General features: G+C 38.2%; 2 protein-coding genes across 2 annotated transcripts; both read left to right on the top strand.

The window, feature by feature from the left end:
* The first annotated feature begins 15,170 nt into the window (after positions 1 to 15,170).
* Positions 15,171 to 43,672, top strand: LOC129731127 (probable serine/threonine-protein kinase tsuA). Its single transcript, XM_055690899.1, has 2 exons — positions 15,171 to 15,512; positions 42,149 to 43,672. Exon 2 carries the CDS (start codon positions 42,159 to 42,161, stop codon positions 43,395 to 43,397), a length of 1,239 nt encoding a protein of 412 aa, XP_055546874.1. The 5' UTR covers positions 15,171 to 15,512; positions 42,149 to 42,158; the 3' UTR covers positions 43,398 to 43,672.
* Positions 43,673 to 51,086: 7,414 nt separating this feature from the next.
* Positions 51,087 to 52,669, top strand: LOC129728979 (galectin-4-like). The gene is made up of 3 exons (XM_055687454.1): positions 51,087 to 51,574; positions 51,629 to 51,996; positions 52,054 to 52,669. The coding sequence occupies exons 1-3, from the start codon at positions 51,480 to 51,482 to the stop codon at positions 52,059 to 52,061; spliced, it is 471 nt and encodes a 156-aa protein (XP_055543429.1). The 5' UTR covers positions 51,087 to 51,479; the 3' UTR covers positions 52,062 to 52,669.
* The last annotated feature ends 19,420 nt before the right edge of the window (positions 52,670 to 72,089 follow it).

Raw genomic sequence — 72,089 nt, 5'->3', positions numbered from 1 at the left:
GTACAGGCGGAGTGAATCCGACGATTCTCGCCTTGGCCGCACCGCATCGCACCGGTGGTGCCGTGTCCGGAAAGGAGGAATAAAAAAGAATCTGATGATAATGCGACTGATTCGCGTGGTTTGCTTCCGTTCGGCGGTTGTTGGTGAACGATTAGGTTGATGATGATGGTGTTGCTGATGAGAATGTTCGGTGTTTGCGGTGGTTACGAAGATATGTTTTGCTCATTTTTTTCTCGAAAAAAAAACCTGTAGGAGGTAAGAGCATTGTTAAATCTGCAAAACGCGTACGAAGCATAGTCAACTTGACAATGATGAAACGCACATCATTAGACAGCACAAACATTGTATTGCTTTCAATGCAAAATGCTATTTGCATTTAATGTTCAGATTTCACAAACTCGTACACCATAACTTTTTAATATGCTTTCTCATAGATCACCTAGATGATCGAAACAAAATTAAGACGGCACGTTGTCTCATTTGAATAATTTCCGTTCAGAACTTCTCAACTACAAAATTAAAATTTGTTTTTTTTGTCTCCAAAATCACCCAAAATTGCTACCCGAATAACGATTGACCCTATTGTTTTTTTTTTTTATTGGTTGTTAACACTTCTTAGCTTAGCTGGCCCTAATCGCCATATGTTTATTCGCGTCTTTAATCACATAGACCGTTGCCATGTGAAGTTGCAAAAAATGTCGTTCGGCGTTAAACTATACTTATTAAGAAATTGAATCTTAGTGTGGCATAAACTAACAAAGTTCTTTCGATTTTATCCTTAACAAGCTTGAAACATATAATTTTGACAATTCTGACAAACTCCAATCGCGAACGCGAGTATTGGCGACTGTATTTCTGAGACAAACTAAAACTAATATGTCTTGCTGCATAGTATCATTCTACGAGCGCAATATTTTTGCAGTGAAATTACATCCTCTCCTCGGTGAGAAAGACCAAAGTGGTTTCATTTCGAGAGGGGACTACGAGGGAAGGTATTCTAGCACGTCATATCAGCTGGATTTTTCCACGGCTCCGGAACGAGTTCATCCAAAGTAAGCCTAAGGGGATTATTGCGCTGATAGACCACCCAGACGGGAGTATCGGACCGTATTACGGTAATATTAGCTAGCATATAGTCTCGCTACGATGATCGTAGCGGATTATAACATGTCCAAAGCCGACCAGTTTATCACATACAAAACCAGATGGAGCTGTCAATGGTGTAGAGGCATCAAAATCTCCCACAAACACATTCTCTAACTCTTGCTGGTCGGAACGGTGGAAAACACTCAAAAGGATTGAAAATATACGGAAAAGTGACAAAACAATGCACGAGCCGGGAATGGAGTGCCTGCTAGGCCTGTAGGAGATGGTGTCCTACCGTTGAACCCCGCCGATAGTAGTCTCCACAGTCAGGTGGACATTTTCCCGTACGTCGGCACACTAGGCAGCCACAAATATGTATGCAGCGTTCCGTCTGCTGCTTTTCACCACCCCCAGGACCTAGTTTTGAACGGAAACGGATGAAAACATGATGAAGATTTGCAGCACATGGAGAATGTTTGCACAAAGAGATTATTTTATTTTTTATCATTTTATTTCTTTTCCATTTTCGTGATTTGATTTAATCCCGGTGGAGACTGTCGATTTGGGTTTGCATCGCGACTACAGAGGCACTTTCGATTGACGATTGCCACCGTACCGTGTTTCGATGGCACTTTTCTATTTTTGGCAAGTGTAAACTAACGCTTTCGACAGGATAGTTCTGAAAGCGATTTTAACGCGTTTTTAGGGGCCCTTTGTATGCTACGTGGTCATATATTTGAGTCCGAAGAGACATTTATTTTTGAATATTTTATGTAGTATTCGACATCAAGAATGTTAAGTTAAGTATGCTTTCGAGTAGGGTAAATATGTATAAAACGCCCCCACGGGGCATAACGCCCCAGTCCATTTATTCGGAAACACACAAAAAATGAGAAATGAGACTATTGGGAATCCGTAGCGGGTCATAGGACCAACCTTCTGGGTAAATTCGATAATTGTCACTAGCAGCAAAAAATAAACAAAAATCAATTTTGATTTGAGCTGCTTCAGATCTAATTTCTTGCAGCGTTTCCGTAACGTTTTTTCTCTAATGTATAAAGTTTATTACCCGGTTTTTGTACTTATATATCTCAAATGAACCTCTAAGCAGCTGTATCTAGTGAATAAACGATAAAAATTTCATAATTTGCTTGAGTATTCAATGCTTTCTGTTACACTACAGCTCGCGGGCAATATGCCCCATCGCTAGCCCGGCTGATTTGTTCATTGCTTTAGCGTTTGCTTCTGAGACTTCAAGCACTGTTTCACTTCGCATGCTGAGCTGGCATATGAAGCTACTGCATGGGGCAATTGGGGCATATTATACTGTAACTGGGGCGTTTTGCCCCGGTAGATTGGAAAGCTTGCAATTTAGTCATTTTTTTTAATAAAATTATGGCGTACCAACTAAATAGTGTATCCAACTGCATGAAAGATTTGTTGTTTGTGATAAACATAGCTACAATATTGACGATTTTCCTTAGGGGGGGCGTATTATACCTGTTTACCCTAACGAAAAAACTTTTGGACATGTTTTCTCGATAGTGATGTAGCGAAGCGTTGAGTTCAGATGAGAATGTATGAAAAAGCAATCTCTGATTTCCGTTTGTCAATTAGAAAGCGCAGACGGCCAGAGCGAAAAGCTCACTGTGATGTTGCTTTGGAGTCTACAAATATACCGTGTGTTTCAAGCCGATTTTATTTTTGTTGGAATTAAGTTGAATGATTTTTCTTATATCAATTTTGCCCTTTCAGAAGACACAGCCAATCTCAGTAAAAATCCAACTCAAGTTTTGTGTATAATATTATTATTCATGTCCACATGAACAATGAAAACGGTTCTTATCAGAGCCACCACCAATATCACCGAAGCTTTTGATGAATAACAAATAACTGAGTTCTCAATAATGGGTTCGTGTTCAGGAGAAAAATACCTCCTTTAACCTTTTTTATAATAGAACAAATGTTATGAGCTCGATGAACCGAGAAATTTATGTTCGAGTGTATGTGAGTGCGTATATGTTGTCAGTACTGACACAACTTTCTTAAAGAACGCATTATGCAAATTTTGATGTTCTTAGGCGCAAATGAAAGCTACAACGCTTCCCCAGAACATTGCATTGTTTGAGCATTCACGAAGCTTCTTAATCAACAAAACTAACTTAATCCTTCTTAATTTTTTTTCTGCTGTCTTTTTTTTCTTTTTTGCCTTCTTTTTTTGTCTACTTTCTGCATCTTTTTATCCTCCCTGATTTTTTCACCTTCTTTCTCTGTCCTGGAGCGATGTGATGGTATAACAAGCTGTGTTTCACCGCGCAATGGGGATTTATTATTGAAGAATTTATTTTTTAATATGATTCTGATGCGCGCAATATGAACGTTTGTTCCTTGCGGATATTTTATAGAGTGGTAAAAAAACACAATTTAGAAGCGCATCGAGAGTTGAAAAAAAGTTTAAGGAAATGCTGCTCTGAGAAAAACAACGTGTCGTGATTGGTTCCGTCGCCATAAAGATGATAATTTCGACATTGACGACTGTTCGCATGAAGAAAGGCTAAAAATTTTTGAAGACGCTGAATTGGAGGCATTGCTTGATCAGGATCTTTTGCAAACGTAGGAACCGCTTGCTTTTTTTGGAGTTGCTCGCCAAGCCATTTTCGAGCGATTGTGTGCTTTGGGTACGATTTAGAAACAAGGAATATGGATTCTTTATGATTTGAAGCCAAAGGACGTTGAGTATTGTTTTAACTGTTCCAGCGGCAAAAAGGGAGGGTTTTCTTCATCGCATTGTGACGGGTGATGAAAAATGGATTCATTACGTCGTCGAATCGACCAAATATACATGCTGCAAAGGTTATGCTGTGTATTTGGTGGAACCAGGTCGATGTTATTTATAATGAGCAATTGAAACCGAACGAAGCCGTCACTGGGGAACAGTGTTGGAATTGTCAGAGAAATATCAATTTCAAATGCGATACGTTTTCGCTACCGAACTTTCTGTCACTCGTTTCACACGCTGATATATCCCGATTGAACTTCGAGGTTCGAGAAAACGAAACGCCATGAACTTAACTTGGCGCAACTCGCCGATGAGAGGATACAAAAAGAATCAGATCGTTTTTTAAGTAGAATACTTCTCTCAGGAAGTTCGGCTACATAGGGATGTGAAATGAAAATCTAAAACCGAAAAAAGTGAAAAATATGTCCAATTTCAAATGCTAATAAATCGGTTAGTTTTCGATGGATTTCCTTCGTCCGTGCAGCAATAGATTGAAAAATCTTCTAAGATTCTTCCCAAAAGAAGATAATTGTAATTTTATTATTCACTCTATTGTACTATTGAAAATAGTCAAGCCTTGTCAAAACGAAAAATTCGACCTTTGATTGGTCGTTATATGATTGGTTCCCAAGCACGGTCGACAGAATCATATACCTTGCAATTGAAAACATGCTATTTGGCCTATATAAGAGCCTGTTTCAGCCGAAGCCGCTCAGCGACAACAGCAGTCGTCCTCCCTTAGCAGCAGCACTAGCCGTGCAGTGGATACCAGCGATGGCGGAAAGCGGCCACAGCTGGGCGTAGCAATGGATAGCGCACTAGTTGCAGCGGATTCCAGCAACGATAGCAGCTGGGCCAGCTGATGCAGGGACAGTGGATACCAATGGCAGCGTATAGCGGCCACAACTGTGGCATGGCTATGGATAGCACACTAGTTGCAGCGGATCTCAGCATCGATAGCGGCTAGGGACGTTGCGATACCACCGATACTAATACAGAATCGATCCTTCTACTTCCGACACTCGGATATTTGGTATCGATGTTTTTCCAGCGATACTTAATCAATATCGATATACCTCTCTCAGAATCGAAAAGACTCAAAACAACCCTGTAAAGAAGAACGAACGAAGCAGAAAACTTGCTGTTTTCTGTGCCATTTTGATGCTTCGTATGCATGCATGCCATCTCATCGGCAATGCAAATTTAACAGAAATTTCTGTAGATTAACCTACGGGAACGATTCTTTTCTAAGGTCATGCAGATCCGAAGGTAAAATCTACAGAGCCAGCGGCACTTTTCGAAAACGGGATCAATTATTAAGGAAAAGCGTAATCGACTTTTGACTAAGTTTCTGCAGAAGCTGGTGTTTCTAGATTCAGTAAATTTATAGACCATTTTACGAACTGACAGGGATACCAAATGTGCAGATTTGTCTGCAAAACGCAGATTTTTGGAGTCAGTTTTTCCACGGTTTCTGCAGATTTTTGTCAGAGTCTTCTTATATTTGCTCAGATTTTCTTAAATTGTGTGCAGATTGTTACAGACTTTTGCCTGCGCGAGCAAAACTTTTTCGGACCACGGATAGAATTTTTTCAGATTTCGAGCAAATTTTTCCGGTTTTTCGAGCAGTTGCCGACATTTTTCAAAAACATCTGGCATCTCTGCTGACAGGTGTCACGTATTCTGCTGTTGATGATGTTGCTTTCACGTGCGTTATGTCAGCTGTTCCGAGCTCTCTGTCAAAATTTCATTCATAGAATGAGTTCAGAAACGTCTCGTAAAACGGTCTATATAAATGATTTAATTGAATTAAACGTTTTATCTTGAGGAATAAATAATAAAAAAAGAATTATGACTTATATTTTGAATGAAGTGGTATCGCACAACGATACATTTAGGTATCGATACGTTAGCCTCGATACTATCGGAATATCAGTACTTGCTCTCGATACAGGTATCGATCCTAAGTATCGATGTTTAATGGTATCGCAACGTCCCTAATAGCGGCTGATGCAGTGAGGCACTTTAGTGAAATGCAGTCTCTGTGCGATAGTGGGCACTAGTAAATGCATTCAATGAAAAGTTGCCTCATTTTGACAACACGTGAGCCGTCTAGTTTTGAGTGTTAAATCAGCTTTTCACTGTTTATTTTATCACAAGAAATATTTTATTCACATGGTCAGTGATAACGCAAAGATGTGATCGGCATCTTATCCGATACTAAAATGAACAACAAATTGTCCTTTTCAGGATGATATAAACACTTGATTGAAGAGTTGATATTTTCTAATGAGTTAATTCACATTTTTAAATTTGTCAAAGTTATAAATTTTACTTTATCTCCGTGCCTCAGAACGTACTGAATTATCTTTTCATTCAGTCATGAGCACGACATCCGAAAAAATTTCATCTCAAAATTTAAAAATTGTCAAGCCCCAACCATGACAAGCAACTTACTATATTATTGAAAATGGTCAATCCTTGTTGAAGGGCGAAATTCGATTGATCCGATTAGTCAACGTTTATTTACTAGAAAAAATGACTGACACGCAAGCAGCCGGGTTATCTTTCTTGTAAAAGTATTCTACTTCAACCTTGCAGTCGTGGCTTTGTACACAACTCTCCTGTTATTTCTCTCTATCTCTTTACATCACATTCGCTCATAGATGAAATGTCACGAAATGATTCGTGATATTGCTCGACGAAATATCCCGATCTTAGCCTGCTCTTCAGCCAGATGACTGATTGTATAGATTCCATTTATGACAAGTGCACTGAAGGTGCTGATGGGTGGTTTTAATGTAGGGCTTTATAGTCTTCGAGATGGCATCACAAACAGAGAGGAAGACGAAGAAGAAGACTTTATTGTACTTGAATTTAAAATCTGCTGTTACGTATTTTAAGGGAGGGGGAGGAAGTCATATGGAACGTTACTTATTGGTAAATAGGTGAGGAGGAGGTTTGAAATTTAGGTATTTCGCGTTACGTAATTTGTATAAGACGCGTTACCAATGAGTGTAGGAAACGAAATACCCAATATGGGCAACAAAATACAATCGGAACGGCCGGCGCACAGTGTGTCCAAATAGAGAAACGGACGGCAAAACTATTTTTTCAAGTCCTATGTTATCCATATCTTCTAGAAAGTTGCTTCGTTTACTGCTGTCCTTCATATGCTTTAATGAAATTAGTTACAAATTTCGCCGTATAGAGGGCGCCATACCTAACTTTTAAACGTGACTTGCTAGACGAATAGTTTCTTCTGCAAAGTTGTGTAAAATTTGATTACAAAACTGTTTGCTGAATACCTCAAAGCTCTAGAAATGAGATTTCAGAGCTACAAGACGCTTTCTAAAAAGGCTTTTTGAAAGCAGTTTTTCATCCATATGTTCAACTCTAAGGCCTAAAACATGAGTGGCGTGGTGAATTAATATAAACAATTTCTGGTGATATATTCGTTATTATATACAGTATTCGTGAATAAAAACGGGAAAAAAGTGTTTTTAAAGGCTTTTTTTATTGGAGTTGAAACTCGAAAAGGCGCAAACGAATTTAAGCTTCTATGAAGCCATCCGATAGAGTACCTTTCTGACTAACAGAAAAATACAAAACTACAGTGGGTTATTTGTAGTTTTGAATATATGGCCAACTGAAGTTACCGATTTTTACATGCATTTGTGCGCTCTTTATAGCACAAAGGCCGGCGCGTACACTACGTTTTCGTTTCCATGTCCAACGAACAGACACCACAATGGGGCTAAATCTAGAAAAGGACGGAAATAGGAAATTTTGAAGTCCAATGTTATCAGTATCTTCTGGAAAGTTGTTTCGTTTACTGTTGTCCTTTATATGCTTCAATGCAACCCACTTCAATTTCCACCATATAGAGGGCGCCACACCTAACTTTTGAACGTGACTAGATAGACGAATAATTTCTTCTGCAAAGTTGTGCAGAATTTTATTACAAAACTGTTTGCCGAGTAACTTGAATCTCTAGGAATGGAGATTTTAGAGATACAGCACCTTTTAGAAAAAAAAATTTGCAAACAAACCTCAATATTTAGAGGTTCGAAGTATACGACAAACAGTTTTGTAATCAAATTTTATACAACTTTACAGAAGAAACTATTCGTCTAGCAAGTCACGTTCAAAAGATAGATGTGGCGCCCTCTATATGGTGGAAATTAAAGTGGGTTGCATGATCAATAGTGTCAATTGTGCACATAGCTTAATAGTAATAAGAGTTGGAAAGTCATTTCTCTTCTAGCAAAGCATTCATATGCTATAGAAAGAGCAGCTAAAAAAGTTCATGAAAAAGCACCTTATTTGAGTTTTTTTTTTTTCAAGTCAAATTCAAACAGTAAATCAGTGCCAGTTTATGGCTTTGTGCATAATCACAATCACGCAAAGCAATTCAATGGGATGAGTCATCATTTTTTTTTCGATTGTAAGCCTTTCACTTTGGTTTCGGTTACTATCCATTGCTCAAAATTCAATTGCTGTCACAGCCAGAAATGCACGTCGAGTCTGTAAGACTTCCAGTTTGAAGTTTCAAACAATCCCTAACAAATTCTCGCCCGTGCGGTTGAGTGAAACGAAAAATATCGAAACCGAATATCAATTTGAGGTCTTCTCAACGCAGAAAAAGCACGAAGGCGAATGCCGAGTGCATTTCGCTCGCATGTGAGATGGAGACAAAAATATTATCTACGATGCCAGCTGAAACTGATTCTCGTGTGGTGTTTTCATGAACTTTTGGATTAAATATCGTTGATGATCTTCTTGTGCGAAGTTCCCCGGCGATTTTTCTTTGCATTGAGTGGTGAGTGAACTTCTTTTTATCATGATTATTCCAACACTGCTGGGGAATGATGTCAACTTCGATTGATGCGATTAAGCCGAGCATTTTGCGAAAAACGATCACGAGTGAAGGATAAAGAAAATGATTCTACTTCATGACAACACTTAGCCTCATACTGTTTTGTTCGAAAGGGAACAAAGTCTGAAACAGTATGATGATCAGTACGAATTTCTTTTTTCATAGGATAGTACTTATCGCAGAAACTAGGCTACTAGTTGCACCAAACTTGATATCGGTGTGCCGTATTTATTGGAAATAATGTTTCACCATTTAAAGAGCTTTTAGTCGGTACAACAGTGGTTAGGAGTAGACCTGTGCGCCGACCATATCATCGGCGGCGGCGGCGTAGAATTTTTTTACCTCGGCGGCGATCGGCGCGCCGGCGTGACGACATTGGTAGTGATCGGCGGCGGCGGCGGCGTGTACCGGCGTGACACTAACTACCACTTCTAAAATATTGCTTATAATGTGTACACTCTTATGTTCGGTTTTTTCATTTCAACATAAATGAATGAAAATATGTTCATCCGGGTTGACATGATGTCAAAAAAAAAAAAAAGAAATAAGAATGGTTAAGAATCAAGCAGACAAACACTTTTACAACCAGCAAAAAAATGACTATCGGCGCGATATAAATTTCCTTGGCGACACGCCGACTCAAAATCATCGGCGGCGGTGGCGTGCGTAAAAGTGTCGGCGGCGCGGCGTGGCGGCGCACAGGACTAGTTAGAAGAGTTGTACTCTTAGCAGAGCAGCAATTTAAGTATATCTTAACAAAACATTTTTTATCCAGTTTGAACACTGAAATTTGTTATGAAACGAGGTGTTTCATGAATGGTAACATAACAACAAATGGTAAATCATTGAAAGCAAGCAGGCTTGTTATTCTCCTCAATATGCGACAAGAGCTCCCAGATGGTCTCGAGGTATGATGCTAGCCTAACAAGCCAGTCGTCGTAGGTTCGAGTCTCGGCTCGGGAAAGACTGGTAATGTCGGTAGGATCGTAGTGCTAGCCCCGCAATTGTCCTGTACACTAAATAGTCGGCTGCGAACTCTGTGTATAAATAAACAGAAGGTCAAGTTCCGAATCGGAATGTAGCACCAAGTTTTTGCTTTATGTGACAAGAGCGGAGTTCGTTTCGGTTTTGGCCAACGCAGTCTGTAATCAAAAATATGTCTTTTGGATGATTCCTGATGAGAAATCCTGAAGATAGAGGCGTCGCACGGTATATTTTGATGCAGTAGTGTAAATTCTCCTACTACGGGTTCCTTCGAGGCATCCAGGTGATTCCGGAAGTGGCCAATACAGCCTATGTTCAGAAATATGTCTTTTGAAAGATTCGTAATGGAAAATGCTGAAGATAGAGGTGTCACACGCTATAATTTATGCAAAATTGTAAATGTCCTCTACTAAAGGTTCCTCTGTGGACTTCCGGATGAAAAATAGCCATTTCTTGATGAGTTCTTGGCCGATTCGATTCCATCACTTGCCACGGAGACATATTAACACAAACCTTTCTCTCCGTCGCAGAGTGGAGATGCAGGGATAAGCCCAGTCTTGGTATGATCGTTCAGCCGAAGATTACCTGTTCGTGACTTTCATATAAGCGAGTTCGGTTAATAAATATCGTGATTGATCTGATAACTATGCAATGTATACCTATCAAAGAATCGCATCTTCCGAAGTGCGTTTGCTTTCTCGAGAGCTTTCGGGATTAGACTTGAAAAAATTGTCAATCAATTAGATTTTTCGGGTGGAGGATATTTACCGCGCGCTTCACTTGTTTATATTCGCGGTATTTGACATTAAAGATACTTCGTTCGCCTTCATAATGAGCTAACTTCACGCGCAACATTGTTCGATTCTGTCACTTACAACGGTGGTACAACCCTACCTTTCTGTCCCAGTCGCGGAGATGCAGAGGTAAACTTGGTCTCTGACAACAACGGCTGTTACACTTCCTTCCTTACTACATCCTTCCTCACCCTAACGATCGTAAGGACATGACCGGCTCCGTTATCGATCCATACAAAACGGTAGCTACCTATTTGTTGTACACTGAAGATGGCAAATTAGTCCCAGGTAGCCATATACGTGGTTCCTTGAGCAGCTTCACTAGCTCAGATTAACCACGGAGGAGCAACTACGAAACGTGCGGTCGTCAAGCTCAAGCTCAAGCATTTTTTGGATCACATTTTTTTCTTTTTTTTTTATACTGTGCTTCTACCGCTCGACCAAAAAAATTACTTGTTGCTTTCACCACAACCGAGTGCAACAAGAGTAGTGAATCACTATAATGAAAATACACAAAAGTACAAGTGCGCAGTTCCGAGATAACATAACAGACAACTTTAGTTTTCTCATAGCAGAAAGTGATGCGGTGTGGTGCTAGAATTTATTTATTTCAGCAATTTATTTTCTTACTAAATGCTATCCTTGATATGCTCAAAAGACTCACACAGCACTGCAGTGAGCTCTGTTGTGAAGTTATTGGGCCGCCAGTGCTGATAAAAGTCATTTTCCCCAGCAAAATTCTTCGAAAATTACAGACTATCATTTTCAATTTTGACTTCCAATTATCGCAGCACTCTTTCAGATACACTAGATTTTCGTCCTGGTAACGTGCTGTTATACTCAGTTTAAATATTTCGCGCGCATCGTTAGAATCCAACCAAATGATCTTCAACGACGAATCCAACCAACTGATCTTCACTGTTTCTTCGTCAAAGTGAAAACGGAAAACAAACAGCAAGCGTTATCAAGACGAAACGTCAAAATTGATCCATGCAATAGTGGATCCAAGAGAACAGTGGTCGAAATGTAACTCCATTTAACACAAACGTTCGTTTGCTCTGTTTTTGTTTTTTTAGTACCGGTTTGTTTTTACTAGCATGAAGGAAAACTGTGTGATTGCAAGCCGGTAAGGGTTTTGGTTGCGGCTGTGTCATTTTATTCCCTCATTTTCGAAAATTGCAGATTGAAATTCCGCCAAAACCAGAAGAAGTGGTGGTTGTTTCTGGTAGCTGGTTGCACGTCGTTTTTTATACGGATGATACGATTACTGTGACGCAGAATATCTGCAGAGCAATTCCACAAAAAACGGGCAACCAATTTAGTCGACCATTTTAGATTTGTCTGAAACTTTGTATAGATGTTTCTATAGGTAAAAGATGCCTTTTTGTGCTATTGGTTGAATTTTTTGGAACACGACTCATTTTTGAGAGGCTATTGAAAAATACTATTTTGGGAAGGTATTGATGATTACAAATATTTGTAGGGCCAAAACGGTTTGTTTGATCGGTGTGACGTCTTTGGAAAAGTTGTAGATAATAATTTTATCTTTTCGAAAAAAAATCACACCCCAAAAAAATATTAAATTTTTGAAAAAAAAGTTAAAAGAAAAATTTGAAATTAAGTATCTAGAAAAGCTCATTTTTTTAATATCTAATTTTTTCTTATAAAAACTACAAAAGATTACCTGAACAATGCAAGCGGTCTGATTATGGAGAAATCCGGGAAAAAAAATAATGATTTTTTGGAAAAAAAAAAAATTTTTTGGAAAAAAAAATTTTTTCTTCAATTTTTTTTTCGCAGAACAATTTTTTTTGTTTGAATTAAAAAAAATGATATCTACAACTTTGCCGAAGATATCACAATAATTATACATACCGTTTTGGCCCTACAAATATTTGTAATCATCAATACCTTCCCAAAATAGCATTTTTCAATAGCCTCTCAAAAATTATTCGTGTTCCAAAAAATATTAACCAATGGCACAAAGAGGCATCTTTTACCGATAGAAACATCCATGTGGATCTTCCGGAGCCAGTTTCTTATGGCGTAATATTGGCGAAACACTTTTTCACTGACACTGACCGATGACTTGACAATCTTCGTTAACGAATAACGAAAGAACGAAAAAAGAGTATATGAACATTGCATGGAAGTGAAATATTCCATAGGCATAGTCAAACGAAATCAACTGATTTTGCTGTCTTGTTTCCATCGCATGAAATATAATGAGGTGTTTTGATAGTTCACTTCCATGCAAAAAGCGGGAAGGGAGAACTCTGAAAAGATTGTAAAAAAATAACGTTTATGGATGCTTTTTTCACTTTCACTCAAGAGTGTCAACAAATATCAACCCTAATGTGCGTAAGTTCCTTTCGTGTTAGAAAGGTCACCTCAATTGATTATTTTTCGGGAGAGATATTTTAGATTGCATCACAGTGTTTTTTTCGCAAACTCCTCACACGCTCGTCAAATTTAACTCTAAACTGAGTGAGATGTCACTCACTTTCGTTAAGAGTGAACCTACTCTGAACAGAGTTTTTATGATATTACTCATTTATGGGTAGAGTCACCATGTGTCAGAAATTGAGTAGGAATCACCCTCTTCTTAGAAAACCGCTTTGAAATGAAACTGAGTAAAAGCTACTCAGTTTGCTCGTTTTGACTTTTGATTCCTTTGATGAATGAAATTGCCAGAGGATAGTTGCATACAATTATAACAAAATCACAAGTTTTTTTTCAAATCTTTGTATTTTGCATATACATATATGTAATAAAAAAACAAACCTTATTAAATCATTAGTGTATGTTCTGCCTTAGCAGCTTCATTGAAAACCGCAGCAATACGGTTCACTGTTACCCGGGAACTGTGACTTGAGGTTTTAAATAACACATGCCAAGAAATCCATAACCATTTTCATATCTGGAGGAACTCTCATATACAAATAAAAAACACTTTTTTGCAAACAACAATACAACACGTTTTTTTCAAACAACAACTTATTTTCAACGAAACGTTTTTAAATGTTTTCAATACCACTCAAAAAAAAAAAAAAGAGTAAAGCAGAAAATTATGACAATCTGAGTAACTGTTACTCAGTTCGGTAAACGAAACTTACTCAATTTTTGACGTTTTAATAGACATTGTAAAACTGAGTCAAAGTTGCCAATTAGGAGTAAAATTAAAGGAGCGTGCAGATACGCACTGCTCTTTTCAAGCACGTGCGCCGATTTGTGCACTAGTATGAAAGCTGGGTTTTCCGCTGTGAAAAATATTCTCCTACATGCTAGTGATGCTCTGAGAAAAAGCGATGGTGTTATTTTTTCGCACTTTTCGTGTTTCTTTTGGGTCCTATAACAACTGTGTAACTTTTCAGAGGAAATTTTTCTGGGAAAAACTCTTCTGAAGACCGTAACGCGCTACGATGCTTGCTAAAAAAAGTTATTTCCCTCAAACTGATTGAATATCTGACGGAAGACTCACCATTGAATTTTTCAAGCAATACTATTGCAAATAAACTATATTGATAAAGTATAAAAAAATATCTATTTTCCAAACATATCTTCTTTGGCATTATTTCACGAAGAATTGTGCAACTTGATAAGATCGACGAGAAAACTCAATATTCGTTGTAATTTCAATGCAAGAAGTCATAGCTTAAGTGTCCGAAATTTTGATGTTCAGGTACTTCAAAAATGGAAACTTTTCAAAACTCTAAACACTCTACATAAACATCCATAATACACACTAAAACTTAAGGTAGGTTTTATACATCTCCTCGAGAAAAAAACAGAAGGAAAAATGTTTGACATATTTTTTGAATTTTTCAATAATGACACCTCTTATATGAACAATATTGGCACATTCTGAAAATAAAAAAAAACTCTGCAAATGTTTTATTCGCTGCGGGAAAGTTTTTGTCAACCGGGTTATGCTGTAACATTAGAATTCAGAAAACTGCCAAAAATAAACAAATGCCAATAATTTGTTCCGTAGCAGGACACCACCACAGTCCGCCGTTCAAACGAAACACGATCCTTCTGCCAATCAGCGCGCTCCCGTTATCACAGCCATGAGATGTGATTCACAAAATTTCATCATCAATTCACTGCCACACCACCACTGCGCTTAGCCTTAGTGATGGTGACGATCCTTCTTGCGCTTGTGGCGTGACGATGATGATGATAATTCTGTGGTCGTCGTCGTCGTCGTCGTCAACATCATCATCCACGGCAACAATTGTCATACAGATGATATTTCCTCCGGAGCTCTAACAACCGCGTGGCAGGCAGTCGCACACGGTGACAATAATGTCCACAAACTGTCGGGTTGACTGGAAGGGGTGCGGATGCGGTGCGCTAGTGCTTTTTTGTTTGCCGGCGTGATTTTCCTCCTTCACTAGGAACCATCGAAACAGCCACAGTGTCGACCGTTCCGGTGGGTGGCGGCGGCGACGTGGCGTGGAAATTTGCCTAGTCGGATCCTGGCAATAACAATGCGAGCAAAGCTGTGCGAGTGAGTGAGTGAGTGAGTGAGTCACAAAACGGCAGGAGCGGGGATATGCATATCGCCCCTGTACGCTCGGCGGTATCCGAACAGGAGGATAGAACTCTGACAACGTTTGGTTTGTTGGTTTTTAAGTCTGAGCCGGAGATTCATTTCATTTTAAACTGTGTGGCGAAGCGGTTCGACAGCGCAAAAAGCTCCTGCGGACTCCGGCAATCGGCACAAGTGGCTGCTGCAGAGTGTCCTTTCGCGCCTGGGAAAGGATACTTTCGTCGGTTGAGATTCGAAAATAGGGGGTGGCTAACGTGATAGAGCGCTCAGTTGTGTGCTGCGTTTGGAGGAGGAAACAAGTGGTTGCTGCCGTTTAGTGGATGCGTGCTGGGAATCCGATCCCAAGAAGAGGAACATATATTGGTGATTTTTATACGCCAGCAAGTGAGAAGCGGCGGGAAGTTAGTTTGGTATCATCACAAGATAATCCAAGAGGTGCGTGAAGTGTGTTTTTATTAATAACTATAATTATAAGAACTGTGTTCGATTAAAAAAATAAGAAACTAACATAACACTATAAACGCTGACTGCGAATCGAAAAATGGGCCAAAATTGGTACCACAACGTTCAAATTGTATTTATTTCAGGGTTCCGGAAAATGTATAAACCTAAGAACAGTTTTTACTCAATTTACTTCCCAAAAAGGAATATTGCAAATATTTGTTTTTAGTCTCACGAAAAACAGCCTTTTTCAAACTTGTAATCAGCTAATATACACGAATTTCCGTTTTCAATTCCTCAAATAAAACATTCTTTTGTATAAAAATTTAATGATTTAATGCAAATATTAGTTAATTGAAGGGTTGAATAAACATTGTCGTGAGAACGCTGGAGCAGAAAAAACTCATAAGCTCTTACGTTTTCTGTGAAATATTAAATGAAAGCTTAAATAATAAGCGTGTTTTCTAAGTATTACACAACACACGAAGGGAAGGTGTCTCGTAACAAATCGCCTAAAAAAGTTTTTCATGGTGTTTTCTGAATACTTTTGAATAAGACTGAAAATCACAGTCAAATCCATCTACAAATCAAGATAAAAGTAAAAAACATAAACAAAAACGTTAGGTAAAATAAATGGATACTCGGGAATTAAACCGAGATTCTGAATAAAGAATGTGAAAACTGAAAAATTGTTAAGAACATACTGCGTATAAAATGACTTCTGAAAGATTCGTGTGAAAAACCGAAAATACGCTTTGTGAATTCCAACCTAGAAAGTTGCGATCTTCAGTAAACTTGTTCAGAATACCAAAAACTGCTTAATAAACAGTTCAGTGCGATATTTCATCACTATATGGCGTGCACGCAATTCGTCGTATTTTGACCTGAACTTATCACTCGATGCCAACCTTCTAGAAAGCTGCAGTCTTCAGCAAAGTTGTTCAGAAGGTACTAAATTCCACCGTTACGTGACACTAGTGTGCAAGCAATTTTTCGTACTTTAATCTAAATTTATCTCGCGATTCCAACTTCATATACGTAAAAGTTCAAGCCTCAATCAACCGATATGTGCTTTCAAAACGCGGATGTCCAATGTTTTCAACTAATCGATTGTTTTCCCTGCGGCCGGCAGACGAGATCGAATAATCGGAGCAAATTAATCAGTTTGGCGCTATCCGAAACTGGGAAACTTCGAAACATTTGATCATTTTCGGTTACGGGTGCATTTTTCATAACAATTTAATTCCCAACCCGGGTTAAATCTAAAACCCGCGTGAAGATTTTCGAATTATCGCGGTAACTCGCGTAAATAGTGTGCTATTTCGAAAATCCGTGTAAAAAAACCTGACTGTACTTAAACCATTCGATAATTATCTGGAACAAATCTATATCAATAAAATTCCGTTTTGCATTTCCGCATATATAAACTTGTTCGAACTCTAGAATTTTTAACAAACTCGGCAAATCTTACTGTAGTCACCATTTTTAGGGTCCGAAGCGATACCTTTAATAAAACAGGAGTTAAAGTTTTGTTAATTATGACTGCTAATTTTGTTTATTATGACTGCTCAATTGATTTCGAGGGTCGATGCTGGTCTACCAACCCAGTCGTTGTATGTTCGATAACACTGGTCGACAAAAGCGAAAGAAAAAAATTGCCATAAAGCTCAAACGGAAAAATATGAAAGATAGGGTGTTGTATCATGATCGGACCAGTCAGAAAATGTACCATGATCGGACCATTTTTTATATGCGAGATTCCTCAACTATTAAATAAAAAACTTAAATTAATCCACCTAGCAGTCAAACTCAGCCTTTCTCATTCAAACTTATTATTTGTGACAATAGATTTACATAAATGCTTAAATCCAATAAAGTTATATTCACTTTTTGGGTTCTAAAATATTGGTGTTGTAATTAAAGTATAAAATATGAAATTTGACGTAATGTTAGTGCTTAAGAAATAGCGAAATAAAAGAAATGACTCTTAATTTCGAACAATTTAATCACGAGCGATACCGGGAACGTTCAAATAGTACGATACCACATTTAAATCATGTTGAGGCCATATATGTCGATCAAAGCAGGTATAGTGTTGAATAGTCTTTGAATTTCTTTTCTTTCCAAAACTTTTGAACAGCATATAAAATTGTTATGAAGTTTGTTATTTGTAAGTTTGAGAGATGACTCGTTTGTATGACACTAGTTATGTTCAAGAAGTCGTGTAATACTTGAGATAATAGACTTTCGTTGTTTTATTAACAATTTGATACATAACGGTTGCTTAAGTTTGATTACAATCAAATGAAAAGGTAACGTATAGGGCAGCCAAACTTTGAAACCACGTGTTAAATCCTAATTCATCAGTTAACCCTTAACTTGCCCGCTCATCTGATAATAATAATCAAATCGGTTGTGTAGTTTCTGAGATAATGAAGTTTCGTGATTTTCACATTTCGATACATTACAGATGAAGTTACGGTCCGATTACAGCAAAATTCAATAGGGCATTATGAGGCAGCTAGACCTTTCATTTGATACTGATTCTGTGGAAATCGGGTCAACCATCTCTGAGGAAAGTGAGTGAGTCCAAGTAGTCTTCGGAATATGTTTCTTTTCAAAGCTGGATTTCACATTTTTAAACATAACAGGCAAAGTAATAATCCGTTTGACAAAAAAATCATTAGTGTCTTATGGGGCAACAAGACTTTCCATTTTACCATTGCTTTTATGAAAATCGGTCCAGCCATCTCTGAGAAACATGAGTGAGATTGAATAGTCTCCAGAACACGTTTCTTTCCATAACTTCTGAAATACATGTTCAATCTTCATAAAATTCATAAGTTAAGGGTTTTTTAGGTAGCCCGTTCATTTGAAACCAGTTTTGTTCAAATCGGTTGTGCAGTTTCTGAGATATTGTTGTTTCGTGATTTTTACATTTTGATACATAACTTCTAGCAATCGGATTACAACAAAATTCAATAGGGTCTTATAGGGCAACTAGACCTTTCATTTGCTATTAATTTCATTGAAATTGGTTCAGCCATCTCTGAGAAAATCGAGTGAGATTGGAAGAGCGTTACACACACACATACACACACACACCTGCAGAAAATACTCAACTCGTCGAACTGAGTCGAGTGGTATACGACATTCGGCCCTTTTGAGCATTTTTATACCTTTAGTTTTTGCAGTGATTGCTATACCTTTCTAGGAGAAAGGCAAAAGGTGAAATGATAGAAATAACTTTTAATTTCAACTTCAATCCCGAGCAAGGCCGCAAGCATTGAAATAGTACAATATCAAATTTAAATGATGTTGAGGCCACATATTTTGATTGTAGCTATAGTTTTAAAGTCTGCGGGCTACGTTTCTTTCTATAACTTTCAAACCACATGTTTAAACATTATGAAATTCATTGTTTAAGGGTTTAAAGGCCCATTAATTTGAATTCAACTATGTTCATAGCTTCTGAGATATATTCTGAGCGATTTTTACATTCTGACGCAGTGCCAAAACTAGAAGTTTGATTACAATGAAATTCAATAGCAACCTAAGCGGCAAATAGACCCTTCATTTTACACCAAGATAGAAAGAATCGGTCAGACCATCTCTAAGAGAAGTGAGTGCGATAAAAAGGTGCACATACACACGTACACACCCACACTCACACACACATAAGCACCTATACATGCACACATGCAGAAAATGGTCGGTTCGTCGAACTGAGTCGAGTAGTATATGACATTCGGCCAATTGGATCATTTTCCTACCTATTAATTAGCCAGTGATCGTTAGGAGCAAGTCAATATGTTTACTTTCATTATGTGATTTCACATTTTTATGAACAACGGACAAAGTTACAATCCGATTGCAATGGAATTAAATAGCAACCTATGGGGCAACTAGACCTTTCATTTGACACTAATTTTGTGAAAATCGGTTCAGCCATCTCTGAGAAAAATGAGTGAGTTTAAACAACCTCAGGATAAGTTTTCTTCACATAACTTTTGAACCATCTGTTCAACCATAACGAAATTTAAAAGATAAGGGTTCTGAAGATAGCCCGATCATTTGAAATCGGTTATGTGGTTTCTGAGATATTGATATTTCGTGATTTTTACATATTGATACATAACCTCTATACTAAAAATCCGATTATAATGAAATTCAATAGCAACCTATGGCGCAACTAGATCTTTCATTTGCAATTAATTTTATGAAAATCGGTCCAGCCATCTCTGAGAAAAGTGAGTGAGAAAAAAAAGTTGCACATACACACACACACACATACACACATACACACATACATACATACGTACAGAAAATGCTCAGTTCGTCGAAAGGGGTCGAGTGGTATATGACATTCGGCCTTTGGGATCACTTTTATACCTTTGGGTTTTCCAGTGATTGCTATACCTTTCTAGGAGAAAGGCAAAACTGTATCAAATATGTACTAGCATCATCGCAAAATTTCTTCCGATGATGTTCAGAAGGTTTCATTTAGATTAATTTGATTTTTATTTTCGAGCACAATTTGCCCTTACAATTGTTACCAAGTCTTGTTTTCAAGCAGTGATTTTAGAATCGAATGTTTAAACATGTAGTATGTTTTCCAGTAATATGCTTCTGTAACATTTAAATTCTATGTAGAAACACTTTTTATATGAAATATTTGCTTTAAAGTTTGAATTATTAGTAAAACTCGAAAGCCTGTTTTTGCCTTTCTCCTAGAAAGGTATAGCAATCACTTGCAAAACCGAAAGTATAAAAGTGCTCCAAAGGGCCGATTGGCATATATCACTCGACTCGACGAGCTGAGCATTTTCTGTATGTATGTTTGTGTATGTGTGTGTGTGTGTGTGTGTGTATGTGCAGATTTTTATTCTCACTCACTTTTCTCAGAGATGGCTGGACCGATTTTCATGAAATTAATTGCAAATGAAAGGTCTCGTTGTCCCATAAGACTCTATTAAATTTCATTGTAATCGGATTTTTAGTTTAGAACCAAAATGTAAAAATCATGAAACATCATTATCTCGAAAACTACCCAACCGATTTGAACAAAATTGATTTCAAATGAACGGGCTACCTCAAATACCCTTAACTTTTGAATTTCATAATAATTGAACTTGCGGTTCAAAAGTTATGAAAAGAAACGTGTTTTGAAGACTACTTAATCTCACTCATGTTTCTCAGAGATGACAGAACTAATTTTCATAAAATCAGTGTCAAATGGAAGGTCTAGTTGCCCCATAAGACCCTATTGATTTGTTTTGCAATTAGACTATTACTTTTCCTGTTATGTTTAAAAATGTGAAATCCAGCTATGAAAAGGAACATATTCCGAAGACTATTTGAACTCACTCACTTTTCTCAGTGATGGCTGACCCGATTTCTACAAAATTAGTGTCAACTAATAAGTCTAGCTGCCTCGTAACATCCTATTGAATTTCACTGTAATCGGACTGTAACTTCGTCTGTAAAGTACCGGAATGTGAAAATCACGAAACTTCATTATCCCAGAAACTACACAACCGATTTGATCAATATTAATATCAGATGAGCGGGCTAGTTAAGAGTTAACTGATGAATTATGATTGAACACGTGGTTTCAAAGTTTGGCTGCCCTATACGTTCCCATTTTATTTGATTATAATTTAACTTAAGCCATCGTTATGTATCAAATTGTTAATAAAACAACGAAAGTCTATTATTCAAAAGATTACATGACTAATTTGAACATAACTAGTGTCATACGAACAAGTATACTCTCAAACTTACAAATAACAAACTTCATAACAATTTGATATGTGGCTCAAAAGTAATGGAAAGAAAAGAAATTCAAAGGTTATTTAAAACTATACCTGCTTTGATTGATATATGTGGTCTCAACATAATTTAAATGGGGTTTCATTGATTCCTTGCGATGTGTTTAAAGTCTGCAAATGCACGACGAATCGGCCATAGGATATGATCAAAGACAAAAGACAAATCGTTTGAAATGAATGGTTTTATCGAAATGACAAAATCTTCGACTTTGGCTTTTGGCGCCCTAATTCTGAATATATTCATATTGGGTGGTATTCGGTCATTTTCAGCAGATTTTCTGACACCGGAAATACCCATATTGGGAGGTATTTAGTTATTTTGGTTGTTTTCCAGAAACTAACAGTGGTCGTCTTTAAATTCAAAATGGTGTCAAGGGTCAATGTTTGGTTTCTATGCATCATCTCGATTACGGAAATATCCATGTTGAGTAATATTTGGTCATTTTCGACTGTTTCCTATAAGTTGCCATTTAGCGATTCAAAATGGTGCCTGAGGTCAATTGTTAGCTCATTGCATCATTCTGGTTCCAGAGATACTCATATTGGATGGTATTTGATTATTTTAGGCTGTTTTTCACAAACCGGAAGTCGCCATCTTGGATTTCAAAATGGTATTTAAAATAATTTCTGGCCTCTGAGCATCATTCTGGTTGAAGAAACACCCATATTGGAAGTAATTCGATCATTTTCCGCTGTTTCCCAGGAACCGGAAGTCGCCAACCTAGAATCCAAAATGGGGTCTGTGGTCGATTTCAGCAGCTGTGTATCATTTGTTACCACTAATAACATTCACCTGCCAAATATGGTTCCATTTAGTTGATTAGTTCGCGAGATGTGCAGAAATTTGTGCAGACACATGTGCTTCCATAAGAGGGAAGGGCGTCGAACCATTATGGACATATTTATTACCCTTTAAAACATCCACATGCCAAATTCGGTTTCATTTGCTTGGTTTGTTCTTGAGTTGTGCAGAAATGTATGTTTCATTTGTATTGGACCCCTCCTTTCCAGAAGAGGGAGGGGTCTCAAACTATCATAGGAACCTTTATCGGGACCAAAAACCCCTACATACAAATTTTCACGTCGATCGGTTCGATTGTTTTCGAGCCTATACGGATCAAACAGACTGACAGACCGGACTAAATTTTTATATGTATAGAATACAACATCAATATTTTAGAACCAAAAGAGTGAATATACATTTATTGGATTGAAGCGTTCATGTAAATCTATTTTTATAAATAAAAGTTTGAATGAGAAAGGCTGGGTCTGACCGCTAGGTGGATTAATTTAGGTTTTTATCATGATCGAACCAGCCTACTTCTGAGACATCACCGTTTTACTTTGCTTATGTTTGATATATCCAATGAAGGATTTCACGTTTAATTGGTTGGAACTGAATATAAATGATGAAGTTTATTTTTTATAGAATATAACTTCTTCAAAACGACGTAAGGTTCGCAAACTAAAGCAAAACCATTTAAAACTACTTTATATATAGCCCACTATGCTTCAAATAGGAAAAAAATACCTCAGTGTCATCTTTATTTAGGAAGAACTTTTTCCCGCGAATTTTCAAACAGTTTACGAGTGATAAATTAAAATATTTGAAAATTTATATGTGACGTTTTGCGTGGATTTTTTCCATGATTCTTTTGAACGGTAATATGATTTCACGAAGGTGAGAAAGGTTTAAAAATTGATTGATTTGTGATCTAATGATAATATGTATATCAATGTTATTTTTCAGTAACAACTCTCTTTGAGACTACCTACTTTTTGAGCTGCGGCAAAAGAAACGTAAGGCAAAAACTAATCTTTGAATGCGGTAAGCGATAAGGCTTAAAAGTATCGTTTCTCCGGAAAATGTCCTCATTCAAAATTTCAACTCAATCGAACTTAAGGAAGTAGTGCCTCGAATTGACTGCTTTGAGTCTCACTTTTTCGACTGATGACGAAAGGCACAGCTCATGCAATTGTCGATATTGAAATTTTTGGTGATACCAAATATCTGAGACTTGCGTAAAACGCCGAGATCTGGTGTCTTCTCGAGAAAAAACCTAAATTAATCCACCTAGCGGTCAGACCCAGCCTTTCTCATTCAAACTTATTATTTGTAAAAATAGATTTACATGAACGCTTCAATCCAATAAATGTGCATTCACTTCTTGGGTTCTAAAATAATAATGTTGTAATAGAAGTATAAAATATGAAATTTGACGTAATGTAAATGCTCAAGAAATAGCGAAATAAAAGAAATGACTCTTGATTTCGAACAATTCAATCACGAGCGATACCGGGAACATTCAAATGATACGATACCACATTTAAATTATATTGTGGCCACATATATTGATCAAAGCAGGTATAGTTTTAAATAGCCTTTGAATTTCTTTTCTTTCTATAACTTTTGAACCACATATCAAATTGTTATGAAGTTTGTTATTTGTAAGTTTGAGAGATGACTCGTTCGTATGACACTAGTTATGTTCAAATAAGTCGTGTAATCTTTGAGATAATAGACTTTAGTTGTTTTATTAACAATTTAATACATAACGGTTGCTCAGTTCGATTATAATCAAATGAAATGGGAACGTATAGGGCAGCCAAACTTTGAAACCACGTGTTAAATCCTAATTCATCAGTTAACCCTTAACTAGCCCGTTCATTTGATAATACTATTGATCAAATCGGTTGTGTACTTTCTGAGATAATGAAGCTTCGTGATTTTCACAATTCGGTACATTACAGACGAAGTTAAAGTTCGATTATAGCAAAATTAAATAGGGTGTTATGAGGCAGCTAGACCTTTTATTTGACACTAATTTCGTGAAAATCGGTTCAGTCATCTCTGAGAAAAGTGAGTGAGTTTATGTATTCTTCGTTTCTTCGAAGTAATAGTCCGATTGCAAAAAAATCAATAGGGTCTTATGGGGTAACTAGACCTTTCATATGACACTGATTTTGTGGAAATCGGTCCAGCCATCTCTGAGAAACATGAGTGAAACTAAACAGTCTTCAGAAGACGTTTCTTTTCATAACTTTTGAACCACATGTTCAATCTATAAAAAATTCAAAAGTTAAGGGTATTTCAGGTAGCCCATTCATTTGATACCAATTTTATTAAAATCGGTTGTGTGGTTTCTGAGATATTGATGTTTCGTGATTTTTACATTTTTAAACATAACCTTTAAAATAAAAATCCAATAACAATGAAATTCAATAGGGTCTTATGGGGCAACTAGAACTTTCATTTGCATATGCATATGCATAATTTCATTAAATCGGTCCAGCCATCTCTGAGAAAAGTGAGTGAAAATAAAAATAAAAATGCTCAGCTCGTCGAACTGAGTCGAGTGATATATGCCATTCGGCCCTTTGGAGCACTTTCATATCTTCGGTTTTGAAAGTGATTGCTATTCCTTTCTAGGAGAAAGGCGAAAAGTTAAAAAATTTATTAATTAGGAGTAAAATATTCGTACTGAAGAAATAGCGAAATAAAAGAAATGACTTTGAACTTCGCACACTTCAATCACGAGCAATACCGGGAACATACGAATAGCACAACACCAAATTAAAATTTTGTTGAGGCCATATGTTTTGATCAAAGCAGTTACAGTTTTGAATAATCTTCGAATTTCGTTTTTTTTTTCATAACTTTTGAACCACATATCAAATTGCTATGAAATTTCTTACTTGTGAGTTTGAGAGACAACCCGTTCAAATGACACTAGATATGTTCAAATAAGTCGTGGGATCTTTGAGATAATAGATTTGTTTGTTTTTATAATTTAATACACAACGGTTGGAATAAAAATACGATTATAGTCAAATAAAATGGGAATCTATAGGAAAGCCAAACTTTTAATTTGACACTAAAATTGTTGAATTTGGTCCAGCCATTTTTGGGAAAACGAGTGAATTTGAAAAGTCACCGGAACATGTTTCTTTTCACAATTTTTGAACCACGAGTTTAATCACTATAAAATTCATCAATTAACCTTTAACTAGCCCGTTCATTTGATACCAATATTGTTCAAATCGGTTGTGTACTTTCTGAGATAATGAAGTTTCGTGATTTTCATATTTTGATACATTACAGACAAAGTAACAGACCGATTACATTGAAATTCAATAGGGTGTTATGAGGCAGCTAGACCTTTCATTTTCCAATAATTTCGTGGAAATCGGTTCAGCCATCTCTGAGAAAAGTGAGTGAGTTCAAGTAGTCTTCGGAATATGTTTCTTTTCAAAGCAGGATTTCACATTTTTAAACATAACAGGCAAAGTAATAGTCTGATTGCAAAACAAATCAATAGGGTCTTATGAGGCAACTAGACCTTCCAGTTGACACTGATTTTATGAAAATCGGTTCAGCCATCTCTGAGAAACATGAGTGAGATTAAATAGTCTCCAGAACACGTTTCTTTAAATAACTTCTAAACCACACGTTCAATCTTCATGAAACTCAAAAGTTAAAGATTTTTTAAGTAGCTAGCTCGTTCATTTAAAACCAATTTTATTAAAATCGGTTGAGTAGTTTCTGAGATAATGATGTTTTGTGATTTTCACATTTTAAAACATAACCTTTAAACTAAAAACCCGATTGCAATGAAATTCAATAGGGTCTTATGGGGCAACTAGACCTCTCATTTGCAATTAATTTCATGGAGATCGGTCCAGCCATCTCTTAGAAAATCGAGTGAGATTGGGAGAGCGTTACATACACACACACATACACACACACATACACACACATACACACACACATACACACACACACACATACAGAAAATGCTCAGCTCGTCAAACTAAGTCGATTGATATACGAGGTTCGACCCTTTGGAGCACATTTATACCTTTGGTTTTTCCAGTGATTGCTATACCTTTCTAGGAGAAAGGCAAAACATTATTGGAAAAACTCGACTTTCTGGGACTTAGAAATTTTTGTGCTGGGAAACTCATTTCACTTGTCACACTCTCATTTTCACTTCTGTCAATCTCACTTCACGGAGCCAATTTTGTCACTTCACATCAGATGGAATCGGAGATAGGTCTCAAAAAATAAAGTGAGCGTGAGAGGGAAATATATTTCACCGTGAGGTAACTCCCGTAACAAGTACCATTGGCTGAATATCGCACTTCAGGTATAAAAGTTAAAGCATTGCAATGTTCGGAAATTTTGTAGTACTACTTGGGGACTACAAGTTGGTCATACATCGTTTCTCAAAATTGTACTGGTGGAGTGAGCTATCGGTAAAACGAAACTGCAACCGAAAAAACATCCACAAATTGAATAAGCAAATTTGCCGTATTGGAAGCTCAAATATAATTCATAACGTTTTCGCAATAATTTGAAAAATGTTTGAAAATAATTTGAGAATCACGAAAAAATATCTAATTTATCGAGCCCAAGCCAAACACCGTGCATGTAAAGCCCAGCACGCGAAGCGGAAAATCGCTTGAAGTCTCAGAAGCACAGATTATGATACATTTTTGGTCCGATCATGATACAAATTCTATGGTCAGAAAAAATGATATATTTAAATGAATTTACGTCAGATTTGCTATAAATTGTTATTTTTGTAAACTAGACCGATAGATTTTTCCGATAAATATATTTTATTTATGATTACATGTAATATAAATGGTGGAAATGTGACATGAAAAGTGATGTACCTTGAAAATAGTTTAAATTGGTCGGATCATGATACATTACCCTAATAGCTTTTCAACCGTTTCTGTGAATTTTGGTGTTCCAAGTTTGGTTGAAGGCGTGTCAAAAGGGCGCTGAGCAATTTTTCGCCGGGTTCGTCGTTTCTACGTTTGCTTACAGGACGAATTCATGTAAGTCTCTGACGACTTCGCTAGGAGCACCAAAAATCACCGGAACTGAACTCGACACGTTAATTTTCAGTTAGCGATTTCACTATTTTTTATGCTGTTGAGCGAACTGCTCGTTAAAGTTCTGGCCTAAGAAACGCTAATCGATGACAAAAAAGTATTTACAAAAACTGTGACTTGCATACATAAATTGCTTCGAATGATGAACATGCTTTACTGTGAGTGTTTCTTAGAGAACAAATGTTTCAAAAAAAATAACGTTCAATTGTGTTAACTGTCAAGAGTTTTTCTCTTTTCGACAAGTGCAAATGTGTCTGTCAGCCGCTGTGATCTACAAATTATACTTCGGTTCTACCTTATTATTGGAACAATATGTATTTTATATACAAAAAAACTCATTTTTGTTGATCCTTGAGTTACAAAACCCTCAAGTATGAACATCGTTTTGTTAGTTTAAAACCTCTTATTGTAAATAATAGGGTACCAATGGAAGGCATGGGAAAAAATATTTGCCTCCAGTTTCAGCTTAATCGGACTTTATTACTGCATAATTTCTTTCCCTAATCGTACATTGATCTATATAGGTTAATTAATTATCTAATATTTGGCGTCAGACCTAATCGATTAAAATTATTCCATTATTTTCACAGAAAATCGATAACCTTGATTAATCGATATGTAATCGGACATCACTAAACACGCCCAATGATTGCTCTGACATCGCACGAAGAATGTGTGAAATGCATAACGCAACAGTTGTACATTTTTTTCTTTCTTTGTGGACTTCCTCACTGTGACCAGAATTGTTGATCTATTGTGAGATAAGCCCGGGTGTCTGCTGTATCCCGCACCTCAATTATTAGCAATACACTAGGTCGCTTTTCACGCGTTTTTTTTTACACGGGTTTTTTACGCGGCTTTTTTTACGCGGATTCCGGTATTTACGCGGTATTTTTCTTTGTGCGGTTTTCGGTTTCCTTTCACTCGGAATGCAAAATTAACACTGGTCAAAATAGTTTAAAATCTGTCCACGTGGTATGGCTCCTTACCGAAATATCCATATTGAGTAATATTCGGTCATTTTCGGCTGTTTCCCAGAAGTTGCCATCTTACAATTCAAAATGGTGTCTGAGGTGAATTTTGAGCTCCTTGCATCATCTTGGCTCCGGTGATACTCATATTGGGTAATATTTGGTCACCTTCCCAAGCAGCACTTGCAATATGTTTTCAAATAAGACTACTCAATATTTGTTGCTTTAAAATTTTTTCAACGGTGCAAGAAACTTTTTCGGTTACTCTAAAGAAATTTAAAAGAATTGAGCAACATTTTGTTATTTACGTGTATCATTCTCGTAACTGAACACTAGAAATTGCTCAATAGTTTTCTGCAATCTATTTCCAACTGCATATTTCATGATGCTATTAAATAACGATAATATCACATGATGTTGCATATTGTTGTTTCACAAATGTTTTTTTCTAAGAAAAGCACGGAAATGTATAGCAACATCTTACCAACCTTAAACCATATATTTGCTAAGATTACCACACAGTAAATCATAAAATTTCTTTTACAACACTTTAAAAAGGGCGCGTGAATAATTACGTAGTAGCGGGGGCCTAGTGTGGTTGGTAACGTCTCCGCCAACCACGCTCGACGCCTGGGTTCGAATCCCACCGCCGACATAGGTGTCGATGGTTGTGAGGTGGCGTGATCCACTCACAACCAACCCAACTGGTCTAGATTCAATCCTAGCCGACACCGGGAGATTTTCTGAGGCGAAAAATATCTGGGATCACGCCTTCCATCGCATGAGGAAGTAAAGCCGTTGGCGCCGGTCCGTTAATAAAAACGGGTCGTGAGTTAGGGACCTGGGTGTGGAGTCGCCTCCCTTGGGCGTCGGTGATTGGCCACAACAGTGGCGGAACTAGACCGACGGAAAATAAGCGAGAATAAAAAAAAAAATAATTACGAAGTAAAAAAAATTTTTGCACGGTGAATTTTGAATCGAATGTAGAATTACATACCTATCAGAAGCGTAAGTAGAGAAAAAAATCGATATATTTGAGGTTTTTTATAATGTATGTAGTTATATAAAACTTCGCGACACCATCACCGAATAGTAATGAGAGTAAAGGTAAACAAACTAAATTTTATTTCTCCTCTCTTTTCTTCCTATACTGCAGCGGCCATTGATGCAGATGATGATTTCATATAGCACTGTTAGTTGCATATAGGCTCCACCTCTTGCGCTTTTTCGGTTATTTACAAGTTGAATAAAAGTAACGGATGCAAATTATTACAATCTTTGAATGCTGCATTGAGAGTTGCATTTGCTCCATTGCAACAATGTGTGCTGCTTGGGTTAGGCTGTTTTTCAGAAACCGGAAGCCGTCATCTCGGATTTCTTCATTCTGGTTTAAGAAAAACCCATATTGGGTGTTATTTGGTCAGTTTCGCCTGTTTTCCAGAAACTGGAAGTCGCCATCTTAGAATTCAAAATGGAGTCTGTGGTCGATTTTAGCTTCTATGTATCATTCTGGCTCCGGTGATACTCATATTGGATGGAAATCGGCCATTTTGGCTGTTTTTCCAGGAACCGGAAGTTGCCATTTTACAATTCAAAATGTTGTCTGAGATCGATCTGTGGCTTCAGTGCATTATTACGATTTCAGAAATACCCATATGGGGTGGTATTTGGTCAACTTTCACTGTTTTCAGAAACCGTAAATCGCTGTCTCCGTCTTCTTCCATAGTACGGAGAAGTTTCAAACGGCCATAGCCATTTGTGTTTGATTTGTATAGGAACCCTCTTATCCAGATGGGGAGGGGTGTCGAACCATCATAAAAATATTTTTAGCTTTCTAAAACCTTAACATATCAAATTTGGTTCCATTCATTTGATTATCTCTCGAGATGTACAGAAATTTGTGTTTCTTTTGTGGGAAACCCCTCCCTTACAGAAGAGGGAGGGGTGCCGAACTATCATAGCAACCTTAAACCCAATTTCACAAAAGTTCACGCTGATCGGTGCAGTAGTTTTAGAGTCTATATGGACCAGACAGACAGACAGACTGGACTGCATTTTTATACGTTCATCAATCAATCAATTTTCATGACTTATCCCTCCCTCGTGGAATCATTTCACCGTTCAAAATGGTCGTGAAATAATTCCACGCGAAACGTCACTTATTCAGTTTTCACCTTAGTGATATGACACTCATAATAACCCAGATTTCACGGCAGATGCCATTTTGCGACGTTTTTCTTACTTACGTGAATCGCGTAATAGGACTTTATTTACTTCAATCTGATTTCACCGTGAATTGACTCCCGTAATAAGCACCGTTATGGCAATCTACGATCTACAACTAAACTACAAAATACAGATAATTATCATCTGCATGAATAAGATTACATCTAACTCTTAACAGAGCTGTCACATCGTTGAAGAAACAGGTCCTTATTGCTGCTATTTGGTACAAGAAGACAAAAAATTCACGGTGCTTTGCTGCGATTTTGGAAAAGCCTAAAATAAAATCCACTCTGCGAAACATTGAGTGGCTGAAGGTAAACTTTCAGCTAGACACTCCACTTCACTAACTTTTTCATACACACAGAGGTCCAAAGGATTTCACTATTATATCTCTCCAACAATGTCCGACCGCACAATTTAATCCTCTCCTCGCAAATGTCGTAAAGAACTTTTTACCAAATTTTAATTCAATTACTTCATCACCATCATCGTCAGAGCGGCAGGGTGTGTAGTGCCCTCGCTATCCTCCCGATTGTCTGCCACCCAGCACATCATCCGTCATCCAACGGCTGCTGCGTACGTTCCTACGCCCTTTCCAAGCGGCTTTCAAACCCGAAACAATGCGACGGACGTCACTCGTCACTCATCAGGCAGGAACCGGCAGGTCTGATACGATTAAAAATTCACCATCCGGCCGAAAACCACATCGCGTAATCCTCCGGCTCGAGATAGAAGAGATATCCTACCAAGGTTTTTCATTTATACAGCATCCTGAACGCACGAATATATGTGTATCTCGTAACCACGTGCTGTTGATCAATTTCAAGCATCGCACCCCTTTTTTGCTCCCGAGGACGGTGAAAGTGGTTGGCGGGGCCAGAGCAGAGGGGGAAAGTGCAAAAGGTTGAACAGTACATGCGTGCGTACGTGTGTCGGGTTCGGTTGCAACCGGCATTGCCTGTTCACCCCACCAAAAATTTGTAAACAATAAGCTCCCGCCGTGGTTACCGACATGACGTAAATATGAAGTGCATATTAGCAGTTGAGTCCGGGCCATCCGTTCTGAAATTTTACTTCGCAGACCAGATTTTTAGATGTGTTTAGGGGTGCTGATTTTTAACCTATAAGCTTGAATAAACTGCACGGTTTGTCAGGGTATCCCTAGACAGGCACGGCTATTGTGCAACATGGTAATTCGGACCTATAATCCAATTGTTTTGGTCCACAACAGGTAACATCTCTCGTGTTCACCCCACCAACAACATTATAATCATCATCGTCGTCATCATGACTATCCAAATTATCACCCTCAATGATTGAAACCCGCCGGGCCGTCTGTGAACTCGGTACAAATTACAAACAGCCAACATTCACCCCACAAACTTGGCGGTGATGGTAAGAGGATAGAGAGTGTGTAAAAACGGACTGAAAACACACATGAGTGATAACACACATGTTAACCCCATCTATTAGAATGATATCGATGTCAATGTTCTCATATAAATCAGTGTCTAACGATGATGGGCTTTTTTATATCGCGGAACGTTTAGGGTTTGATGCAGTTTAGGACAGCTGAGACTGCATTATAGGGAGTGGATTCGGAATTGTGTCCATTTTAAGACTTACTGGATTTTTGTTCAATCACCCTATCACCTTATTGATTGGTTTTCATGTTTCATAATTTTGGAAATCGATATCGATTTGAGAAATAAAAATATATTGTGATTTCGATTTGATGTTAAATTTGTATCAACTTTCATAATGGGAAATTCAAACAGGTACGTTAAGTATAATGCATTTGAGTTGTATTACTTTTTCATTTCAATTTACTAATTAGAATTTATGGGGACGTTGTTTATCACAATTTTTCCTTTGATATTATATTTTACATATAAGTTATCAGGAAAATTTGTAGTCTGTCTTTCTTAGATTTAGTTAATTCGAACCAAAATTGATTGAAACAAGTGTGATCCGATATTGAAAGCCAACTGGAACGAAATAATTGCGAAATAATACAATAATTAGATTTAGAATTTGCGATATAATACAATAGTTAGACAATAATAATCGTGCAATGATTATGTATTAATGTTTCGTTTTCTCTCATTTTTGTAGCCGATCTTCCAATGTTTTTTTTTCTAATTTTCACTTAACTTCCAATTAGCATTTTTCTAGGTTGAACACATAAATTAAATTGATAGTAAATTCTGTGAACTTGTAATGTTGCCATAGAAAAATGAAAACTAATGTGAACCGGAATATTCTAAATGAACAGAATAGTTTTAAGGAAACATCTCTCATTTATTGTCATTCGAATTACAATCTTTATTGAATTATGTGCAAAAAATACAACATAGTTGCTTGATTTTCTTTCATGTAATATAAACACTACCCGCCATAAGTTTGCAATCGCTTCACTGAGTATTGCAACACCCAGTTTGATCATTGCAGCACCCCGAAAAGTTTAGCATCATCTAAAATGGGAAAATTGATGTCACTGTATTTGGTGATTCCGACAACGCACATAAGACGGTCCCAAATAAAAGAGTGGCCAAAATTACCAAAATGCGAATTTTATAATCAGGATGTTTTGAGCACATGAACTTGTGGTATTTTATCTATATTTTCATAATTTTTTATTGTGAATTAATTATTTGTTAATTAATTAAACCTACTAAAGCTATCATGGTATGTTCACATATGATTGAAAGCATATTAAATTAGTTTCCTAAAACAGGATGAGTAATGGATTTCAACCCTACAGAGTCAGTCGCAGGCCACATTGAAAATATGCGTAATTTTCCTAATTTTGACCATCAAAAACATTGAATGTAAGCACGTGTAAGCACAGCACCTGACAGTGTGTCTGAGAGCCCTACTTATGCCCTTCAAGAATATGTGTTAAAAGTTTGCGGAAAATTTGCGTTTTGGTAAAAGAAGATGATTAAAAAATTTCCATTTTTTGCAATTTATGAATTTTTAGGTGATTTATCAACAAAGTTTTTCGTATGTCATAGCAATTTAGTTCAAAACACACTGAAAAACGTAAAATTATTAGATTAATTGATTTATTAGAATATACGTTGTTTAAAACATATGTTAAAAGTTTGAGTAAAATTTGCGTTTTTGTAGAAGAAGAAAATTTAAATTTTAAATTTTAATGTAATTTTTTGGAGTTTTATGGAGACTTATCAACGTATGTCATAGCAATTAGGTTCAAAAATATACTTAAGTTAATAGAACAGGAAATGTTATAAATGATTGCTTTGGATTGATCAAGCACCGTTTTAAAACAGTTTTTTACAAACAAGACCATAGAAAACTGTATCAACAATTGGTGGCTCTACAATCGAGATTCGTTTCGTCTTCAGTAGTTTCGTTTGAATTAAATAGCTTCACAAATTTGCCGAAGAAACCATATCTCTTGGATGTTCCTATCAAAAGTTAGATTCGTGCGCTATCTCTGCGGACAAATCGCGAACTAACTCTCAAAGCCATAAGAAGCGTTTTACTATTTATATGCATCTTTGCTGAAAAAAGTAATCGTTCATTTCCTTCCAGTAACGAGTTATTTACGTTTATTCGAAAATACAAGACATTTGCCTCAGTTTACGTGGTTTATAGACAGCCCCTTGTCAGTACAAAACTTTTCTTATATGCAAAAGGTATTTAGCTGCTAAACGTAGCGCAAGGAGAGATCTATTGATCTCGTTAAAGAGACTGGTAACGAGAGCGATAACGAGGAATGTTTCCTGTTCAGCCTAGCTTAGACTAGTCGTGTTTGTGATAGGAAGATTTTGGTATTCACATAGGGTAATGCGTTTAAATTTTGTACGTTTATACTAACTTAACTTGTAACTTAAATCTAATGCCGTAACAGCATCGTATGAGTGCATGTAGTTTGTAGTATTTTGAACTTAATTTATTAGAATCCCTCCACTTAGGAGGTTACGATCTTTAACGAAGTTGTTCGGGGGGGGATTTTTGCAAATTTTAATTAAAGATGCAAAATAAACACCAGGTACCTACCTGTATAGTATCTCGTCAATCTGACCACTTAGTATGTTGACATCTTCAGCATAGTTGTTTAGTAGGTAAAGGGCTTTCATTTGGTGCACAGTTTGTTTCAAAATTCAGCACCTACGTTGATTGAGTGGCACATATTTTTTAAAAATTTTAAGCATAAATCATGCGTGATCCCAAATGCAAATATTAATTTCTGCAATGTTGTTCAGAAGAAAAAAAGCTTCTAGTTGGTTTACAGCTTGGTATGAAATTCAACTTCTACGTAGCAACTATAGGCATGCAAATACATATATGTATATTTTTGGACAGTCAAACTGCTCTAAAAGTACTGAATCCCGCTTCCTGTTCTTCAAAATTGGTTTGAAATTGCATTCAATTACTACAGCAGGCGACTAGGGATAGTAAAGTGAGCCTAAGTGAACCATTTTGTGGGATCTCAGAATATTCCCTCAAAATGGAACTTAAGAAGTGTGAAAATCAATGAATCGGCGGCTATCCAATATCTCTAAAAAAGACCTTTGTACCTTCAGAGCCTATGCCTATATTCAGCAAGGGAAAAAAATCTCTCTAATGGTGGTACAAAATCCTGATGAGGCTTTCATAGAATCGGTGGCGGTGGTGCTAGTGTGTTTAGAGTTTTGAGTGTTTTGTAATAAATTTGTCTCGTGAATTTAACCACTTAGGGAAAGTTGTTCAGAACGTCAAGGGCTCTCGATGGGTTAATGGTTTAGTTCAGAATTCTGTCCCAACGGGGTGCTAGTTTGCATGAAGTTTTCAGTATTCTCTACTTACTTTATTTCGTGAATTCATTCGCTAACAAAGTTGCGGTCTTCAGCAGGCTCGTTATTCTCCTCAGTATGTGGATAGAGCAAAGTAAATATTCAATGCTTTTCACACTTCTCCCTTTTGCTTTGTGCTGTGTTTCTGCTGCTCGCGGAAAAATAATAAACTTGCTGATTACACCACAGCTGAGTGAAACAAGAGTGGTGGATCACTCTTATGGGAAAATGCAGAAGTACACCGTGGTGCGCACTGCTGAGATAAAGTCGATAGCATTCGAATATTTTCAAGCATGCATCACGGGCAGCTAGATTTATTTTCTTTAGTTTTGAGATGCAAAGCAAACAACGCAATCTACTTTTCTACCTAGATGCTCCCTCATTTGATATATGCTTAAGAGACTCACAATGAGACTCACAACCAGTAAGCTCTGTTGTATAGTTACTGAGCGCAATGTCTATTTGTGTGAAACAGCTCATAACAGTTTATTATTTCTCTGGAGATATTTCAGGTTCCAACGCGGTGTTTTTTGCATGCTCTTCAGATATACCCTCTCACTCACTGCTCTCTTCAAGCAAGTGTCTCAGTTTGCCCTCCAGTGTGATAGTAGTTGTTCTTACAGCAAAAGATATTCTCCTACACGCTAGTGATTCTCTGAGCAGAAACGACAAACCTGGTCTTCAGCAAAGTTGCTGATCCACGTCAGGGGTTTTTGGTTCATGGACCACTACGTAGTGCTAATATGCGTTTAACTGAGTGTAACTCAGCGAATAAAATATCATAGAAGAAATAAGGTAATTTTTTCCGCTAAAACTATTGAACCAAGCTCTTTTGACTACTAGTTTTTGACAGCAGAAATACAATTAGGTTTTCACAAAACTTTGAAAAATTTCACAACTAGCAGCCATAGACCATCTGAACAAATTTGCTGAACATCGCAACTTTCTAGGAGGCAGGAATCGCGAGAAAAATGAAGGTCATAATTCATCGAATTTCGTACTCACTAGCATCGCATAGCGGCAGATTTCCGCTGTAAGCTGTTCATTAGGGTGGCAATGCGATGTATGGAAAAAACATCAGCATCGAATTTAAAGAGCCGACCATGTACAACCTGTGCAAAATTTCAGCTTAATCAGACATGATTTAGGGGTGCCTCAAAGCGCTTCAATACAGTAGATGTTTGAGATGCCTAATGAACATCAAAATGATTTACATGTGGCTTAATGAAGCATTTTGATGTAAATTAGGCATTTTGAACTGGATTTTTTTTATTACGGATGTCCATTTTCGAGGGTCAATACATCAAAACTTTGAACACCTTAAGAGCACCCCTAAACCATGTCCGATTGAGCTGAAATTTTAATCAGATCGTTTTTTTAGGTCAATAATCAAAACGTACATGGTCGGTGACATGACCATTTTCACCATTCAACCAAAAGTTCTTGACCTTTCAACAATTTTACTGACGATCGAAACTTTTCGGAGGTCGGAATCGTGACTAGTGTCACATAGCAGCAATTTCTGAAATAAGTTGTCAATCAACTAAAACCCCTTTGAACATCCTGAACAATTCTGCTGAAGACCGTAACATTCCACACGCAAAAGTTTAATGGTGCTAAACCACATCAATATTGTGCGGAATTAGTGGTGGTGATTAAAATTGTAACCTGTACAACGAATGTGTGTTGGGCATGACCTGTTTTGACTCTACTGTGACAATTAAGCGTTGGATAGATAAGTTATACTTGCATAATTGCCAGACTCCCGTTATTACACTCTAGGGTCTAGGGTCTATGGTCTAAAATCTGATCTAACATAACGTGCTGCAGAATACACCTCTTCTTTATTAGAGCATCCTTCCGCTGTTTTAGTTTGGTTTTTTTGTATAAATTGTTTTAGTATATCTACCGCTCACGATCATTGCGCTAAACCAGTACTAGGCGAGTAAGGCTGAAGACATTTTTTTTTGTTAGGGAATTAGAATTACGTTGAAGGCTGAAGGCTGAAGACATACTAAGGCGTAGAATAAAACGAAGTGTATTTCATATTAGTGCACTTTGCCTTAGAAACGGCGTCGTGACAAAGGCTCGGGTAAAAATGGTTGAGAATAGCACGAAATGCCATAACCCTGCTAAAGTAATACCGCGCGCTGGCGAAAAAGGAGTATAAAATTGGGATGGACCCAACCTTTAAAGAAATCGCGCTTCGTTTTGATACCCGGCAAAAAGGGATTTTGTTTCGTGAATTCAAAAAACGCTTGGTTACCTCGTGTAAGTACACTATCCATCTTAGAAATGGTCGGGTTTGGCTTTTTTCGAATTTGAGGCTGCCCTGAAGCTTTGAGCCTCGAATGGTATTGAAATGTTATTGATTTTTACCGTTGCATGAAATTAGACATCATTATCTTATAAAAATGCTTATTTGATATAGTCGGGTTTCGGGTTTTCAGACCTAAACCCGACATTTTCACACCCGAACCCGACGGGTACGGGTCGGGTTCGGGTTTCGGGTTTGAAAACCCGAAACCCGACCATCTTTACCATCTATGTGTCACCTGCTCCTGGGTTCCAACTGCTGTCAACGCCCTTACCCGGAATTACACCGCGTAAATACACTGCCTGTGGTATCGTGGAAGACCCCGGTTCACTCGTTCCAGTCGCGCTAGCTGGTCATCGACGAAATAGTTTTGTTTCCTGCCATCAGAGATGTTCAGCCCTGCATTCGAGTTTGGGACAGGGATCTCCCAACTCTTATCCTCAGGCAAGTATGCAATATTCTGCAACAGCTTTCTTGTTTCTGTTTACCAGTTACCGACCTTTCGTCTAGCATGTAACTATCCGTGACACCAGTTCCAATTTCTTCTATGATTCAACTGTGAATGGATTGTCTCCCAAACTAGTGCAAGAGACAATTTTCGGCGACTTTAACATTCATGATATCTTCTGGGTGCAAGACTCCTGTGGCTTCCTTCTCACAGATCCTGGTAACTCCTCGTTCAAGTCGACTTCAATCACGTTGCTGGATGGTTACGGTACGGTCAGATTCAAACCAGTCAATGAGATTCTAAGCAGCAACGGACATATGCTTGATTTTTGTTTTATCAGCAAGGATATAGGCCCAGATTGTTCGCTCGTAGTTTGGCAGTGTATTTTCTGGTTAGATCATCAGTTTATCAATAAGTTATTTAGTGTTATTATCTCGTGTTTAAAAAAATTATTACTTGCCGTATATTAGCGCGTTGCAGTGTATATATTGGAAACTTCAATTTATTTTAAATAAAGCTAAGCTATGATATGCAGTAGATACATCATTTTTGTTTCTTTTGATTTGTTGATTTTTTTTATGAAACAAAAAGGAGGACAGAGTTAACAAGATGCAAGATATGTTTCCAATATTCCAAAAGCATGCCTTATACCGGCTATCAATCTATATCAGTGTAAAAGCAGTGAACAACGATTTTCGAGGTTAATCGTACCAAGTGTAGTGTAAAAAAAACAATTCGGTTTATTGCCTTTATTTACCCATCAAATGGAGTTAACATTGCATAATGGCCCGGAAGCATCGACATTGTCAAAGGACTCGTTCACCGAGAAACACAATTGCAGCTCCAATCAGGCAACAAAACGATTATTGCCGGGCAGGCAGAGAATTAAAGCTCATCAAATACCCCAGCCCTGGTGCAGGGGGGGGGGGGAGGACACCCCTTGCGGCGCGCTTATCAGGGGTTGCAGTGAGGCCGAAACAATCTGCTTCAACCGCGCTGTTAACTGCCGGGAGATAAGCATCGACAACATGCGGTGGCGCGGCGCCGTTTGAAGTCCTCAAGCGAAAATAATTAACTCCAAATTAACTCTTTCAACATCAACAAGCTGCCTTCAACTGCTGGCAGTGAGATAAAATCGTCGCTATGCTTTCGTTGAAGTCGTCCTCCAGTACGCTCTTGGGAGGAGGAGGCCATGAGGGGTTCCATCTAACGTCTGAGCTTATGTCTGTAGTAGAGAGGGAGGTTAGTAAAAATGTATCCTCTTCCAAGGTGGGAGGAAAATTCACAACGAACAATTCAACTTTGTTGTTTAACTTAATTTCCCGCCCAAAGTAAATAATACGCGGCAGGATTTCGGATGCAAATTGAAATTAGCGCACTTGGCTGATGTTGCCGTTTTAAAACAGAACGACAAATTCTTTTCCAACGTTGATGTCAACTCAACTTTTTGTATTGTGGAGGGAATCTAAACCGTACGACCAACGATGGCTACATGCAATTGTGTGGGAAGAAGAGTGAGGCGTGAGGACTGGAGCGACGATTCAATGGTGACAGTTTTCGCTTGAAAAAGTGGGAGGAGAAATGAAACCAAGCTAAATATATACTCCCACAACGGGTTTTACGTTCGCGTTGGCATTTTCTTTCGTGTGTTCTGCTTGTTCGTGTTTGGTTCGATAAACCGAGAAAGTTTTTAATACTGTTCCAGGACTAAATAGATATAATTTAAACATCCTTAAAATGTCACTTGATTCTAACAAACTTTTCGTAAAACAGCCTTCATAATTCCTTACTGATTGATTTTAACGAAACAAAATTTGCATTAAAGCACTTGAGGAAAATCGTCATTAATTTCCCCACCCGCGTCGACCTTAACTGCCACACTTCAGGCCACCCACAAGCTTCACCGCAGGATTATTCTAACTCAAAGACAAACGCGCAAAAAACCATGAATAATGTCAACCACCGACGGTTGATTCCCTGAAACGTGAGGGTGATTTATGCACGCTGCTCGCTGAAAATTGATTTTTTAAATCTCCGGGGAAAATCTGAAAAACAAACATCGCTCCGCGATTTTCCTCGCTAGCGTGTCGGCACAGTTTGGACGGAGCTGGCCAAGGAAGGAAGGTGACAAGTGGAATCCAGCAATCCACCGCGGTTGCAATTAAGGAGCAAGTTTCTACCAACTAAGTAGCGTGGGGTGGTTTAAGGCTTAGCACTGTAAGACGAATCGACCAACTTGCACTACTGCTACTAGAACGGTGGTGTCGGACGAGGTGGAAAGAATAAAATTTATGATGATTAAAAAGGGGTTCTCGCTGTCACTGTGGCGTCCTGTCCTGCAGCGCAATCTTTTCGCGGATGGACTCTGGGAGGGAAATTATTTCCCGAGGAAATTGAGCATCTTCGTTCGCGTTGTTTTTCTTCCTCAGAAAAAGTGGCTCGGTTATTTGAAGCTTCTCGGTGACGGTGGTGATGATGGGTTGCAAGGCACCGCGCTAATAATTCATCATGGGAAATAAAACGCCGCCAGCTGGAAGCGGTTGCAGTGCAATAAATCTGAGAATATCTCGCTGCGGTTTTATTTGAGTTTTATTGGAGTTTATTGTCTGCGCGCCATATGGAATTGTGCAAGTTATGGAAGTGCTAGAAAAGTTTGAATGCCGCAGATAATGGGAGCAAAAAAGTTTACAATTTACTGCTTATTTTTAAAAAGCGAGTAAGTAAAAATCAAATACCATCCAGTGTATTTTTGTAATATATATTCCGAACAATACGAATATCAGACCTACGCGAATGAAATAATTTACCCTGTTACATTGCCTTTAGTGAATCTAATAATGCCTTATTTAATTTGAATAGTTCCGTTTCCGCTTTTTCATATCATCATGATCATTTTAAATTTCATCGAATGTACCCTAGTATAGTGGAGAAAGACCTAATCTCAATCCTAAGTCAAACAATCTCTTTTTACCTAGATTTAAATTTTGGAATGTTCTTAATTATGTTGATTGTAAAAGGCCATCACATGATTTAATGGCTCGAATTTTCTCTAAACTATTTTATAGCATAAATATTCGGAAACTCCCATGATATATAGTATATTAAGCAAAGCTTCCACCAAAATGTGTAAAAATGTGATTTAGTTTACCTAAAATGGCACAATTCGTCCAAGAAAAATAATAGTTTTATCCATCTATGAATTTTTAATTTCAACATAGTTTGAATAAACTTATTCTCACATCATTTTGAAACAGAAAGGAGCACATTGAATTAAAGCATAAATTTCATCCAGCCGAACACTGTTAGTAAATTAAGATAGTCTGTAGAGTTCCTCACCGCTATTTCACAGTCACAATGCTTTTCTTAAGAAAACTCTCACTTCCACGCTGCTAACATTCAAATGACAATACCGGTGACAGAAACTATCTCCACAAATTTACTTTCGATTTATATGCTCGATTAGATAGTAGAGCAAACTCACCTACAGACACACACATTCTCTGTATCCATCTTTCTTTCCCTGAGGTGACGTCTCTGATACAGCTTTCTTAAGACAAGGTGTGCAAATAATAGTCCTACACTGGGGGGTGGGGGATGGAGACATTCATGTTCCATTCTTCATTATTCTCGTCTAGCAAACGAAAGGAGTGTCACACAGTCGGGTGTCACTATTATGCACTCTCCAAGAAGTGTTGTTTTACCGGCCACCCCTCCCCAGAAAACCCTCTGACAGTGAACCGGAAAATACCCCGAAGGAATTTCCAGGCGCATTCCGCCGTGGCTGGCATTGTGTCCTGTTTTGATTGTAACCAGAGCAGTGTATTGAAAGGGTATAAGAAACAGAGTATATTTCACTAACTGCTAAGTAGAGTTTTATTCTTACCTTGCAGTAGTGGAAATCTGGTCGTTGTTTGTACATATAAACCCTTTCTGGGTGAAAATGTTGGTTGTATATAAATATTTAGAAATCTATTTGATGACAACTAGCTTAAGGATTTTTTTATCATAATGAACCAACCATTTAATTGAGAACTATTCATATTCCGTAGTACATATCTTTTATATACACATTAATTTCTCAATTTACAACTTGAATTTGTTTGATCAATTTCTCTTTTTTATTTTCAGCTGAACAGCGATGACGGAAGAGCTCCAAACACAGCAGCAAACCCAGCAAGCCCAACCCCAGCAGCAGCAACAACAGCAGCAGCAGCAGCAACCGAATCAACCGCAGCAAAAAGCACGCCCCGGTCCCAATGACTATCGCAACTCGGAATTCGTCACGAAGCTCATGGCAGCCAATCCACCCTACCTGTATTCCCCCGCTATCGGGCCTCATAATTTCTTCTTCAGTGAAATGCTGCGATCATTGGTCGCAAACAAGCGTAACGAAAGTCTTCGCAACGCAGAACAATTGCACCACCAACAACAGCAGCAGCACCAGCAACAACAACAACAACAGCAACAAGCTCAAGCTCTATCGTTACCTACTCGCAGACCGAGAAAAAGATCCTGGTCACAGCACAGACTCTATCCCGAATCTCTGCGGGACAGCAAAGAAGTGGAGGAAAAAATTCCCGGCCAACCAGAGAAACCCCTAGAGCTGACTAATAAACTATCCGCCTTCACGCGGAACATAACCTCAAAATATCAAGATGACAGTAACGACAACTATAAATCACCACAAGATGTGAAACCGTCTGGTGACAAACCTTCACTAAACAATAGTCTAATTCCGGATCCACCAACCGCTTCAATGCCCCCTTCAGACCTTATTCTACCCCCACCTCCACCGGTTTGGTATCCACCGCTCTATCCTCCGTACGGAATCGATCCACTCCACTTTTTCATAGATCTTCGTGTTTCCGGGCACATTTACGATCGCAAGAAAGAACTGGCATCCCCAGACTCGGAAAACTCCGCTGCTGCAGTAAAAAATGAGCACTCGAAGTTGATTGGAACCAACGACCGACAAGGATCGGCCTTCAGTGTCCCAAAGCCGCGCGATGGTTTGAAGCCCAATTCGGCCATCAACCTAAGCTCACCCCCATTACCATCTGGCGAAGGGGACGACAATCCACTTAAGGACGCATCCGCCCTGTTTATGAACGAATTCAAAGAGAATAAGTACGATATTATCAAAAACACAAATTATGTTATGCAAAATCTGCCCCGAATCTACGGGGATCTGAATCACACCCAGAAGGAACCTGGGGACGATGAAGGAAATGGGAACGTCAGCGATGATCAGCTGGATTGTAAGTCGGTAGGATCGAACGACGATTACAATGCGCTTGCAGATGATGGGAAGCTGCGGGATTCCGACCTGAATGTTATCTCCGATGAGGAGGAATCCATAGCCGTGGATGAAAACTGAATTCACTAGCTTAACTTCGCTAGATATAACTCATATAAAATTTGAAGATCTAATTATTGTTGTTTGGAATGTGATCGTCGAGAAGTAGATAAATGAAAAGGACGTAATGTTATGGATAAAATAAGGGGGCAAGAATTTTCGATTTTCGGGCCCGAGATAACTGTAGGTATGTGTTTTGAATTGCCAAAAAGGGAAACTGCAGAACACAAAAGATAAGGTTGTAACATGAACATTGTAATTCACCGCTAAAAATAAATAATGTTGTGAAATATCAATTGAGTTTTTTTTTCATCAAGCTTTATCCACCTGTCAACCAATAACCATTAAAATTACAAGCACACAGAGAATCTTTTTAACTTCTGGGAAGCTCCAAAATGGCAGACGCATACCTAATACGCAAATGCCGGATTTGGCCAAAGCAACAAAGGAATGTAGTGATGAGGATAGTCTGGATCGAATCATCGTAGTGTTTTTAACTAAACAAATTTTCAGAGCGATGTATTTTTTTTTAATTTTGAAAAATTAGGCCTCTAACTGACGTTTATATTCCTGAATATCTTCCAATTTCTTAACGTTTCCTACCCAAGGCCTTCAATCTGAAACGTTGACATCTGTTTCTGTTGATAGGTCACCCACTTTATTGAACTCCTCGAAAGGCTAACGTTGGCAGTCTTTTTACCTTGTAATCCCTTGTAATAGCTCCAACAACATTTGGCTCTTCTGGCAGGCACTCGTCTCGGCAGGTTTCTCAGTAGAATCATATTAATTCACTGCAAGGGTTTAAGTTGTTCAGTGTTTCCTATACAAGAACACCTATTGGCATTAATTTAATTTAATTTTTTTTTATTTTTTATTAATTTAATTTAATAATTTAATTTAATATTTTTTTTTATTCTCGCTTATTTTCCGTCGGTCTAGTTCCGCCACTGTTGTGGCCAATCACCGACGCCCGGGGAGACGACTCCACACCCGGGACCCTAACTCACGACCCGTTTGTTAACGGACCGGCGCCAACGGCTTTACTTCCTCATGCGATGGAAGGCGTGATCCCAGAGATTTTTCGCCTCAGAAAATCCCCCGGTGTCGGCTAGGATTGAATCTAGACCAGTTGGGTTGGTTGTGAGTGAATCACGCCACCTCACAACCATCGACACCTATGTCGGCGGTGGGATTCGAACCCAGGCGTCGAGCGTGGTTGGCGGAGACGTTACCAACCACACTAGGCCCCCGCTCAATTTAATAATTTACTTTAATAATTTTAAACATTTCAAATTCATAGATTGCTTGCAATTTGTTTATATCGTTTGAAATGATTGTTTTTTTTTTGGAATGACAACATCCTCGACTTTTGGCTTTTGTACATCACTTCTATTCCGGAAATATATTGTGTGCATTTCAGTTCTTTTCGTTGTTTTCCAGAAACTGAAAGTGGTCATCTTCGAATTCAAATTGGTATCCAGGGTTAATGCTTGGCAGTAGTATTCGGTTATTTTCGGCTGTTTCCCCTGAGCGTCATTGTGGTTTGAGAAACACCCATATTGGGTGTTATTTGGTCATTTTCGATTGTTTTTCAGAAACCGGATGTCACCATCTTAGAATTCAAAATGGTGTCTGTGGTCGATTCTAGCTCCAGTGTATCATTATGGTTCCGAAGATACTCATATTGTATGGAAATCGGCCATTTTGGTCGTTTTTTTAGAAACCGGAAGTTGTCATCTTACAATTCATAATAGTGTCTGAGGTCAATTTTTAGCTCCTTGCATCATACTGGTTCCGGAGATACTCATATTGGGTGGTATTTGTTTTCCGTACACCGGAAGTCGCCATCTTACAATTCAAAATGTTATCTGAGGTCGATTCGTGGCTTCAGTGCGTCATAACAATTTCAGAAATACCCATATTAAGTGGTATTTGGTCATTTGTCGCTGTTTTTCAGAAACCGGAAATCGCCATCTTGAATTTCAAAACGTCATTTGGAGACGATTCCTGGCCCCTGAGCGTCAATCTGGTTAAAGAAACGCTCATATTGGGTGGTATTTGGTCATTTTCGGCTGTTTTCCAGACACCGGAAGTCGCCATCTTACAATTCAAAATGTTATATAAGGTCGATTTGTGGCTTCAGTGCGTCATAACAATTCCGGAAATACCCATATTGAGTGGTATTTGGTCATTTGTCGCTGTTTTTCAGAAACCGGAAGTTTCCATCTTAAATTTCGTAATGGTATTTGGAGATATGCCAAAAGAAGGAAGGGTGTCGATACACCTAAAAACATTCACTTGCCAAATTTGGTTATATTTGCTTGATTGGTTCTAGAGTTGTGCGAAATTTGAGTTTCATTCGTATGTGACCCCTCCCTTATAGAGGAGGAAGGGGTGTCAAGCCATTATGGATATATTTGTTGCCCCTAGAAACATTTACCTGCCAAATTTGGTTCCATTTAGTTGGTTAGTTCTCGAGATAGGCAGAAATTTGTATTTCGTTTGTATGGAGCCCCTCCCTCACAGAAGAGAGAGGGGAGTCGAACCATTATGGACATACTTGTCACCTCTAACAACATGCACATACCAAATTTGGTTGTATTTGGTAGATTGATTCTCGAGATGTGCGAAATTCGTGTTTCATTTGTATGGGACCCCTTTCTTGTAGAAGGGGAAGGGGTGTCAAACCATTATGGATATATTTGTTCCCCCAAAAACATCCACCTACCAAATTTGGTTCTATTTGCTTGGTTAGTTTTTGAGATGTGCAGAAATTTGTGTTTCATTTGTATGGGACCCCTCCCTTCCAGAAGAGGGTGGGGTCTTAAACCATCAAAGGACCCTTTCTCGGCCCCTAAAACCCTACATACAAATTTTCACGTCGATCGGTTCGATAGTTTCCGAGCCTATATGGATCAGGCAGACAGACAGACAGACCGGACTGCATTTTTATACACTCAAAATATAATTCACGTTATAATTACCGGAAAAGTTATGTGAATATTTTCCATTGTCATTTTCACGTAGATTTTACGTGATTGTCATTTGAGTTCATCATGAACTGGTAAGATGATTTATCCTGTGAATCTTATTCAGTACACAGTACCAAAAAATGAAATTTACAACTAATACAAATGAAAGCACATAACGATTTATAGTAAATAAAGTGAAAAACATATACAATTTCACACCGTTAATAATGCACAATACAGAATCTTTTTAAACCATGTAAATTTGTACGTTAATTGATATAAACTTAAAGCTTCGAATATAAATATGCATGCAAATTCACAATTTATTCATTTACTTTGCATGTAAATATAATGCCACACGGAATATTACATGGTTTCCAATGCTCCATTTATGTGCATTTAAAGTAATGTAATTTTTTTTTACTGTGTAGACATATGCATTTCATGTGAGTTTCATGTAAAACTCAACTACCGGTAAAGTGAAAAGCATTTGATTGTCTGATAGCTACTACGTTTTATGCAACATTTAATTTTCAATTGTGGTTTCCCAAATTCTTGATAGACTGGAAATAGTTTCCAGAAATTATCCAAATATGTTGCTCGATAAGTCGCACAGGCATGCAAAATCGCCAATTCGTAAATGAATTAAACGACATTCAACATGACAAAATGATATTGAGACAAATCGCGCGAAATGACCGATGGTCGAATATCGACCATTTTTGATTTGAATGAAACTTTGCACACGTATTTGGCTTAGCAAACTGAGCATTTTTCACAGGTGAGGTGAGATTTTTTACACCCATGAGTTACATTCTAAAAGGGCGTATGCCTTTTGGCATAGGTTTTATTCGAAGCATTGTAGCCCAGAAACCGTTGGTTGTATAGAAAAACTGTCTGAGAATGAGTTGTAGGGAATTAAAAAGGCACTATAGAAAAAATATACACTGTACAAAAAAATTTTTTTTTGACCAAAAAATATTAAAAATAAACATTAAATTTCAATTTGAAAAAAAAAAGAGGTGATTTTTTTTATTTTTTTTTAAGAAACTTGACGTTAATACGCAATTTATATAAAAAGTCCAGGATGGAGAAATGAAAAATAATTTTTTTTATGGTAGATTAATTTTTTTATAAAAATTCTAATTCAAGCAATTTTCAAAATATTTGTATTCTGATGATTTTAAAAGATGCAGAAAGTCATTTTGAATCAAAAAGCTCTTGGTAGTAAACATTTTAAAGGCATCGGTTTTCGAGTAATTTTAAATTTAAGCTCGAAAAATTATTAATATTTCGGAAAATACACGTTTTTCTTAATTTGTCCATGGTTCTCCAGCAAAAACCATACGTTCATTGGAATGCTTGATCAAAAATATACAATTTATTCTTTGACAGCAAAACGCTTGGATAAACAACTCAAGCGCTAAACCTTAGCTTACCTACACGTTCCCCCTTGCCGAATGTTTTATAAAAAAATATGTTTGTCGTGCAACACTACCTACTTGTTTACTAATAATAACTGTTTGTAAAGTACGCAACCAATAACTACTGGGTTACTTATAATATCTGTTTTCGTATATAAATACGATTGCACTACTCCAGATGTGTTAGTAACAGTTTGCATTTTGTGAAGATGAATAAAGTGAAAATGGAATACACCAAGCCCAAATGCTGTAAACCCTTTCCTGATCATCGGTGCTCATCAAGCTTACGCAAATTAAACGAAAACGTTATTGCTAAATTAAAACTATTGAACAGTCAAGCAGAAAACAGTCAAGCTCATTTTAATACGTCTTTAACGTTATTGGGATAATAGTCAAGCCACCATTCATCCCTTCGTTGTTTACTATTTAGAATCTGGAACACTTAAGAATATCAGCTTCATCATAATATCGGAAGTACTCCATCATGATACTGTTGCGGTTCAGGTGTTCCTTGCCAAATTAATGAGTTTTTTGAAAACAACAATACAATTGAAAAAAGCGATATTATTGTCTGATGGAGCTGCCTCACAATATAAAAATGGAAAAAACTTTGCAAGTTCAAAACAAAATATAACGGCGATGCAGAGTGGCATTTTTTGCAACTTCTCATGGTAAAGGCCCATGCGATGCAATTGGTTGCATATTAGAACGAATGGCAGGAAATGCAAGTTTAGCTAAAGAACATGAACATTCCATTACAAGCGCAAAAGAATTGTATGATTGGTCTAATCAGCAAAATAATAAAAATTCATCAAAATGTCATTTAGTTGGGTATCATATGAAGAATATGAACAAGGAGTAACAGAATGGAGCAATATTTTCAAAAAATCTATAATAATAGCTGCCACACAAAAGTATTATTCTTTTGTTTCGATTCCAGAAAATAAGATACAAACGAAGCTGTTTTCAAAAGACGACGAATCATTTACTTATGATGTATATGAAATATAAGGTGAAACTAGTTCTGTAAAGTATCTATGTCATAAGAAAACATGTTCCTAAAATAATAAAACTCGAAATATATATTTGATTCTTATATATATATATATATATATATATATATATATATATATATATATATATATATATATATATATATATATATATATATATATATATATATATATATATATATATATATATATATATATATATATATATATATATATATATATTTATATCACTTAGAACATTTACCTCTTTTCTTGAGAACCGTTCGCACAATCGTTTTGTTGTCAAAGAATGAATTGTATATTTTTGATCAAGCATTCCAATAAACGTATGGTTTTCGCTGGAGATTCATGGACAAATTAAGAAAAACGTGTATTTTCCTAAATAATTATTATTTTTCGAGCTCAAATTAGAAATAACTCGAAAACCAATGCCTTTAGAATGTCTACTACCAAGAGCTTTTTGATTCAAAATGACTTTCCGCATCTTTTAAAATCATCAGAATACAAATATTTTGAAAAATGTTCGAATTAGAATTTTCATAAAAAAATTAATCTACCATAAAAAAATTATTTTTCATTTCTCCAACCTGGATTTTCATTTTAAAGTTGCGTATTAACATCAAGTTTCTTTATAAAAAAAAATAACAAAAATTCAACTCTTTTTTTTTTAAATTGAATTTTAATGTTTATTTTAAATTTTTTTTGGTCAAAAGAAAATTTTTTTTTGTACAGTGTATATTTTTTATGGTGCATTTTTAATTCCCTACAACTCATTCTCAGACAGTTTTTCTATACAACCAACGGTTTCTGGGCTACAATGCTTCGAATAAAACCTGTGCCAAAAGGCATACGCCCTTTTAAAATGTAACTCATGGGTGTAAAAAATCCCTCCACCTATGAAAAATGCTCAGTTTGCTAAGCCAAATACGTGTGCAAAGTTTCATTAAAATCAAAAATGGTCGATTAAATTTTCGCGTATTTCCAGGCGATTTGAAATGATTTTGCTCTATTGCGACATTTGCCGGTGATAATTACTGTTAGCTGTAACTATTTATGTTCAGGTACTTCCTCGTCATTTTAACTGAATCTGTGTGAAATCTGTAAGCTCAAGACTCGATGTCGGATTCTTATGTTTTTTCTAAGGCTCACTTGTTGGCAAGTCATCGAGAAATTCCTTTTTATGTTCAGAGACAGAATTACACAACAGCTTCGCAATTTTGATTTCTGTGTATTTTCGCACGGAGAGTTCACGCGGTACTTCATTCTGTTTGACGTTGCAATTTTTGTCGCAATTCGTTGTCATTTTTTTATGGTGTAGATAATAAGGCAATCCACGGGTGACGTTTCAATGCTTGTACGTTTGTTATCGTTGCTGTTTTTCAAGCTGCGAAACCAAAACACGACCAAAACCGAAATCTTCTAATGTCGGCAATAATATCAAACGTGATTTGTTATTGTTGTATTTAGGATTGGCACCCGCAATACTAGAGCTACCGATCGAAAAACATTTGTTTTTCACGCTTCTGGATCCGGGTTGCATCCGAGTTGCGACCGATCGAACATACGTAAAGCTGTCATAAGTTGAAAACAGACTGAAATCAGCTGATCGCAACTGTCTCGTGGATTGCCTTATCAAGTAGCACAGCCGACGCTGCTGCCATCCTTTTTCCGTTATTTCTCAACAGTGCATTCGATTTTTAGCCAAAATGTTGTCTCGAAGATTAAGATGATTAGCGTAAAGCAGCAACTGCGCATTGCTTGACTTTTTATCAAACATTTGGCATAAATAAACAAACTCCGTTAAACTTTGCGGTTTAACGTTATTCTATTCTATACGAATTGTTCACATCAGGGGAATGGCAACCCTATCTCAATCCTACACGTTTGGCAGTAGGTTTCATATCGGGGCTATATTCGAAATACAGCCCAAAACAAAGTTGTTTTTGACGTTTTATTTTCTGTTTTCACGATCGTTCGGATTGCCGGAAAGTTCAAAACACAGTAAATTTTATTTACAGTATTCTTTACTCAATAGCTTGCAACTATTTACACCCTATGTTTACAAATAACGTTTCTCTTTCTTCTTCTTCTTTTATTGTCTGCTAGAGATGTTGGTTCATGAAACATAACCTCCTTAGCATCCCCCTGGTTCACATACTCAAGCAGCCTATTTGGCTGACAACTCTTCTCTCGGCTGTCAACCCTGTCAACATTCCAACCAGGCCTTAGACGCGCCTAAGCTTTTGCACTGGGTTGTATGTGACTTTTTTTGTGGCTCCATTTCCATTTCGAACCCACTGTGGTTCCAATATTTTGCTTGTTATTTTTCGGTCATAGAAAAATGGCGTCTTTTCATAGGCCTGATTCCAACGCATTCGACTGTTTACGGTGGGCGTACTAACAACATTAACAACCACCGCTCTGTGATGGTGGTAGTGTGTCGGAGTTGCAAGTGGCACCGTTTGATGGAAAACCAAAACAAAAATATTTTCCTCCCGCGACCCACTCCTAACCCAAAAACGCATTGGCAATTGTAACGTGACGGCACTATCAACCATTCAGTTGGACTCCGTCAGTGGTACGTGCCTTCGTGTAGTGTAGGTTGTGCCTTCTTCGAATGAAGACTTTTTCGTGCCAGTAGTAATAATTAGTTCTAAAAAGTGTCCTTCCCGTTGTGGTTGTGCAGCAATCGAAATGAGTGTCCGTCCGTTCGTAGCGCAGCTTCCTCGAAGTCCACAACATGATGACGAAATTTTGATACGGGGAAAACTTAAAAGCGATGCTAGAGCGTAGGTTTCGACGCAGTGCGGATGGCAAGAGCTACAACATGTAAAATTTTCCAGGTTCTCTATCAACTTCTGTCTGCCACGACCCGACCAGGTACCCGCCAAACAAACGCCCCCACACATCGCTTACCATTTTAAAACCATTTTCCACGACGACGGCAGCAGTGCCGTGATTCACAACTGGAAGAACCTCGTCTGGCAGGCGGAGGACGTCTACGAGAACTACTGGATGTTGGACCGCAACGAAAAGTTTACTCTTATTATCCGATTCCACGAGGAGGTGTTCAAGGTGTTTGCGGAAGACACGCAGCACACCCCCGAGTACGAGTTTGCCCACCAGCTTCCATTCAGCATGATCCAATCGATTGAGCTCTGGGATGATATCGAGTACGTGGAGGAAATTGCTTTTAAGTATAAAAATAAAGGTACTATTTTAATTGCACTGGACAAAACAACAATTTATTGATTTCTCATTCTTGTAGGGTTCTAAACATTCGGTAGCAATTTCGCTGTTTGTTTATGTTACGAACACGAATTAATTTCCTAGAGTCGGCATACGCGTCCAAAGCATGGTGGCGATTAGCACGTCTTCTAGTCATTTTCAGGAGTCGTTAATCGAAACGACCCCTTCGACATGTGTCTAATGTAGTCATTGTGGCAGCAGCATTTTTACAAAGTAAGAAGAAGGGAGCACCCACATCACACAAGCGCAGCTTTACCTGCCGCACCAGCCATATAGTTCATATGCCTCGCCAATCGAATTTTATCGCAAAACAAGCACAATACGCTTCTATCTATGTCAGTCTATCAGTATCAACCGTGTGTACGGTAAATAAATGTATGCATAAAAAATACCAGTGTAAGTAGTGGTCAATAGCAAATGACAAGGACACAATCAATTGTATGTGCCTTTCCACTCAAACAAATTAAAATTTATCAGCTTATCAAGTGTTATATACAATCTACAGTGTATTACAGTTCGTTATCAGGACGGTTCACAAAGAACTGGTAGGCTTTTTACACTATTGAATGACGTCCTAATAGAAGTGTGGATTCCGCAGAACAATTAAACGTATTTAACGAAGTAAACCTGTACAACGAAGAATCCGCGTGTTCTTTATTTCTCAACTGTTCGACTATATAAATATGACATTTCATTTTTCACTCGCTGGGGATAACAGGGGTGTGCCACTCACCAGTGCTGGCAGCACCACATAGACCCCCCCCCCCCCCAATTACACCAGAAACCTGACTTTATGCCCTGATGGTGTAATTTTGGTTTTTTCGTCCGGTAACGGGTGTTCACCTATACCTTGATCGCATGTAAACGCTGGCTTAAGTCGATCGATCGATACTTTAAGCACTTTAGAGTTTATCAGTACGTCCATAAACTTTTCTGAGCGCTTCACAACTTTGAATGGGCCCTCATACGGTTGAACCAGAGGTCTTTTGACTGCATCGATTCTAACAATGACATGACTACACGTAGCCAACTTAGGGTTTACGAAAAACTTGGGTTTAGCATGATGAGGTGGATCAACTGGTGTCAGATGCTCGAACATACCTCTCAGCCGTTCGATAAACTAGGTTCTACTTGTGTCGTCGGACGTGGCGTCCAGGAATTCCCCGGGAAGTCGTATTATTTGACCAAAAACTAATTCTGCAACTGAACATTCGAAGTCTGGTCTAAACGCTGTACGTAAGCCCAGCATTATCATCGGTAGGCGGTCACACCAGTGTTTTGCATCTACGGCCATTATTGCTGCTTTTAAGGTACGGTGAAACCTTTCCACCAATCCATTTGCTTGTGGATGATATGCAGTAGTTCGAATGTGTTTGGATCCCATCGTTTTAGATAACTCTAGAAATAACTCAGACATGCACAAACATCAATCACGTTGTGGCGCGAAACCAAGTAGCACAGCCGACGCTGCTGCCATCCTTTTTCCGTTATTTCTCAACAGTGCATTCGATTTTCAGCCAAAATGTTGTCTCGAAGATTAAGATGATTAGCGTAAAGCAGCAACTGCGCATTGTAGAGATTAAATCAGACGACACGCATTACAGCTTGACTTTTTATCAAACATTTGGCATGAATAAACAAACTCCGTTAAACTTTGCGGTTTAACGTTATTCTTTTTTATACGAATTGTTCCCATCAGGGGAATGGCAACCCTATCTCAATCCTACACGTTTGACAGTAGGTTTCATATCGGGGCTATATTCGAAATACAGCCCAAAACAAAGTTGTTTTTGACGTTTTATTTTTTGTTTTCACGATCGTTTTAGATAACTCTAGAAATAACTCAGACTCAAATTGTCTGCCTTGATCTGTGGTGATAGTCTCAGGTGCGCCAAAACGGGAAATTCAGGTAACGCACATACCTTGGGCAACAGTCTCTGCCAAAATATTTTGTAACGGTACAGCTTCTGGCCATCGGGAGAAACGATCGATGATTGTAAGCAAATAGCGATAACCGTTTGACGGCGGCAGTGGTCCAACCAAATCTACGTGGATATGACGGAAACGGCAGCTTGGAAGCGGAAAGTTTTTAATGGGGCTATGTTGTGTCTTTGCACTTTGCTGCGCTGGCATTGCAAACAGTTTTGAACGTACACCTTTACATCTTTGTTCACGTTTTTCCAAACAAATCGGTCTGCTATAAGGCGTCGCGTAGAACGTACTCCAGTATGGGCTATCCCATGAAAAGGATTAAGAACAGTTTGGCTATGTCAAAGTGGGATGTAAGGCCTTATTTATCGCGGGAAACATCACAGTATAAGGGATGCGAGGCTAAGGCTGTTTGCCGTAATTCGATTTTTAAAGCAGTTTGTGAATTTTGCAAGTTTTTCAATTCGACATCGTTAATTTGGTCAATTGCTATTGTGTTGTAATCAATCGGGGTCGGAACCGAAATCGTTTCAACTCTCGAAAGCGTATCAAGAACTATATTATGCTGCCCACTAATGTGTCGAATGTCGTTAGTGAACTGCGAGATGAATCGTAGATATCGTTCTTCATGCGGAAGGCGACTACTCGGGTTAGACAACAGCGCATTCGTTAATGGCATATGGTCGGTGTAAATTATAAACTTTCTTCCTTCCAACATATAACGAAAATACTGAACCGCTTTTTTCATTGCTGTTAGCTCCCGTCCAAAAGTTGAATATTTGAGCTGCGAACTAGAAAATTTCTCAGAATAAAATCCAAGCGGGACCCATTTGCCTTTTTCAAACTGTTGTAATACGGCTCCGGCGGCTGTGTTAGATGCGTCTATAAGCAGACTCAGCTGTTTTGACGAATCGGGATAATACAAGAGGGTGGTTTCAGCTATCGCTTTTTTGCATCTATCAAACGCCATTTTTGTTTTTTCGGTCCAGAGCACCTTCCGCCGATCGTTTTTCTTGTTTCCAGGTATTAATTTTCGCAGGTCTGCTTGGAGGTCTGATGCGCGTGCAATAAACCTCTTGTAACAGTTCAACAGTGCAAGGAAACGCCTCAAATCCTTGACGGTAGAGGGTATTGGATACTCTGTGACAGCCTTCACTCGATCCGGTAGTGGTAGGATTCCGTCTCTGTTAACCACGTATCCTAGAAAATCGAAACTAGTTTTTGCAAAGCAACTTTTAGTAACATTAATCACCAAACCATAAGATTTTAGGCGCTCGAAAACAGCTCTCACATGTTCGTAGTGTTGCTCCGGCGAACTAGAAGCAATGCAAATGTCGTCCACGAAGACAATGACGTAGTCCATATAATTGAAAACCTTGTGCATGAATCGCTGAAAGGTTTGACTCGCATTGCACAGGCCGAATTGCATTCGTGTAAACTCATACAGCCCAAACGGAGTAATCACAGCAGTTTTAGGTATGTCCTCCGCATTAACCGGAATTTGGTGGCATGCTCTCTCCAGATCGAGCGTTGTAAAAATGGTTTTGCCCCGACAAATCGCCATTCACCACTTTTCTTCGGTACGCAGTGGAGTGGGCTAGCCCAGCAACTACTAGAGGGACGACAAATACCGAGGTCTATCATCACTTGAAATTCTTTTTTTTTGCAGCATTCCGTTTGTCTGGGGGCATTCGGCGGCATTTGGTTGCTCTCGGCGGCCCTTTTGTTGGTATATGATGAGTTACGTCATGTTGTACTGTCGTTTTGATCATTGTAGGTAGTGTTATTTCTTTAAATTCTGCTAAAAGCTTCCGAAATGGATGATCTAAAGCAACTGTGGTTACGCTATGAATCGCAGCGTCTGTCAAACCTCCCGTTGAAGAAATTTTCGTCAGCCCGTCTATCAGGCGTTGATGCTTAAGATCCACTAAAATGCCGAACGAAGCGAGAAAATCTGCACCCATGATAGGAAAACTAACGTCTGCTACAAGAAAAAGCCAGTTGAACCGTCGACGCAATCCCAAATCAGTAGTAACGTATCGCTTATCGTATACATTTATCTGGGATCCATTTGCTGCGTGTAGGGCAAATGATGATGCTTGTTTGTTTCTGTCTTTCTTCGTCGCAGGAACTATCGATACATCCGAACCGGTGTCAATAAGGAACTTCATTTTCGATGAACGATCATACAACAATATACGGCAGCTTGCTGTGTTAACGTTCACTTCTGCCGTTTCGAGTGAACGTGGATTTAGTTTTTTTGGACTGTATCGGCACTTTGTAGCCCGTGCACCGAATTTACGATGGAACCAGCATATTTCATCTTCAGCACCTCGACTGGATCTCGATGATGATCGACTTCTGTGGGGAGTTTTGGATAATTTGAGATTACGTTTTTCAGCTGTCAATGCTGCTATTTGGTTTTGTAATTCGCTAACGGCGTCTGTCCCGGTGGCGCTGGTAGAGGCGACCATAGCGTTTGCCGGACATTCCACCATTTTGTCTGCCATTTCGGCAAGTTTGCCGATGGTACCGTCGCTGATGGAGAGCACGGTCTTCACATTTAGTGGCATACGTTGCAAGAAGAACATTTTCATCAATTCATCCGTGACGTTTAGTCCAGCAGCCAGCTCTTGCATCTTAGCAAGCAGATGCGTTGGACGCATATCGCCGAGATCACAAGCCCCCAGGAGTCGCTCGAGTCTTCCCTGCGCTGAAACTTGGAATCTTGAGATCAAGCGCTCCTTGATGGCTTGATATTTGTTTGCTTCTGGTGGGTTCGTGACGAGATCAGTTACGTGGCATATAACGGATTGGTCCACTTTTGCAACTATGTGATAAAACTTGGTGTGGTCTCGTACTACATTGGCCAAAGCGAACTGTGCTTCCGCCTGTGCAAACCACATCACTGGATCGTTTTTCCAGAAATCTGGAAGTTTTACCGACACTCCGCCAACAATCGCGGCATTTTCATGTTGGTCGTTTTGTGACATTTTCGACGTTTGCTAATTACACGACGATATACGTGAACGTTTGTTTTTCGCGTCCGGGGTCACCAATGTGGATTCCGCAGAACAATTAAACGTATTTAACGAAGTAAACCTGTACAACGAAGAATCCGCGTGTTCTTTATTTCTCGACTGTTCGACTATATAAATATGACATTTCATTTTTCACTCGCTGGGGATAACAGGGGTGTGCCACTCACCAGTGCTGGCAGCACCACAGAAGAATTATTGTTCTGCTGTGTATCTGGATTTGCTAAACCAGTTGTATCTTGAAATTAGTTTAAAGCACAAATATTTTTATTTAAAACTGCAGATGATTTATTGTTCTTTTAAAAAAATATTGATAAAAAAAATTCCGTTACATCTTTGATTTATTATCGTATTTTCCTTCGGATACTCCCCATCGTAGTTTGAACTTTCAGTTGGTTAACCTCAACGGCCATTTTATTTCATGTCTGCAGAATTCCGAGTCACTTTGGCACTCTTCATAAATTTCCGTTCGACAATGGTCCAATATTTCTCGTTTGATCGACAATGGGGGGCAATTAGAAGGATTGAAGTCTTTTTCAATTTCATCGATATGATACAAGCATCTGGTCAAGACTTCACTCTTCTCTTTACAGTCCATTATCTTGTTTGTGCTGCAAATCCCATGCCAAATTTCCAAATTTTTCAGTGAAAACTGTGCAGTGGCCTTGATGAATTTCAGTCGCGGGACGTGTCCAAAATCCTCAATTTGCGAAATTTCAAACCATTATTTGATGCTAATTGAATTACAAAAACTTGTATTCTTATCTTCATATTCCTACACAAAACAACCACTATAAATCAAATTAATAAAGTGATCAATTTGAGATCACAAAAATATTTTATGGTAGATATGGAAGGACTCTTCGTATGATTATTTTCTCCTTTTTGTTCCTACATGACACACCAGGATGTTGTGACAACTTGTCAGGATTACATAAGAAAACCCAAAAATATTGACGAGAACAGAAATGGACCAGTCGATAATAGAATGTAATTTCAAAATATGATGAAAATTATGATAAAAATTATTATAACGAATTTCGTATGCTAACTAAAGGAGAATAGAAAACTTAAAGTGTTGGGCTAATTAGGCTTAATCGCTAATTAGCGACGCTAATTTTCAGTTTAGGTTTAGGAGATTTCCCTAATTTTTGAGCAGGGAGGCGCATTGTTGGAGTTCCACAAACTTTAACCTTAGAAACGATGATCTAAAAATCGTTAAATTCGTAGAGAAGTGACAAAAACAAGTAGTTACAAAACTGTGAATTACTGGCTAGTACATGAACAAGCCTTAGGGGCCGTTCAATAATTACGTAAGCATATTTTTCCACTTTTTATTCAAAACACGTCAACTTTTTTAATGCTATTGAGAGACTATTTCTTTACAAGATAGAAGCAAGTCTGTCAATCACACGAGCATCAAAGAGGTCTCGAGTCAGCTTAAAACTCATTTTTTTAATACAATCGTTAGGTTTAGTATCAGAGAACATTGTGTAATGCCTAATCAAATGTTATTTCAGAGATATCGTCTAGGTTCTCAGAGGTTTTTTTTTCGAATTGGCACGCAGGATTAAAAAAAATTACTATAGCTTTTCATACAAAACAACATAAATTAGAACACGCAACTAGTCCGCCGCAGTTAGAAAAGGATATTTTTCAATGTTGATTAACAGTTTTGTTAACAGTTTATTACGTTTATTACATTTAGAGTAATGCACTCATCCTAGCGGTCATCTAACGTGTCGGTGCCAGTTTTGTAGTTCTGTGCATTAAATTCCTCAAAAAAAGTCGTTTGTTTCCATCTCTGCCTCACTAGAGACTAGATCTGGCGTATAAGGTGGACGAGAAACTAGTTCGCAGCCCATTTTTTCCAATTTATTTGACGTATCACGAGGAGAAAGAGCGGGAACGTTGACTTAGTAAAAAAGCACTTGTTTTCTTCGCTATATGCAACGGTTTTGCCTTGGTTTCAGCCTTCAATTGATACAATATCATATTGCTTATTGATTGACCGGGAGTCCGAAGTACTTTTATTCGCCGCAAGGATAAAACCACTTGAAGATCATCGAACCCTGCGGCTCCGTGACTCCCAGGCTTCGGAGGAATACGTGCAACAGTTCGAAGCGGTACAACCCACGACGGAGGGGCTTGGTGCATTGGTTCTCGAGGACGGCTGGTGGAGAACAAAAAAGAACAAGGCCAAGTACATTACCGCGATCTCCAGACGAAACAAGTACCACCAGGAGGATGAACACTAGGAGCTCGAGCAGGTATCTTGTGCCAGCGATAGCGAAAGTACTATAAGAAGGGGAACCAGTTTCGTAAAGGCTATGTGCCGCTAGTTTTCATGTGTAACGGCAAGGATGGAAAACTAAATGGCGATACAACAAGCACTGGCTAGCGCCCTGCATTTTCAGGATTTGGAAGGAGGAAAAGCTATTGAATGAAGAGAGTCCTCTGCCCCATTCGCAAAAAGGACGACAAGCTTAAAATGTCGTAACTTGTCGATCTTGTTTATCTTTGCCACCTACAAAATACTCTCGCAGATCCTTTTCTGTCGTCTATAACCCTTAGTCAGCAAGGTTGTGGGCCAGTACCAGAGCTGCGATTAATCCAAGCAAAATGTTGACTATGACGAGAAAGAAAATATCATCGCACTCGTTTTTTTCTCTAATGAACAGCCAGTAACCATCACAGTAAGCGTGGAGATCCGACAAGTGAATCAATATCTTGTCTCTTTTGTTGCCATTTTCGGGTTTTCATTGTCAACCGTCGTGAATGTACAGAGTTTACTCGGAAATATCACTGCAATGCAAATCTAGGTGATTTTTGGAACATCAAAAATCGGTTCAGTAGCGTGATTATTTCAGTGCCAGCTTGAAGTTTGTTGCTATCAGGATTTTTTGAATTTGATTTCCTTTGCTGTATTGGGATTACTACGCTAGCGTTTGTTCTGCCATTGGTAAGATCATTGAAATGAGATTAATTTGGATGATCGATTTTAATTTAATATTTGTTTAACTAGATTTTGTTACAAAACCAAACATGACTGAAACTGAAATTGAACAGTTTCAAAGTTGAACCGTGCCAAAATTTAACAGGATCTGTATATAAATATTCATACCCATACATAGTTAAAAGTGTTCTGTTTTGCCACCCGCGATTCATTTTTTGCCGCGAACTAACACTGTTTTTGGTTTAAGCTACAACAAGCACGATATTCAAGAGTCAAATTCATAAACTCAAAGAGTAACTAAAAATGGAATATTATTTTTCAGATATGAGATCATTTGAAAAAAAAATAATAGAATTTGTTTATTACAATTGGTGTTGTGTTTATTACAATTGGTGTTAAAAAGCATATTCTCTACTGAGAATATTCAAAATGTACCAAACTTAAATACGCTCAGTTACAAAACGAAGTAAAGGCCCGAATACACACACGGCGTGACAACGCCTTCCTGACGAGAATTGTCAGTACCTTCTTAAAACCTTTTAATGTGCCTTCTAGCATCTGCCACCTTCCACTCGTCTACACGGAAGGAGCAATCAAGCCGTCTCGAACTCCGGCGTGCGCTAACCTTCTTGTCGTCATGCCACCTAATTCATGTTTGTTTATGTTTGTTGGTAGAAAAAAAAAGGCAAGACACTTCTAGAATTACCAGCAGGCGGAAAATGATACAACACGGCCAGCGCCTTCGCCAAAAGAAGGCGACACAAGACCGCGTGGAAGGCACGATGCGTCTACACGGAAGGCAGTCAAGTACGCAGCTGAAGGCGGCGAACGACTACCTTCTTCACTAGAAGACAAAGCTAGAAGGTTCTGGTTGAAAGGCGTCCCAACGGAAGGCGCGTTTACGCCGTGTGTGTATTCGAGCCTTAATAGTTGTTTATTGACAATGCTTTTAGTCGGCGTGCAGCCAAACCGAACCAAGCGTCGAAAGACATTAACCGCCGCGATTGCTGTGTAGGCAAGCTGCTACAGAGAATTTTTGTTATAATATCGTTATCAAATGCCCAAACGATTTCGTTACTTCATAATAGATAGATTATTACTACTCATATCCACTGGGTGTCAATAACTCAATCTGAGAAAACGGCGCTTAGTTCAGTCTGTTCGCACGCCGACCATATATCAATATCATACATATCAATTGAAGAAAAATCATTGATTTTATGTTTGCCATCCTAATACAACATATCCTAATAACATCATGCTGTCAAATTAACTTGATATTTCTGCTGGTTCAATCTCAGTACAGCCATACCCGAATGATGGAGAAAGATAGCAAGAAAAAAATGAGAGTGAGAGTTGACGCTAACAGAATCATCGAAACATCGCAAACTCTTTTGTAATGAACCATGCATCGTAGTTGGCTGATACTGGTGTTGCATCATTTTGGCGTAATTACAGTAGTATGGTATTGACTTTCCGCAGCTCTGGCCAGTACCAAGCGGGCTTTCTAGAAGCCCACGCCACCAATGACCAGATCTTTTCGATCCGAAAGATCTTACAGAAATCTCACGTAACTTTTCAAAAGGGCAGTGGGGGGGGGGGGTTAACAATGACAGATTCTTTCCTTTCTCACTCTATTTTGTAATAAACAGCGTCATTAATAAAGGCTTTCAACGATTTCTTGCCACAAATCGAAAGATTGTAATGATGTCTAGCTTACTATGCAAAAAATATAATTTCATTAAAGATTATTTCAAGTAAAAATAACTCAGTTTTTAATCAAAGGGAAAATAAACAAAAAAAGTCTCCCAATGTTACTTGGGGGCTCTTAAAAAGTTATCCGAGAAATGTCACGAATACTACGGGACCACACATCACATCTTCATTGACGGCCTATGATACAGTGCACCGAGAACGGCTGAACTCAGATTACCTGATGCTGAGCAAGGCTATGATGACGTAAGTGATGTGTGCTGTTCGGGGATACTCTCGATTCTCTTTGAATCGCGCAGAAGGTTATAAGACATGTTGATGAACCTTTCTGTTGGCTGTTAAACATCGCCTTCGATGATGTGATCCGGAGGGTGGGCATCCCAAGTAACAATTCTATAGCTACTTGGTTTTCTAACGGTTTTATCACAGCAACGAATATTACCAACGGTTTTATGGCGGTTAAACCCGTTGCCAAAAATAGCAAGTCGTAATGAACACTGATAGCTGTCAATAAAACTCTAATAAAACTTACAATGAAACCGGCAAAAGTCAATGCGATTTTGCCTTATTATTGGTTTAATTATTACTATCTATTGCCCCATAAAACCACTCCAGCTTGCTGTCATAAAACATAGAAACCAGTTTTATTGCGGTCATTCAAAATCTAAAAAACTACTAGTTGGCTATGAAAAATATCTCATAAAATTGTTATAAGTGCCCAGTTTTAACCTGTCAAACTGTATGTGCAGGTAATGATATACATACAGGTGAGACAATAGCGGCTTAGTTGGTTTAGTGTGACGCAGAATTCTGTCGCAGTCTCCGAAAGATGTGTGTATAATGCTTTAGAGCATCTTGCAGCGCATTTGTGAACATTGATGACGTAGAACTCCAAAAATCTAATAAATTAACACGGTAAACTTAGTATTAGTACTTAGTACTGTTCGGTAGTAGTTTTTTTTTTTAAATTTTATCGCCAGTTTTGTCTTGTTTCGGTTGAAAATAACTTCCTATGTCGTTAAATTATGCGTCCTTAAAAATAAGGCAAGACACTATTGATATATTTCGAAATATATTCAATATTCAATTAAACTAAGTATGTATCGTTGCTTTTTTCGTGCACCTCTCTATTTCCATAAAAGAGATTTTCTATAAAAATAAAGTTGTCTAGGCCCCAGGGATTTACTATATTTTTCTTTTATTTTTCTCTTATAATACAGGCATCTAACCTTTGCCGCACCTTACAACATATATATCATTGAACTAGGCTTATTGCGGCTACGATTGATACCAACTAATTACCAACCGCGCCATATTGATATTTTTGAAACTTTTTATGATCTTGAAACGAAAATCGAATCGTTGTCTAACTAACAAATAAATTGAACATCCAAAGTTGATTTTGATCTATCTCTGTATTAAAGAACACGGCTAGATTTTTTTTTCTGAAAAACTGAGCTAAAACAATCCAATTCATTTTTGCTAACAATGAGATCATTTTTGTAAGCCCGTACTATTTTGATGGCGCATAAATTTTAAGCGCCTATGTTCTCAAAATGCACGACAAAAATTCATGCGCATATGCTTGAGAGCTACAAAACCTACCAAAAACCCCTCTTTATTCCTTTTCTTTCTACAATATCACCATCAAATAAAATCGATTGCACGATGATAACCAGCACAGATGAAACATTTCTCCCGCGACGAGAGATTTCCTTATTAAAAGAAGTGGCGTGATGTTCTGGTGTTTGTGCAGGAACGGCACAACAAATCAACTTATTACGGTTGCTGTCAAGCAATGAAAAGTTGAATTGGACTTATTGTGGTAAGTACTACTAAGTAGCAGAGCACAATAATGCAACCAAACTTATTGCGCTCTTAAAGAGGTAATGCCAGCTGCTTATAGTATGCGGTACTATTTCCATGTGGTTTTAAAGCAGTTTTATTGCCATTCTAATAATTGCTTTAATAAGCTTGGCAAGGGTGGGCCACCTGGCTGTAAAGCAAACTTATAGCGGTTATCAGGAGGTTTGATAGTATTTCTAGTTTTAACAGCAATTTTGCGAAATTGGTCATGAAAACCGCTAAAAGAATGCAATACGACTTAAATTGTTACTTGGGATTGACACTAAGGGCACGCTTTTCACAAGGTCGGTCCACCTTCTGGGCTTCGCACATCACTTCAACATCATAAAACTTAGCCTTGCGACGGCCAGACGAATCTGACTGCGGATAAATGCGTTGAAAACTAAATACATGCGAGCAAGAGGCTCCAAGGAGAACAGCAGCAGCTTCTCAGACCAGTTTCTGTGGACGGAGGTGAGATTTAGATCTTTGATCGAGACCAAAGTCAGTCTGAGTCGTGCTTCGCTTCCCCTGCTGCATAAATTTTCTGCTTAATAAACATGAATGTAACCGGGTAAAAGCCGTTGTTAAAAATAGAAATTTAGCCCTACCGAGCACCTTCCGTTGTTGTGTCGCACTTGCAAGGACTTTGGTCCCGATCACACAGGTCTATGAGAGTTATCAGCATCAGCTGATTCTTCTGTGTATAATAAGACATTTCTTTCAGTCGCATAAATAACGCTTGCACAGCAGTGTGTGTAAATAGTTAGGGATGAGCAATAGAATAAGTCGGCAGTGGAATGTGAATAGTGGAGCGCATATAGATTGTGGAACAGTACCACCGTCCCTCGTAGTTTAGGAGATTGCGGGTTCAAGTCCCGTCGGGATGCGGTATATTTTTTTTTTAGTTCGAAAAAACACAAACTCGACTTTAGAAAATATCGAGGCATAACCCTTCTCTCAACTCCGCATATAAAATTGTCTCCCATACCCTTTTCTATAGACTGGACCGTTGCCTTCGTTGGTAAACACCAGAGGGGTATTCGAGCGGGACGATCTACACGGTAGCAGTATCATCCGACACCCCTTCGCAATCGTCCAACACCGTTCGAGCGTGGCGGCCGCAGAATGCCGGACGCGTTTTCTTTGGTTCGCTTGAAGCCCGGAATGACAAGACATCCAGTCCTGAAGCCGCATCCTGAAGATGCTCTTCCAGAACCGGCCGTCTCGTCTTTGGCAGTCTTCCTGCTACCTTTCTGATAGCCGCTTCATGTTGGTAGTTTGTTCCAAGTACTTGTCGTCTCCAACGTATCCGAAAAAATGTGCTCTGTATCATGCACACCTCTATTTGTACACGCTGCTTTATTTTAACTCTAATTTGATTAGGATCTACTCAGTTTGGTTTTCTTATGCAAAATGTCAAAAAGTGAGTTATCGGGTACTGGATAATTGAGTAACATTTACCCAAATTTTCATAATTACCATGTTTACTCAGTTTTGAGTTATTATCCATGATGTTTACTCACCCCTGAGTATATGTATATGTCAAAAGTTTTCAACAGCGATATTATCTGTTTCCGAAGAACAATTGGTGTCGCTTGTTATTCGTTTGCTAGCAGTAAGTATTTGATCTTTCATCAAATCAATAATGTCCTAATCAATTACATTACAAACAACATGTGACAATATTCCATAACAATTTCGGCCCAACATCATTATTGCAGAGGATTTGAAAACATAAAAAACATCTCTTCAAAATGAACAACCGCATGTTGTGTGTCCTGCGATGCCGTTTTAAGTCGGGCTTTTATTCGTGATAATAAACGGAAACATTTGTATCGATGTACAGTGCCCAATACATGCAATCGATACAATTTAAATCCTTCGCAGTGTTTGGTGACGAATGATGAGGGATTTTCTGGTGTGCGTACTGTACAAAAACATGGGCCACAGTTCACGGGTAACTGTGAACCGGTTGGTTGCCGCATTATATAAAGACACGTGAATGATTTAAAACTTTTATATTTATTTATTTATTTATTTATTTCGTCAAGCAAATGTAGACTACAGTTATAATAATACAATGTTTTCTTATATTCTATACATTATTTCCAGTAGTTAGTCGTTTTTTTATTTGATTTCTGCCCATGGTGATGTCGATATTTTCGCAGTGCTGGTTATAGTGACGCATCATGCGATTTATTGGGCCATTTTTTGAGTAGTTTGTTCTGTGAGAATTTTCCAAAAATATTTTACGATTTCTTAATTGACGACTGGGTGCATAAAAATTTAGTTGTGATAATAATTGAGTAGATTGCACGCGTTGAGAAATAATGTCATTGATAAAATAAAGCATTGAAAGATCGCGGCGTTCTTTAAGTGCTTGTATGTCTATAAGCATGCAGCGTGCTTCATATGATGGTAAGGGAAATGATGTCCAATTTAGCTTACGAAGCGCGTACAAAAGAAATTGTTTTTGGACAGATTCAATGCGTTCTTCATGTGTGGCAATATAGGGATTCCATACAATGCTACAATATTCCAGAATTGGTCGGACGTATGTAATATATAATAGTTTGATTGTATATGGGTCTTGAAAATTGTGGCCGAAGCGTTTTATAAAGCCCAGCATACTATTTGCTTTGTTGATAATTGTATTATAATGTTCTATGAATGTGAGTTTGGAGTCTAAGATTACGCCTAGGTCCCTAACGATTTTGCATTTTCCTACTGGTTGGTTTCCTAAGAAAATGTTTGTTGGTGGTGTTACTGTTTTTCTGCTAAAGGCTATTGAATTACATTTTTTAATGTTGAGTTGTAATAGGCTTTTGTTGCACCAAGTGTAGAATACATTAATTTCATTCTGGAATATTTCGAAGTCTTCTGCATTGGTTATTTCTATAAAGAGCTTCATGTCATCAGCATATACAAGCACATGTATTGACTTAAGAAGAAAGGAAATGTCATTTACGTATAATATAAAAAGAAGAGGGCCCAGGTGGGAACCTTGAGGAACCCCAGAAGTTACTTCTATTGGGTTTGAAAAGGAATTTTGAAAGCGGACTATTTGTGTTCGTTTTGTTAAGTATGACTGCAGCCATTCCAAAAATTTTGTTTCAGTTCCGTATTTTTCGAGCTTGAAGAGTAATAATGGTATGTCGATTCTGTCAAATGCCTTGCTAAAGTCCGTATAAAGAGCTTCTACGTGGTTACCGTTGTCCATTACAGTCAGAGTGAAAGTTATGAATTCCAAAAGATTTGTGGTAGTTGATCGGCCTTTGTAAAAGCCGTGCTGTTGAGTTGTAATTTGGTGTTTTACTTGTTGAAAGATTTTTTCATTAATTATTGATTCAAATAATTTTGGAATGCATGAAATAATGGCAATTCCACGATAATTACGAATGTCAGATTTAGCGCCAGATTTGAAAATTGGCACTAAATATGAGGTTTTCCAGAGTTCTGGGAAAATTCCATTCTTCAGGGACATGTTAAAAAGGTGTTGTAAGGGTGTAGATAGTTCTTCTGCCAAATTTTTGAGAAAAATTGGAGCTATTCTGTCAGGTCCAGGACCTTTCGTAGCGTCTAAATTTTTAAGTGCGTTTTGAATTTCGAATTCAGATATTTGATTGACAGATAAAGAATTCGAAAATTCAGGAAAATACGAGAAGTATTCGCGGTCGCGATCTGTTTCTTCATATTTGGTGTAAATTTCTTGAAAAAAAGTGGCAAAAAGACTACATATTTCATTACTAGTTTGTCCTACATTACTGTCAAGATGCATTCGTGATGGAAAGTTGTTACTTTTTAGTTTGGTTTTTACGTAATTAAAGAAGTTCTTAGGGCAAGACTTGATTTGATGTTCGATTTTACGATTATGTTCTTCATGTGCAATTTTAATGGCTGCGTCAAGTTGACAGCAAATTTCTTGGTAATTTTGAAGATTTTCGCTATTGCTGTCTTTTTTGTATATTTTATGTGCTTTTTGTTTTCTATTTTTTAGGTTCTTCAATTGTGGATTAAACCACACTGGATATTTGTTGGTGTTCGTTCGTCTTCTTTTCTTTAGAGGTACATTTTCTGATATAATTTGATTAATTATTTCATAAAATTTTGATACTTCTTCGTTGACATTTCCTTCTTTACAAATTATACTACGCCAATTTATTATGCGAAGTCTACGTTTGACTTGTTCGAAGTCAGTTTTGTGGTATTCCGGTACATCCTCGTACTCGCAGTCGCTGGGGTACGAAGTGTTATTCATTACTATTGAATATTCAATTGCTGTGTGGAATGCTTCATTTTTCCAGATGGGAGTCAATGATGCATCTACACAGAAGTCTTCAGTGCAGTTTGTGAATAATAGGTCTAAATATGCATTTTGTTTGTTTTTGACATGATTGATTTGATATAGACCGAGTTCTGAGGATTTGCCAAAAAGATACTGCAGTGTTTCGTTTTCGCCTACGACTGGGAGTAAGATAGATTCATTTTCAATGTCTACAATAAAGTCTGCATTACGTTGGTTGAAGTCGCCATAGACATGCAGTTTTACTTCTGGTTTCATGTTAGACATAATAGATTCTAGAGTTTTGAAAAATAATTCATACGAATGTTTATGAGCATGTTCCGGTGGAAAGTACACAGAACAGAAGATATGTTCTTCGCCAGCAATAAATGCTTTGGCCCATACGTGTTCAAATTCTTTATATTTGTCGGATATTATTTCTTCAGAAGTAAAGTCTACATTAATGGCAATGAGGACTCCACCGCCTGACTTTTTTTGACTGGTAGACAAATTCCGATCGTGCCGGAATACATTGTAATTGTTTCCAAATACTTCTTCGCTTCTTACGCTTTCGTCCCAGCTACTTTCAGTTCCTAAAATTATTTTAAAAGATGACGACAATAGATTTTGTTGAATTTCTTTCATTTTGCTTGGGCTTTTCATGCGATTGAAATTCTGACAATAGATAAGAATTTCAGTCGCATTCTGTCGAGGAAGCGAAGAAGTGTTAGTCAAGTTATTACTTATGTTTAAATATAATGGTTCTGCCTCAGAAGAGGGCGTCCTTACTTGCGAAAATTTGTACTAAATTTATTTACACTTTCGCGAAGTTGTTGAAGACGGTGCGTGCGTTCATTCGATAAAAAATGACGATATGATTGAAGGTCGGCTACTGCTTCGGCTGGCGTGAGTCCATATTCCTGATGGACTTCAATAAAGACGCGTTGGAGCTGTTCTGGAGATGTCGGCAGTCCTTCGGATGCGAGAAGCATTCTTATACTGGTTGGTGTCATTCCTTCTACGCATACAGATGATGGTTGGTCCTTCATGTATGCGAGATATAGGCGTGTAATATGCATTACTTTTGGGTCGCGGAGTCTAGCCTTCAAAAAGCGCTCGTCGCCATTCGATGATTGCTGCGTAAGTCGGACGATTGGTGGACGCATGGGGTCAAGTTCAAATTGGCTGTCTTGCGGTGCTGATTGTATGCTGGCGTTGCTGGCAGGAGCCGGTGCAGAATTTTCATTGTTAGTTGCATTTTTTTCTGTCCGATATGGGTTGATAGTTTCGCCTTTTTGGAAATTTATAAATTTTGATGTTATGTCTGGATTTGGCGGCCCAGCAAATTGAACGCGTGCAGCTGCCAGGAGGTCTTTGTCCGAGGGTAGTGGTTGTTTTGGCATTTCAGCAATTTTCTTTGAGTTGCAGGCGAAATGGTTTATTCCGTGTTTATAGGTGTTACTTATGCTGATAGGGTTTGAGTTTTCCTGCTGACGTTTGCGTTGCTGCATACGTTTACGAGCGGCCTTTTCTGCTTGCTTTTCCTGCATGCGTCTTTTACGCTGTCTGGCGTCATATTCAGTCCAGTCGCGTTTCCATACTTTTTTATTGCCAATTAGGCGCCAGCCTGATGTGAAATTTGGAGTACGGTGTTCTTCTGAGTCCGATTCTGGAAGTGGCAACGAAAGGCGAAGTTCTTCAGCCAGACTGGGATGATTGTCTGTTTTTGGCTGGAGTGAATTCGATTCTTTGAGCGCTTTTAATTCATTAATTAGTTCCTGCGCCGTTGTACTGCAGTTTGTTTTCTTATTTTGTATAGCTTCTAATTGGTGTTCCATATTGTCAATTTTTGATTCTATATTAGTAAATGCTTTTTCCAGGTGCTGTTGTATGTTCTTTGTGTGCTGCCGGTTTTCTTTGCTAATGTCCGATATGTCCGATATGGAGTCATGGCCAAGTTCGCCGAACAGCGTCGAAATGCGATTTATGGTTTTTGCCGACGCATTGTTTGTGTTAATATTTACTTTTTTAATTTCCGTCTTCAATTCAGAAAGCAGTGTATTGATACTGTCCAGTGTGTCGTGCGTTACAGTCAGGTTAGGAAGTTGACTGATTATTGAATGATTTGATTTGATTTGTGATTCAATACTTTCTGTTAAAATTTTCTGGTGCTGGATGAGCTTCTTCAGTTGGAGTTGGTCCATGAACTGTTCCTGGCATTCTATGCATAAGGGCAGCATGAATGAACGCAGTAGTTCTTCTTGGTTTCTACGGGTTCCTACGCAGGCAGCGTGGAAGTGCCTTTTGCATATTCCTTCGCATTTCCACAGGAAACGGTTGTCGGTCGAAGTACAGTTGGTTATGCCACACTTTTCCATAGCACTGATTAAAAATTGTTACGCGGCGAGTACGAATTGTCGAGAAAAGGTTAGATACACGCGTTAGCGCGACGGTCAAAGATTGTTTATAAATAAATAAATTGTTGCTTACGTGCACTCGCGACGCCGTCAAGGTGTAAAAAAAAAAATAAAAATACAAGTTAAATTGCGGAGCGAAATGAAAACGCGTCCGCGCCCGATGACTGTTCGTGGCGAAAAAATGTTTCGATAAAAAATAAATCTATGATTTTGATTGTTCTGAATTTATTTTATTTATTGAGTCAGATTTACAAAAACTAGAAATCATCAAATTTACAAATTTAGGCAAACTGGGTAACTTGAACTCATTTTCGTTAATTGCTGGTTTGCATAAACAGAGTAGATTAATCAGTTTTTGACGTATGACGCCCTTACTCAGAAGTGAGTAACCGTAAAAGTACTCAAATTAGGGTACCTTTACTTTTTTCAAAAATGGGTCATATCTAACTCACTTTAGAGTAACAAATAATGAGCGTGTATGCATCCGCATGCAGTGTAGGCTGGGGAAATTTCACTTCCCCTGCCGCGCTGTTAGGAAGGCTGAGAAAGGTGTGGAAACCTATACAGGTTACGTTTGTTTGTCAAGGTAATGTTGCTAATTCGATAATAATTCACAACTTGATTGAATTCACTAGATTTTTATTATTATTCTCTCTATCACTACTCATATGTATAGAAGAAAAAAAAACTACACAATTGTTCATCTTGAGACAGATCTCCGATGATTTTCAAGAACACAACTTGCAGACACATCTTCTGTTTATAGACTTCAAGACGGCGAACGATTCAGTGAAACGCAACGAGTTGTGGCAGATGAACATAGTTTTCAAACAAATCTGATCGAGCTGATAGGCGCGACTCATGACGGTTTCACATCTTTTTTTTATTCTCGCTTATTTTCCGTCGGTCTAGTTCCGCCACTGTTGTTGTGCCAATCACCGACGCCCAGGTAGGCGACTCCACCCAGGACCCTAACTTACGACCCGTTTATCAACGGACTGGCGCCAACGGCTTTACTTCTTCATGCGATGGAAGGTGTGATCCCAGAGATTTTTCGCCTCGAATCTAGACCAATTGGGTTGTTTGTGAGTGGATCACGCCACCTCCTAACCATCGACACCTATGTCGGTGGTGGGATTCGAACTCAGGCGTCGAGCATGGTTGGCGGAAACGTTACCAACCACACTAGACCCCCGCTTAAATCTACATCAACAGATAACAGATGTCCCGATTAGTGCAGGGACTTTTGATCGGATCTATTCGTGATCCGAATATCCGGAGCTCAGATCAAGGATAGGTAAACGAATACCACAGACTAACAGACGTAACACTGGAACCTAGCTTCATCGCCACAAAAAAACGTTCATCTCAAATGTTCAATCGAATAACAGTCATCGCGCGAAAACGTCGTCTGGCGCGCTGTCATGCAATCTCATACTTATTTTTTAGTTCCCCATTTGACACATGGAGTAACGCTGGCGCTGATGTCGAAATACATGACGCAGCGCGAACACGACAGCAGATGGTGCTAGTGTTACTAACGTAAAGTACTGGAATCATCCAAACGATGATTTTATTGAAAATTTGTTCGACGTGTTACGTCTGTTAGTCTGTGCGAATACTATCCGGATATCTGGATACGGATTTTAGAATAGTCGGATACACGGATATCCGGATATTAACTATGCTATGCTATGCTTAAACATCGGGAAATCATCGTCCACTTAGGGGATATATACCAAAAGAGAAAAACAACTAAAGGATGTCCGCAAGTAGGTATTCTCTCCCCTTTGCTTAGCTGTGGACAATCTTCTAATAAGCCTGACTGAGAGAGGCTTTGAGATGATCGATTTTGCTGACGATATAGTAATT

Source organism: Wyeomyia smithii, chromosome 3 (genome assembly GCF_029784165.1).
Source record: "Wyeomyia smithii strain HCP4-BCI-WySm-NY-G18 chromosome 3, ASM2978416v1, whole genome shotgun sequence".
NCBI lineage: Eukaryota > Metazoa > Arthropoda > Insecta > Diptera > Culicidae > Wyeomyia > Wyeomyia smithii.
Note: the sequence above shows the minus strand (reverse complement) of the source record. Positions and strands in the feature narration are given on the sequence as shown.

Bases quoted from the DNA above. Each gene is read 5' to 3' on its own strand.
- LOC129731127 (XM_055690899.1), top strand. From the start codon at position 42,159: ATGACGGAAGAGCTCCAAACACAGCAGCAAACCCAGCAAGCCCAACCC.
- LOC129728979 (XM_055687454.1), top strand. From the start codon at position 51,480: ATGAGTGTCCGTCCGTTCGTAGCGCAGCTTCCTCGAAGTCCACAACAT. The intron at 51,575-51,628 runs GTAGGTTTCGAC...AAAATTTTCCAG, and splicing joins CTTAAAAGCGATGCTAGAGC to GTTCTCTATCAACTTCTGTC.